The sequence below is a fragment of the Arachis hypogaea genome, chromosome 13, assembly GCF_003086295.3.
Source record: "Arachis hypogaea cultivar Tifrunner chromosome 13, arahy.Tifrunner.gnm2.J5K5, whole genome shotgun sequence".
Classification (NCBI taxonomy): domain Eukaryota; kingdom Viridiplantae; phylum Streptophyta; class Magnoliopsida; order Fabales; family Fabaceae; genus Arachis; species Arachis hypogaea.
The window spans coordinates 115,667,762-115,739,850 of record NC_092048.1 but is presented as its reverse complement, the minus strand read 5'-3'; the positions used below and the strand labels follow the sequence as shown (position 1 = coordinate 115,739,850).

The following is a 72,089-nucleotide window of genomic DNA, read 5'->3' as shown; positions in this document are numbered from 1 at the left end:
TTCTGCACCAGACTGGACATTACCATTTGAGCTAATGTGTGACGCCAGTGATCACACCATTGGTGCAGTATTGGGACAGAGGCATGACAAGCTTCTGCACGTCATTTATTATGCTAGTCGCGTTTTAAATGATGCCCAGAAAAATTACACAACCACAGAAAAAGAATTACTTGCAGTGGTTTATGCCATTGACAAGTTCAGATCATACTTAGTAGGATCAAAAGTGATTGTGTATACTGACCATGCTGCTCTTAAATATCTACTCACAAAGCAGGATTCAAAACCCAGGCTCATCAGATGGGTGTTGCTTCTGCAAGAGTTTGATATAGAAATAATAGACAGAAAAGGGACAGAGAACCAAGTGGCTGATCATCTGTTCCGGATAGAGCCAGTAGAAGGGACGTCCCTCCCCTTTCTTGAGATCTCTGAGACCTTTCCGGATGAGCATTTATTTGCCATTCAGGAAACACCATGGTTTGCCGATATTACAAACTATAAAGCTGCAAGGTTCATACCCAAAGAGTACAACAGGCAACAAAAGAAAAAATTAATCACTGATGCAAAGTACTACTTGTGGGATAAACCCTATCTCTTTAAAAGATGTGCAGACGAAATAATCCGTAGGTGTGTTCCTAGAGAAGAAGCACAAAGGATCCTATGGCATTGCCATGGATCTCAATATGGAGGCCATTTCGGAGGTGAGTGAACAGCCACCAAGGTCCTCCAATGTGGCTTCTATTGGCCCACACTCTATAAAGATTCCCGAGAGTTTGTACGTAACTGTGACAGTTGCCAAAGGGCTGGTAATCTGCCTCATGGTTACGCCATGCCTCAACAAGGAATCTTGGAGATTGAGTTGTTTGACGTATGGGGAATTGACTTCATGGGACCTTTCCCACCATCATTCTCAAACACTTATATCCTGGTGGCAGTTGACTATGTATCAAAATGGGTTGAGGCCATTACCACACCCACCAATGATACTAAAACAGTGCTGAAGTTCCTCCAGAAAAATATCTTCAGCAGGTTTGGGGTCCCTAGAGTACTAATCAGTGATGGGGGCACTCACTTCTGCAACAAACAGCTTTACTCTGCCATGGTCCGGTATGGGATTCACCACAAGGTGGCGACTCTATATCATCTACAGACTAATGGACAAGCTGAAGTCTCTAACAGAGAGCTAAAAAGAATCCTAGAACGGACTGTAAATACCCGTAGAAAGGATTAGGCAAGAAGCTTGGATGATGCTCTGTGGGCATACAGAACAGCATTCAAGACTCCTATAGGGACCTCTCCATACCAACTGGTCTATGGTAAGGCATGTCACCTGCCCGTGGAACTGGAACATAAAGCCTACTGGGCAACCAGATTCCTGAACTTTGATGCCAAATTAGCTGGAGAAAAAAGATTGCTCCAGCTAAATGAGCTAGAGGAATTCAGATTCACTGCTTTCGAAAATGCCAAGCTTTATAAAAAAATAAAAAAAGTGGCATGACAGAAAGCTGTCATCTAGAATCTTTGAACCAGGACAAAAGGTTCTGTTGTTCAACTCTAAGCTCAGGCTATTCCCCGGGAAACTGAAGTCCCGGTGGAGGGGACCATATGTGATTACAAGTGTATCACCATATGGTTAAGTGGAGCTTCAAGATATTGATTCTGATAAGAAGTTCATTGTCAATGGACAGAGAATCAAGCACTATCTTGAAGGCAATGTTGAGCAAGAGTGCTCAAGGCTGAAGCTAGACTAAAAGCTCAGCAAGGTCCAGCTAAAGACAATAAAGAGGCGCTTGCTGTGAGGCAACCCAGCCATGGGGCATCAATCCTCTAAGCATTTTGCCCTATTTTTATTTTTATTTGTTTATATAAAGTTCATTGATAACAAGGTAAAGAATCAATTGCATAAGTTCACAGGGTTACAGAAGGATTCTGCACACAAAACATAGAAAAAGAGCTCACTGGCAAGAAAACGCCAGTAAAAGTCTGTTTTGGGCGTTCAACGCCCAACAGAAGCATCCACTGGGCGTTGAACGCCAGTAAGGATAGCCATCCGGGCGTTAAACGCCAGAAAGAAGCTCTTTTTGGGCGTTTAACGCCAGATTTACAGCATTCTGGGCGTTCAGAAAAACGCCCAGTAACAAAGGACTTCCTGGCGTTCAACGCCAGAAAGAAGCAGCAGCTGGGCGTTGAACGCCCAGGAGAGGCAGCATTTGGGCGTTGAACGCCCAAAACATGCAGCGTTTGGGCGTTCAAACGCCAGGATGGTGGGGAGGAGGTAAATTCATTTTTTCTTCATATTTTTCATTTTAATCTTAATTTTCATGCTTCAATTCATGATTTCTTGCATAAACATGTTAAGAACCCTGATTTCTAAAATCCCTAATTTCTAAAAACCTTACCTTAAAAATATCAAATGTATCTTAATCCATAAGCACAAACCCTCTTTTTCAAATTCAATCCAACTCTTTTTCAAATTTTCAAAACAAATCTATTTTTTCAACTAATATCTTTTTCAAATCTCCACATTATCTTTTTCAAAATCTAGATTTATCTTTCTCAAAAATTTTTCATATCTTTTCAATTTTAAACTATATCCTCTCTTATCATATCTTCTATCTTAACTTTTCCAAATAAATCTTTTTATCATATCTTTTCAAAATTTTCGAACCCACCCCCTCCTTTATATATGGGTTCGGCCTCCACCCTCCTCCATCAACAATTGCACCTAGCTCTCCTTCTATCCCTCTCCTTTCTTTTCTTTTGCTTGAGGACAAGCAAACCTCTAAGTTTGGTGTGTTTATCCGTGATCACTAAGAGCATGGCTCCTAAGGGAAAACAACCCACTTCAAGAGGCAAGAAAGAGAGCGTTCCAAAACCACTTTGGAATCAAGGGAAGTTTTTATCTAAAGAACATTCAGACCATTATTATAAAATAATGGGTCTAAGATCAGTGATCCCGGAAGTTAGATTCGATCTGAAAGAAGATGAATATCTGGAGATCCAGGAGCAAATTCGAATCAAGAACTGGGAGGTCCTAGCTAATCCTGAAACGAAAGTGGGAAGGAATATGGTCCAGGAGTTCTATGCTAATATGTGGCATACAGACAGGCAAAGACTATCTGGATCTGATATCTATGACTATCGAACCGTGGTCAGAGAAAAGATTATTCATACCCACCCTGACAAGATCAGAGAGATCTTAAAGCTGCCTCAGCTGAAAGATGATCCAGACTCCTTCAATAGGAGAATGATGAGAACAAACAAGAGCCTGGATAAGATTCTAGAGGACATATGCATCCCTGGAGCCAGGTGGACCACCAGCACGAAGGGTGTTCCTAATCAACTCAAAAGAGAAGATCTCAAACCAGTAGCCAGAGGCTGGCTGGACTTCATTGGGCATTCCCTGCTGCCCACTAGCAACCATTCTGAAGTCACTGTTAAAAGAGCAGTGATGATCCATTGCATCATGATGGGAAAAGAAGTGGAAGTTCATCAACTGATTTCAACTGAATTCTACAAAATTGCTAACAAAAATTCTAAAGAGGCCAGGTTGGCTTACCCAAGCTTGATTTCTCTGCTCTGCAAGGACACTGGAGTAAGGATGGGAATAGCTGAGTATATCTCAATTGAGAAACCAATCACCAAAGCATCAATGGAAAAACAACAAGCACAGGATGACCCCATCAAGAAGAAAACACAAGAATTTCTCCCAGAAATCCCTCAATCTGAATATTGGGAGTATCTTGAAACATCAGTTACCAAGATGCAAGAAGCTATGGAATAAATAATAAAGGAACAGAAGGAACAAAGTCAAATTCTTTGCTATTTGATTAAAGAACAGGAAGAGCAAGGGCGTGACTTGAGGGAATTAAAGTGCCAGAAGTTATCTCTTGAAGGACCAAGCACCCCACAGATCCAAGGAACATCTACTTCCCAGAACAAAGGTTGTTAAATTCCAATTTCTGCTTTAACTCTGTGATAGTTGTCGTTATAGGAGTTTACCTTAGGAGTCATATAGTAGTAATTAGTGTCTATTTTGATTTTATCTCCAATTAAGTTATAGTCTATTTTTCTCATCATCAGCAAACATGAATAAAATAGCAGATCTTTTGAATAAGAGGCAATAAAATTCGAGTTTTAATAAGAAAATTTCTAATTAGTAACATGTGGTGGCAATGCTTTCTGTCTTCTGAATGAATGCTTGAACAGTGCATATATCTTTTGAATTTGTTGTTTAAGACTGTTAAATATGTTGACTCTTGAAAGAATGATGAACATGAGACATGTTATTGATAATCTGAAAAATCATAAAAATGATTCTTGAAGCAAGAAAAAGCAGCAAAGAACAAAGCTTGCAGAAAAAAAAAAAGAAAAGCAAGCAGAAAAAGCCAAAAGCTCTTAAAACCAAAAGGCAAGGGTAAATAAAAAGGATCCCAAGGCTTTGAGCATCAGTGGATAGGAGGGCCTAAAGGAATAAAATCCTGGCCTAAGCGGCTAAACCAGGCTGTCCCTAGCCATGTGCTTGTGGCGTGAAGGTGTCAAGTGAAAACTTGAGACTGAGCGGTTAAAGTCAAGGTCCAAAGCAAAAAGAAGAGTGTGCTTAAGAACCCTGGACACCTCTAATTGGGGACTTTAGCAAAGCTGAATCACAATCTAAAGGGGTTCACCCAATTATGTGTCTGTGGCATTTATGTATCCGGTGGTAATACTGAAAAACAAAGTGCTTAGGGCCACAGCCAAGACTCATAAAGTAGCTGTGTTCAAGACTCATCATACTGAAATAGGAGAATCAATAACACTATCTGAATTCTAAGTTCCTATAGATGCCAATCACTCTGAGCTTCAATGGATAAAGTGAGATGCCAAAACTGTTCGGAAGCAAAAAGCTACTAGTCCCACTCATCTAATTAGAATCTGAGCTTCACTCAAAAACTCTGAGATATTATTGCTTCTTGACTTATTAGTCTTCTATTTTATTTGTCTAGTTGCTTGAGGACAAGCAACAGTTCAAGTTTAGTGTTGTGATGAGCGGATATTTTATACGCTTTTTGGGGTTAATTTCATATAGATTTTAGTATATTTTAGTTAGTTTTTAGTTTATTCTCATTAGTTTCTAGGCAAAATTTATATTTCTGGATTTTACTATGAGTTTGTGTATTTTTCTGTAATTTCAGGTATTTTCTGGCTGAAATTTAGGGAGCTGAGCAAAAATCTGATTCAGGCTGAAAAAGGACTGCTGATGCTGTTGGATTCTGACCTCTCTGCACTCAAAATGGAATTTCTGGAGCTACAGGAGTCCAAATGGCGCGCTTCCAATTGCGTTGGAAAGTAGACATCCAGGGCTTTCCAGAAATATATAATATTTCATACTTTGCTCAAGGATAGATGACGTAAACTGGTATTCAACGCCAGTTCCATGCTGCTGTCTGGCGTCCAGCGCCAGAAACAAGTTACAAAGTGGAGTTCAACAGGTTACAACCTAGCGTTGAACGCCCAAAACAGCCCAAGCACGTGAGAAGCTTTAGTCTCAGCCCCAGCACACACCAAGTGGGCCCCAGAAGTGGATTTCTGCACTATCTGTCATAGTCTACTCATTTTCTGTAAACCTAGGTTACCATTTTAGTATTTAAACAACTTTTAGAGATTTATTTTGGATCTCATGACATTTTAGATCTGAACTTTGTACCTTTTGATGGCATGAGTCTCTAAACTCCATTGTTGGGGGTGAGGAGCTCTGCTTTGCCTCGATAAATTAATGCAAGTATCCCTGTTTTCCATTCAAACATGCGTGTTCCTATCTAAGATATCCATTCGCGCCTAATTATGGAGAAGGTGATGATCCGTGACATTCATCAGCTTCCTCAATCTATGAACGTGTGTCTGACAATCACCTCCGTTCTACATCAGATTGAATGAATATCTCTTAGATCCCTTAATCAGAATCTCCGTGGTATAAGCTAGAATCCATTGGCAGCATCCTTGAGAATCTGAAAAGTCTAAACCTTGTCTGTGGTATTCCTAGTAGGATTCTAGGATTGGATGACTGTGACGAGCTTCAAACTCGCGAGTGTTGGGCGTAGTGACAGACGCAAAAGGATAGCGAATCCTATTCCGGTATGATCAAGAACCTACAGATGATTAGCCGTGCGGTGACAGTGCACCTGGACCATTGTCACTGAAAGGAAGGATGGTAGCCATTGACAACGGTGATCCTCCAACACACAGCTTGCCATAGGAGGGACGTGCGTGCGTGAAGAAGAAGATAGGGAGAAAGCAGAGATTCAAAGGACAAAGCATCTCCAAAACTCCAACATATTCTCCAATACTGCACAACAAGTATTTAATTCGCACTCCTTTATTTTCCATTATTTAAACTGATAAACATAATTGACTTTCTGACTAAGATTTACAAGATAACCATAGATTGCTTCAAACCAACAATCTTCGTGGGATTCGACCCTTACTCACGTAAGGTATTACTTGGACGACCCAGTGCACTTGCTGGTCATGTGTGCGAAATTGTAAGAGAGTAACAATTTTGTGCACCAGTAGCTTACCCTCTCGGTCATGGGGAACTTGTAAGGTATTTTCATCTTCTTCATCCTCAAGTTCTCCCTCTCTTGAGCTTTTTTCATCAATAAGATCTTCCTTGGTCTCACGGTGGTTGCCTATCTTGTGCTCATCCTATCCTCCACTCTCAACAAGGTTTTCACCCCCATCAATGGATTCCTCCATAGGTAGAATTGGTTGAAAGTTTATCTCTTCAAGTGGTTTGCCTTCTTGTGGGGTTATAGCATCAAGGCTAGACTTTAAAGTTGATAGAGGCGGCAAGTGTGGATCACTAGGCGTCCCAAGTTGTGAAGGAGCAAGGGTGTGAGGGGTGAGATGAGGAGGTGTTAGACGGGACAAGACTTCGGCAAGAGTTGCCATGCAATCATCTTAATTTCTTTGAAATTCTCGCTGTTCTTGGATGAGGGCTTGAAATTTGTGCTCCTCTTGAGAGAGGTGGATGGGAGTGGGATGGTGATGGAAGCTAGGTTACCCCATATATGGCAACGGGTAGGTTGGTTGAGAAAAGGTTGGTGGTGGGAATGGTAAAGGAGCTTGAGGGTACAATGGTTGTGCCTCATGTAGAGGGAATGGAGCGTGAGCATATGGATGGAAAAAATTGTAATGATGAGGTATTCCACTTGGTGTGAGAGGTTGATAGACATTAAGATCACAGGGTCCTTGTTGCCAAAGATTTCTTGCTTGTGACCCTTCTTCGAATTGGCCTCCCATACCTCGATGTGAACTAGTGTTGGAATTGTTACCCCCTACAACATGATAACAACCGGACTCCAGGAAAAAAGGGTGATAACTCATGATGGAAAAGAAATATAAAGCTCAACAATACTAATAGAAGCAATAGATAAATGAATATATAATCTAATTATATCTATTTACCTAGAACTAAACAATCAAGAATGTTAGTTACTATCACTACTTAGGTAGAGGCGCCATCTACAAATCAGTGCCAAGTAGCAAACAAAAACCAAATATTCACATTATTCACATATTAACAACAACCAAAATTATAGCACTCATTGCACTTAAAGTGGATCCCCGGCAACGGCGCCAAAATTTGATATTGGCGGGATTGCACCGTCGATCTAGGTTTTTACAAATTAGAATTCTATCGTTGAAAGTATAGCCTAGACCAACGATCAATCCCCAAATCAAATTGTTCAATCCAAAGAATATGGCACAATTCAAAACCAATTAAATTCCGAGAGTTTCAATTCCCGGATCGTCTCCCAAGGACACTTGAGACCAATGAGTGTACAATCTTAGTTGTGAGGATCATGGGGTTTGCAATAAAGAGATGAACATATAAAGCAATAAAGAAACATGCAAAATTGTAATAAATGAACTAATAAAGAAATCAATGAAGTAACTATGCAATATAGACAAGTAAAGTGTAAAAGGAACTAATGTAAATGTGTATGAAGAAATTGAAGCATAAAAGTCCTCTTGGCTTGGAGTGAGCTAAAGGTCCTTTCCTTGTTGGAACCACAACTATGCCAACTAGAATGGAATCTTACTTGATTAACCCTCACATCGGAGAGAAAGTTAAATGAGCATAAATGTTCTTAACCCACAAATCCTAAATTACTTGTTAATTGCCTTAGCAACAACATAGCGTTAGTGGGAACAAGAACAATTAACAATTCAAGATTAACACTAAATGTTGGACATTCCAACTCTAGGAACCTAATTGCTCACTTTTTCCAAGCCAAGAGATAGAAAACAAGCCCAAAATCATACTTGACATTTTGTCAAACACTTGGTGGGCAAAAACCTTAAACATGGAAAAAATGAGAAAAAGCTTGACACCAAAAGCAACAAATGATCTCAATCGACAATAACAACTCAAGAAAGCATAGAACAATCATCAATCATCAAATTCATCAACAAGAAATAGAAATTGCAAAGGAAAATTGAAATTGAACTATAACTTGAATTATAAGAAAGTGTAAGAACAATATAACTATAAAGAGTAGTAATAAAGAGATACTTACAATGAGAATTAGCAAAATCCAAGATCAAAAATGAAAATGGCACTTGAATGTAAAACCCTAGTATAAACCCTAGTAAAGAAGATGATGAAAAACTTATAGAAAAACTATACTAAAGCTATCTACTACTACTCCTAAGCTACCCTAATGTTATGCTATGTTATGGTCTTCATTTTCCATTCCTTATGAGCTAAATGGCTTTAGAAATGGACCTCTAAACCTCCAAAATCGCGAATCACGTGAGATTTTAATGAAGGCATGTGCGTCCACCTGTGCGGACGCACAGACGTGTTCGTTCACACACTCTGCGAAAAATCCCGACCTGTGCGTATGCACAGGAAGTCATGCACACGCACACTAGACGATGCTTAGATGGAACGCGCGACGCGCACAGTGCGGCTCACGCGCACGCGTGGCTTTGATTTGATGGCTGTGCATACGCACATATATCTGTGCGTCCGCACACTAGGCTGAGCTCTTCTCCTTTGATTATTCATGCTTCCTCCACTTTGAATGCTCTTCTTCCATTTTCTACAAGCCATTCCTGCCTTATACCTCTCAAATCACTCACAAATAACATCAAGGCATCGAATGGGAGGTAAATGGAATAAAATAAATCAAATTAGGCACAAAAGAGCATGTTTTCATAACCAAGCACAAACTAGGAGGAAAGTTCAAATGCATGCTATTTAGTGGAATAAGTGCAAGTTTATATGATGAAATCCATTCAATTTCAACCAAAAATCATCATCAAATATGGATTCATCACTATCCTGACTTAACCCAATGGGCTTTGTCCTTTTTTCCTTAGTTAGAACTTGATGAACTCTTCATGTATGAGTGCTGCCAAGTTCTCAAAGTTCTCCTTGAGCTTCTTTGCACGTGCTCTAGTGATGGGACCCTTCAAAAGTGTGAAATTTTTATTCTACTCTTTTACCTTAGAATGCCCCGATTGTTCTCCCGAGCATGTATCATTCCCTCTTTCCTAAAAAAGATTTGTCCTTAAATCTGTATTCATATCAAAAGGAGAGAGATCAGAAATATTGAAAGTAGTTGAGACATTATACTCACCTGGTAGGTCAATCTTGTAGGTGTTATCATTGATCTTCTCAAGCACTTAGAATGGGTCATCTTCTCTAACATCAAGTTTAGACTTCCTTTGAGTAGGAAACATTCTCTTTCTCAAATGAACTCAAACCCAATTTCTTAGTTCGAAGACTATATGCTTTTTACCCTTATTTATCATTTCAATCGTGACTTTGTTCTTCTTCTTAATCAGGTCACAAGTCTTTGCATGTATTGCTTTAACCTTCTCACTCTTACTTGCTCCATCTAAGTTAAGAAGATCACTCAAAGGTAAAAGCATTAAATCCAAAACAGTTAGAGGATTAAAACCATAGACAAGTTCAAAGGGTAAAAAATCAGTAGAAGAATAAACTGTCCTATTATAAGCAAACTCAATAAAAGGTAAACAATCTTCTTAAGTTTTCAAATTCTTACTAAAAACAGCATGCAATAAGGTACCTAATGTTTTATTTACCACTTTAGTTTAACCATCAGTTTGAGGATAACAAGTGATGGAGTATGATAATTTTGTTCCCGACTTATTCCATAACACTTTCCAAAAGTGACTCAAGAATTTTACATCACGATCCGAAACTATAGTTTGGGAAACACCATGTAAGTGCATAACCTCTGTAAAGAACAAATCAACAATATTTGTTGTATCATCAGCTTTATGGCATGTAATGAAATGAGCCATTTTACTAAATATGTCTACCACAATAAAAATACTATCTCGACCTCTCCTAGTTCTAGACAAACAAAGAACAAAGTCTATAGATGAATGAAAGTAGAATTCTTTGGATTAACTTTTTCAAATCAAAGTGGTCTAACCTATAGGATAAAATTATTGAATTTATTTCTCTCAGAGTTGAGCTTCTATTAAGTTTTTGATGATCCTGATTGCTACTCCAATACGTGTTGTTTTGTTATTTTGAAAATCAAAGACTCCAGTAATCCTAGTACTTCCTCCAACACGCATTGAACTATAAGTTTTAGACTGCCATTAACTTGGATCTTACACATACAAATTCACACAATAAAAGTACTTTACAATTATCATCAAGTAGATATCCTCCAAAAGAAAATTTTTATTTTTTTAAGATAAATTCATAACATATCCACTATGATCTAGTATAGGAAGTCAAGTCTGAGTCTCTCCACAATGCTTATGTTTGTCAATTCTAAGGATCTCCAATCGTTTTGCCTTTTTAAACCTATGTTCTTTTCTCCAAAGATTTAAAGTCTTTTTTCATGCTTCACTCCACTAAACCACCCTGTTTTAAAAATTTCTTATATTCCTAATTTTTCAAGTAGCTTATATAATTGCAAACATAGATTTATCCATCTTCTTTTTTCTAACTTACATACTTCTAATTCACACCAAGCCTAAAAAATATTTCTAATATCTCCTGAATTTGTCCAACTAGTTTCACCTCATCTTAAAACTCTACACTAGGACTTATAAACAAAATTACAGTGTATAAATAAATAATTTACATCTTTATCATTTATACACAAAAATTACAAGTCACCTCATTAGAACTTATGATATTTAGCCTTACAAATCTTTTCTTGGTGTTTAATCTTACTAGGATTGCAAACTATGTCATCATCTCCACTCTCAAAGGTGTCGTCCCATTCCAAATGTTGTTAAATAGGTGTTTTGGTTCTGAAAATAACTTTAGAATCTTTATTAGCAAAACATAATTTAAACTTAGTAAGAATATGTGGACAACGATAAGATGGAGCTAGAAATATACAGGGAGAATTTAATGCTTAAAAAGTTTGATCCTGAATAAAAATGCTTGTACTTTTTATATTCATTGTTTTGCTCACCAATTTCAATTAGCGTTGTAATTATTACAAAAAAAAGGTTAAAACTGCACTTATTTTTAATTTGCTTGCTAGTTTGTGTAATATTGTTGGAATGTTTTGTAAACATAAAGACATGCTTCGTAAAATTCAAATACAAAAGGTCATAATTATCAAATCGAGTCGAAAATCGACCCGATCAAATTACTGAATTATTATATTAATGGTTCAACCGATAAATTACTGATCGAATCGTTTAACCCGATAATAATTAAATAAATTTATAAAATTATATAATAAAATCAAAATTTAAATAATAAAAATAAAAATACAATATTTACTAAATACTTTTTTTATATAATATATAATCTGTGCATTATTAGTACTAATAACTAGAGTAGTGGCCATCAGTAGTTTTATAGGATATATAAAATTATTAGCACCATATTTTTTAAGAGGCTATTTAGCTTACTAACATTGGAGGTGGCATGTTCAAAATCTTGCCATGGTGCTTTTGGAATTAATTCCACATTTTATTATTTTGATGTCTTAAAAATCCCACATCACATAAACAATCCACGGTTAAGCTACAAGAAGGATCATTTGCTTCAGATATAAAGAAAAATCATGTGGTTGCTGCAGGTCCATTAGTAAGCCCCTTTTTGAAGTCTCTCTTGGTGTTCTTATTGTGATCCAACATGCTTCCAGTCTATCGATGGAGGCGTGCGGATAACATTGACTTGTCGGGTCAATCAATCTGGTTTTTACATTGGGTTTGACTGGGTTGAACAAATTTGACCAATTTTTTATGGGTTTATTACACGAATGGTTAAGAACTTAGATCGGATCGGTACAATGTCTATTTCACTGGTTTTTCTATCAAATCAGCCAGTCTAATCTAGGTTTGATAACTATGCAAAAGGCAATTGTTTCATTATAAAATAGAGATACTTCTAGTAAGCGTCACTTAAATAAAAAAACTAGAATTGAAAAGAACAAGTGATACTTTATGGGGCTCACATTATGATAAAATACTTAACTTGATTTTTATTTTTTCTTTCGTAGTAGAAATTCTTGAAGTCATTGTAGAAGATGAAAATAATCTAGAACAAAGAGTTGAAGCATGCCAATTAATTATTGAATTATATTCAATCTTTTGAATTTGTATTCAATTTACATTTTGATGAAAAGTATATTGGGAGTTACTAACGAGTTGTCTCAAACTCTACAAAGAAGTGATCAAGACATTATAAATACTATAATATTAGTTAAAGTGTTTAAGCAACGACTGCAAAGTATAAGAGATGATGGTTGACATCTTTTACTTAATGAAGTTTCACTATTTTGTGATAGTCATAATATTTAGGTTAAGTACTTTTTTCGTCCCTATCGTCTTGGGTCAAAATCAAAATCGTGCTCGACTTTTTTTTCTTATTAAAATCATCCTCAACGTTACTAAACATTTTAAAACCATCCTTTTTTAAAATTTTAGACTAAGATACCGTTCATCATCATCTTTCCCCTTTACCCTCCTCACTCCACTGTTTACCTCAGCCTCCGCCCTACTCCACTTTCTCCAGTCTCCATCCAAATCTTCAACAACAACAACACCAACTATTTTTTTAATTTCAAAAAAATCAAACAGAGCTAACACAGAATCAACAACAACAATATATTCATATTCAAAAATCTATCAACAACAACACCACATTCAAATTCAAGACAGAAAATTTAAAATTTCAGTCCTTCAAACTCAAGAGAGAGAACGCAGAAAAGAGAGAAGAGAGAAAAAAGAGAGAAGAGGAAAACTCAGAGAAGAGGGGTGGTGTTGCTGCCGTCCGTCGCCATCGCGGTTGAAGGAAAGATGAGGAAGAAGCGACGGCACGGAAAGCTACTGCCATCACCGTCATAGCTGTGGCTGAGGAGAGGACAAATTGAGCGAGGGGGAAGAGCAGAGCCCCTCACCACCAGCAGCTCGACGACGGTGATGGAGCTCGACACCGACAGAGCAACTCTCCGCCGTCATTCTTTCCTGTCGTCACCTCCTCCTTCTTCCCTTCCTTTCTTCTCCCTCTATTCCTCTCTCTCTCTCTCTCTCTCTCTCTCTCTCTCTCTCTCTCTCTCTCTCTCTCTCTCTCTCTCTCTCTCTCTCTCTCTCTCTCTCTCTCTCTCTCTCTCTCTCTCTCTCTTATCATGATACAACGGCGACGGTGACGGCAGTGGTCACACTCTTCCCTGACGTCACCTCCCTCTTCTTCCTTTTCTTTTCTTTCTTCTTCCTCTCTGTTTCTCTCTTCTTTTATTTTGTGTCTTTTGTTTTCTTTTTTTTTGTTTTTCTATTTTAGGTGGGAGGGGTGGGGGTAAGGGGTGGGATGGGGTGGGGTGGTTTATTTTCTTTTTTAATATTTTTTATTTTTGTTTAAGGATAAAATTGTCCAAAAAAATGTTGTTTATGGACAAAAGGATGATTTTATAATGTTTTGTAATGTTAAGGATGATTTTAATAACAAAAAAAGGTCGGGGACAAAGTTGATTTTCACCCTAGACCTTAGGGACAAAAAAAGTACTTAACCCTAATATTTATATTCCAAATATGAATGATATATTTATAACACAAGGGAGATCAAGGCACAAGATTAAAAAAGTCTCAAATTTGTATTATTTTTAAGTAAATTATTTTATCAAGTAGTTGATAGATAATTTCAAGAGTTTAACACTTGTTTTACAAAGGTAAATACTGAGTTACTTATTTGATAAGAAGAAGTTGATTTGTTTACCTGAGTGTTATCCACATGAGTTCTCTTTTACTCAACTTTTGGCACTTGATAGTCAACTTAAAATTTTTATATTAAGTATGCGTCTTGAATATCAATTCTTAAATATAAATGGAATTAGTGGACTATCTCAAAAGTTAGTTGAGACAAAAAAAAACATATTGTTTATCCATTAGTATTTCTCTTGTTGAAAGAACATTTTTTCTATCATGAATATCACTACAAGAAAAACGTTGAGTACCGTCAGATAATTTGTGTTATTCTGACGGATTATTTATTTAATTTGTCGGTAATTACTGTAAAAAAAATTCCCTCGGTAATTTTGGAGTTCCATTATATTCTTTCCCGCCTAATTACTGTCAGATACTGCTCCTAGTAAATCTGACGATAAATTCAATTTTTATTTATTTTTTTACATAATAGGTGGTCAAATTTTTTCATTTAAATTTATTTTTTTGTACAATTAATAGTCAAATTCTAAATACTAGAAACCAAATATGGTAAATTAAATATAAAATATAAAAAAATTAATAGTCTAAAAGGTAGAATATACAACGAAACAGTGTACAACAAAACTCTAATAACTAAAGATCCTAATAGTCGTCGTCATCATCGTCATCATCCCCCTGGTCTTGCTGAGGCGGCAGACTATGTGGTGATGCAGGTGCCCCTGTAGCAACATAGCTGCCATTGGCTTGCATCTGATCTAGGTACACCGCCATCTGTTGCTCCATCCGCTAAAACCGCTCTAGCTATTGCCTCTACTCCAGCCTGAAAGAATCTGTGTCTGAGACACGTGTGAGGATCTTCTAATACTTCTCCTTAGACTGCTGCAGCTGCTGAGCCTGTTGGTAAAGGCTACGGGTGAGCTTTAGCACCTGCTCCCTCAAATATAATTGACGTCATCTTTGGGATTGACAGGCCGGCTGGTGGTAGAGGCGGATGAATGTCTCGGTGTGGAGGTACGGAGGTTACGATAAAGAACGATCCCAATCCATAGACTCAGTTCTTGTATGGCTCAGACGCGGTCTTGCGCAAAATCGTATTAGGATCAACTTTAGCTATAGCGGAGTTGTCGCCATCATCTCGAGTCTGCTGAGATTGCTGGGTTGCGGCCTTCGCCAATCTCTGCATGTAGGACTCCTGTTAATACATGTTATAATTAGGATTGCAGTTAATTGAAAATTAAACTTTGTACCTTATGATGTTTACTCACATAATGATCTGTAGCCCACTGATAAGCAAATCTCTCATTATTCTCCTTCAAGGTGTGGGTGTTCTTGAATATCTCTGCCATTGTCACATCAGGAGTCAACTACTTAGACTACGTAGAATGAAACAACATTTTAAATCAAGTTATAATGACATTATATTTCAGAAACAAAATGAACTTAATAATAAATTGAAACAAATTACATACCAACCTGGCCTTTATCTTTATAAAAGTCGCTGACCCACTAGTATACTTTGACAACTTGGCCATACTCTGTTAGCTCTGTTTGTGAGACGGTGACACTTGAACCCTAATCAATCTCCCAATGGATGTACAATGCCTTCTTAAGGTCTTGGCGGAGCCAAATAGTGAGGTGATCGTGCTGCTCACGTACTTCCTCCATCATCTGTTGCAGCCACCTAACCATCTAACGGTCGAAGATCTTCCTGATCATGACATCGTGCGTCTTGTCCCATATAAATTTTTCCTGCACAGAGAACATTTAGCACTAGTTAATTGAAATTAAATACATAATTAAATAAAATAGAAGATATAAACTAAGTAAGGTTTGAATAAGTAGAGTTTTGACTGTCCACTTCTAAAACCATCGTCTCTGGTCTCAGCAGGGATCTTCGTGTAGCTCAGCCACAGATGGTCGTACATTAGCTTGATGACATTAGTACACTCCTGTGCATATGCATTGTTATTTGGCGCAAACCTATCAATAAAAAACTTAAGATTAGTAGTTTACTAAAAAATTATTTGAAGTAATCTATAAACTTCAATTATATTTATATTTTTTAGAAATTTCGACAGAGTTTCATCTATAAATAGAATACGCCACAAACTCTATCTATCAACAATGAACCCTTGAAGGTTGTAGAAGGCTTAGAGAAGGGGGGTTGAATCTATGACCTTCTTTTTATTTTAATGAAATAGCCTTTTAAAACAAACTTTCAATTCTGATTCTATTTGAACTCAGCAGCGGAAAATTTATGAGATAATTTTGTTTTGTCTCATGAATATCAGAAAACAGAATAGAGAAGGGAAGAGAGAAGCTGACACCATCATGTATCCTGGTTCGGTTGCCTTGTGCTATGCAACCTACATCCAGTCTCCACCACAACAGTGGTGGAATTTTCACTATAGTTAAAGTATTACATACACCAATTCCACAGGATTGACACAATCCTTTCTCTCTCAAGTTCTAACCTAACTTGACCTGGTAATGCTAATACCTAACTCTTCACTCTTAGTGCTCACCCAACTAAGAAAGGAGTACCTCACTGGTACAAGATACAAGACACAGAATCAACCTAAAGAAATCTGAAATCACTCTAGGCTTTTCACTCAAGTGTATCACTCTGCCTCTTTTCACTCTTAGGCTTTTACTTGAGCTCTCTCATTCTGCCTTTTACCTCAAGAAATTACAGAAAGATAAACATTAAAAAGAAAATTACAATCTGTAAAACATGAAGGAGATTAATGCTTTAACAGCCTTTTTACTATGTGATGAACCAGATTTGCTTGCCTCTGATTTAGTTCCTCATTCTGGCGGAATGCTCCTTTGACTAGGAAGCATTGTCCAAGTTGATGAACTTCTTCAGAGAAATCTTCTCAGAACATAAACCTCAAAACTCTGGTTATCTCTCCTTGGATTCTGAATAATAAAAAAAAATATTCTTTTGTATCTCCTTGCATATTGCTAAGTTGCTTTCTCCTAGGTTAACCCTCGAGCTGTGTGCTTCACTAACTCACTTTTTTACTTTCTCCAGTTAATCCCCAAATTAGAAGTTTGAGTCTGACCTTCTTTCTTGACTGAAAGCCTCAGGACAGCTTTGACACAAAATTTTAATGGTAAACCCAGATCTGAACCATTAAAATACTACTTGGTCTCCAAGACACACATTTGACCATTGTTATAGCAGAGCTTAACAAAGATCACTTACTTCATTTATCCCAATTCGGAGTGGCAAAGAATTGAGGAAGAGGAGAAGAAAGCAATATGCATGCAAGAGGAAATAAGTTACCTTTAACCTCTGCCTTAGCCTAAGATGGGTTGATTTTGGTGATTAGACCTTAACCTTTTGCTTAGCCTTTCTCTTTCTTTTCTTCTTTGCTGAATAGCTTAGGAACTAAGCTTTCTCTCTCTTCTCTATGTTCTGTCCGAAGTGACAAAAGGTGAACGTTGCTTTTGGTGAAAGCAATTTGGAGGGATTTGCTTGAGAGATGAAATCGGGCTTGGGTTGGTTCTTTTCAAGTTCAGCCTGTTTGCTTTCTATTCATCACCTTTGGGCTTTTATTGTTTTGTAGCCACCAGCTTTGGTTTTATTTTCCATCTTATTGGGCTGCTGCTTTGTTTTTCTTTGGCCTGCAACACTTAATCAAATTCAATTAAAAACTAATTGGTTAATTAGCCCAATAAAATAATGTTTGTCATCATCAATTAATTTAGTTAATTTCTTAACTCAACAACCCTAAACAATTCAAAAAATAAACCAATATGGAATTATATGACTTAAGAAGCAATATTCATCAACAATCAAGTAGTATGCATATAAAACTAAATATCTTAACAACCTAAATCCATTTACCTAAATCTAACCGATCTTAACAACCCAAATCCACTAAAACTAAAAAATTGAGTGTAACTAAAATCAAACTAACGAACTAAAATAGTATGCATATAAAAGACTTAAAATAGTACTCATGCTGTCAAACTATCAAGCTAAATCATCATCCGTACGATGGAAGTTGGTGGAGGGCCATCTGACTTGGATCCGTGAGAGAATTCTTAAACCGCGGTGTCTATCGCTGGAGACATCGTCGTCGTCAAAACAGTGGGCTGCTGAGCGGATGGAGGTGGTGGAGGAGTCCACTCTGGTGAAGCAGCCGGATGACTTCCCAGTTGCAAGGGTGGTGCAGCAGCAGGAGCCACATAGTTGGAAGTAGGGACCATTATGAACGGTTGATCCAGTGCACCCATTGCCTGTGACGTTCTAGTGAATTCAGAGTTGAAGACGATGACCGAGAAGTCCCAGGGGTACCAGTAGACACCCTCCCACTACCATGACCACGAGGCCAATTCGTGACACCTCTACCTGTCGTCATGTCTGAAAAGAACATACGAATTAAATTTAAATTTGTATCCATTAACTTTCACTAAAACTTTCAAAAATATAATTCTTTACTTATAATTAATCAAATTAAAATCTTATAAAATTCAAATTTGCAACAACAATTTCTGTCATTCTTATTTTTCATTTTCATTCAAAACGATATAAAAATTTTGACAAAACCTCTCCTAAAATTCATATTTTTCCACCTTTTAAGGTTCCATCCAAATTAAATATCTCTCAACCCTACTCAACTTTTTAAATATCAAACAATTTACTCAACATAAATTTTCTTGATTTGTTATCTTTAATTTTCTTGAAGTTATTAATTTTTTCAATCATTAAGGCAACAAATGAGGGTTCAAATCCTAATCCACCCACCAAGAGGCTTCAAGCATTGTTAGTTTGTTACTAATAAATTTTAGTTGTAGAGCTATTAATCCTTTTTTAATCTTTAATCAACTTCAACTCAATCATTTAAACAAACTTCAAGAACATAAATCATAATACCTAAAACGTTAATCAACTCAAAAACTCAAATCATAATACTAATTAACAACTAAAACCTAATTAATCCTAAATTTAACAAAAAATAAACAGAAAAATTAATTAGAAAATGATCATATTATCGGAGAAGGGAGACAGGTGCCTGGAGGTGGCTACTGGTGGTCGCCGGAACGTCAACAGCTATTGCTGGAGGCAGAGAGAGCAACGACGACAAAATGCTAGTGGTGGCCGACGCTATAGGAGCAGCTGACAGAAGTCGTTGGGAGAGAGAGAGAAAGAGAGAGAGAGAGAGAGAGAGAGGAGGCGAGAGGGGCGTTAGAGGGGCTATCGGAGAGGGCTGTTGAGGGAGAGATAAGAGGTTATAGAGAGAGAGAGAAAAGGAGGCGAGATGGTGAGGAGAGAGAGAGAGAGATTCGAAATGAGGGGAAAGAAGGTTTGTAGTTCGAATTTAGGGCACAATTACCGTCAGATTTACCGGTAAATATATCCGGCGGTAAAGTTTCACCGTTCTCCAAAACGCAATGTTTCACTAATCCATAATGCACGTGCCAATTACTTTTTTACCTCCAAATATCACCAACGAATTTAACATCAAAAAATAGAAGTCGACGGTATTTTTTTTGACGAATTTATTGTCAAATCCGTCGATAAATTCCGATGCTAATGTCCGACCATAAATTTGACGATAAATTTTTTGGTACTCAACATTTTTTTTGTAGTGCATCATATAGAATCGACTTCATTATCAAATGATAGATGAGTGGTTGAATGATTATTTGATTATATATATAAAAAGAGATGTTCAATCAAATTGATAATAAAATAATTATTTAATATTTTTAAAACATAAAAATAAAAAAAATACCTTTAAGATTTTAAAAAAATATTAGCAATAATGTAATTTTTTATATTTAAATAACTAATATATACTTATATTTTATGATTTAAATTTAATATATTTTTTAATAATAATATTTATTATTTTTATCTCCTAACATAAATGGCTGCACTACTCATACCGTTGTATGAGTTTTACCGGTATACATTGACAATACAAATTGTTTTATATATTGTTAGCCATTAGAATACAATGATTTGTCAAAAGAATTTACTATAACATCAAATATGATAGTATATAATTAGATAACACTAAGAAACTATAATTATTGTTGTACATTAAATTCATTCGTTATAGGCCCTACTTATCCATTAAATCCAAATAAAATCATAGAGAAATCTCTATGCTATCCAATTTGGCATTCAATCTGGAACTAATTTGTAATTGTAATAAGTCTAGGATATAAATTATAAGAGTATTTTAGTTTTACTCTCATTTTATTTTGGATCTGATTAAATGTCATATAAATATTTATAAAATTATATATTATAAAATTTAATTTAAAATTTAATGTGAAATTTGTCATTTCCATATTTATTTTTATTTTAAGTTAAACTTAAATTATTTTTAATTATTTCAAAAGCTAAAAAAAGAGGAAAGTATCGTTTTTGTTCCCAACATTTAGGATAAGTTCTAAAGTTGTTCTTAACGTTTCAACCGTCCTAAGTCCCTAACGTTTTAAAATTGGTTCAAAGTTGTCCTGCCGTTAGAGATCCGTTAATAGAATTGACGGCGGGACAAAATTGAGACGATTTTGAAACGTTAGGGGTTTAAATAGAACGAAAACGTTGAGGACAAAAACAATACACAGAAATAAATTTTAATTTTATCCTTCAATAATATCAATTTTTTACTGTATATAATATTCAATTATTTTTAATCACATCTAAGTAAATTATACTTAATCACACTAGCTACTTTCATTCTAAATAATTTTTTTTTATAACTTTAAGTGTAAAATTATAAAAAAAATAAATTTATTTAGAATGAAAGTAATGTGATTAAGTGTAATTTACTTAGATGTGATTAAAAAATAATTGAATACTATATACAGTAAAAAATTGATATTATTGAAGGATAAAACTAAAATTTATTTCTATGTAATGTTTTTAATTTTTATCCCTAACGTTTTGGTCCTATTTAAGTCCTTGAAGTTTCAAAATCGTCTCAATTTTGTCCCGCCGTCAATTTTGTTAACAGATCTTTAATGGTAGGACAATTTTGAAATGTTAGGGACTTAAATAGGACTATTGAAATGTTAAGGACAACTTTGGAACTTACCCCAAAAGTTGAGGACAAAAACGATACTTTACTTCTAAAAAAAATAAAATTTTGTGATTATTGAGAATTTTGTGCATTTAGATTAAAAAATAAATTAGAATTTTATAAATAATTACAAAAAAACTTACATTAAATTGATTTAGATTATTTTTTTTACCAAATTGATAAGAAACTGACAAAAAAATAGAATAATAAAATATAAGAGTACAATTGAATATATCTAATTTATTTGAATATATTTTGATTGAGTTCTTTTACAACGTTACAATAATAATATTATAATAATAATATTACAATGTTCATTTAATAAGTTTAATAAATTATACAAATAACAATATATTACTAATTTTTCGTAAAAATTAATACTCAATGCAAATTTTAATTTTTAATCATTTTAATTATTATAGAAGTCAAAAGTAATACCTAAAATTAATTCTATTAGAATCGTTCTAAGAGAGAATATAGAATAACAACACATATACTAAACATTACGAACAACAAATTAAAAAAAAATATTAAATTAATTTTAAAATTTAAATTTTTAATTAATTAAATATTTTAAAATTTGAAAATTTAAAATTAGCATCGCTAAACTTATGCACACCACTTACGGGTCATCTCATCACACCGTAACAACTTTTCCGACCTTTGCCACGCAACCACCACAGTGTCCTGCCGGTCCACATCCACATTTTGCCATTGCCGCTGGAGGCAACTTTGACTTAAGATGCTTGTCCATTCGAGATTGCTGCAGTCCCACGATACCCGTGCAGCTGCAGCCACTGCTGTTTTGCGACATGGTGGGATAAGCCAATTTATTGTTACATCCGATAGAAAATATTAAAAAAAAACCCTACGAACTGAAGAACCTGCGCGTTACTGTGTCAATGATATTGCTGTAGTTGGCGGTGACAGCGGAATATAGGCGGCGGTGGGACCGACTCAGGGCTAGTGTACCGACACCTTTGACCTGCGGCTTCTTGCTGCTGTTGCTCGGTCTATGGCACCGATGAAAAGTGGCAGCACAACTTCGAGCAGGGGTGCGGCACCGTGCGTGAAAGTGTGGAGTAGAAGGAGAATGGGAATGGTAGCAGAATAGTAATGATGCGTCTGGTAGGAAAGTCGGCACAACACCGGCTTGATAGGGAGAAAACTCGACAGCGCTGAAGTTGGCTGGTGAGGTAGGAAACGATGCGCAATCAGAATTTGGGGAGTGGTAGTGCTGTAGTAAAAGGATTAAAAAGTAGATGATTAAAGTGTAAAAAGTAAAAATAAAATTTTTAAGAGAATAATCGGGGATGAATTTTCTTTTTTCACTTTTTGTTTGTCAAAAATGCAGTCAACTGTTTACGTTATTTACAATTTTCGTTGTTTAGCTAACGAAATTGTTGCTCTAATTATTCATTAATTTTGCTAACATATATACTTTGTGCAAGGTAGGTATTTATTAGGTGCTAATTCAATGCTTTTGTTCTAATAATAGTATATGTTCATTATTATTTTTAATTTAAATTTTAAAAAAGTTAATAAAATGTAAATTAATGTAGTCTGCGTTATTGAAATGGAATAAAATAGACAAAGCAGAGTGACTTTAGTCATTAGTGAGAGTGATAGTGTTTCTGCTACTACCATTTTAGCGCAAGGGGATGAATGCAAATTTGGAGGGCTCACATTTGAGAGTAATACGTGTAGAGTCCAGCGTAGTTCGTGTGTCCTACAAAGCGGGAGCAAGTCATTTATCGTATTGGCTCCATGGGAATAGCCTTCAACGTCTCCTCTCCCATCTTTCTCTTTGTCTTGTTATTATTTTTGGTCATCAACTTTTCCCTCTCAATCAATCGTTTTAATTTCTCCTTCGCGGGCTGGTCCTCGGGAATATCATTTCCCGGCCACCGCTCATCCAACCAACATGGCAAATCACGGTCGAAGGAGTGTGTCATTGACCAACAGTCCCTCACGCCCTAAGAAGAAGAAAAACTTCTCTTCCGAGCTTTCATCCCCTGATATTCGAAAATCCTTTACTCCTCAACGCACGTATGTTCTCTATCTCTCTAATTGTTCTTTCACTTTTCATCCTGTTCTCTCTAATTGTTTGTGATTGGAACAGGGGAGAGAGAACTGTGAGGTCATTAAGACTTTCAAGAGCATTGACAGTTCCCGACTCAACAAGTATTTCTGAAGCATGTCGTCGTATGGCTGCTCGCAAAGTCGATTCTCTTTTACTAACCGATTCGAATGCTTTGCTCTGTGGAATCCTGACGGACAAGGTATATACGACGTGAAACTCTCTGGATCTTATTCTGTTATGCAAGAACTTAATTAATTCATGAAGTTCATTCCTCTAATAACTTGATGAAGGATATAGCTACAAGAGTTATTGCGCGCGAGGTTAATCTTGAAGATACACCCGTTTCCAAGGTTATGACAAGGAATCCAGTATTCGTCCTTTCCGATACTCTTGCTGTGGAAGCACTCCAAAAGATGGTTCAAGGTTGGTATATATACATTCATTTTTCATGCAAGTATCATGCGTTACGTTGCAGGGTCTTTCATATAATCTTGTACGATGTATATATATACCATCAGGAAAATTCAGGCATTTACCTGTGGTGGAAAATGGAGAAGTTGTTGCCATACTTGACATAGCAAAGTGTTTGTATGATGCCATTGCGCGTCTTGAAAGGGCAGCTGAGAAAGGAAAGGCAATTGCAGCGGCTGTTGAAGGTATCGAAAAACACTGGGGACCATCTGCTTCTGGTTTGTAGAGTATCTTCATTAATTAATCAATTAGTTTTATGATTTCTTATTAATTAGGGAACTCATCATTGGACAGAATTAACTATTCCAGTATCTGCTTCATGCTAATTTGATTTATGCCTTAATGCAGGCTCCAATTCCTCATTCTTGGAGACTCTTCGGGACCAGATATTCAAGCCTTCTTTGTCTACAATCATTCCTGAGAAATCAAAGTAGGTAATTACTTTTAGATGTTTGAATTGAATAACCTGGCCTTTTATTTGTTTGTATTTTTAATCTGGAGTTATTACCTACCGGCAATCCAAGTTAATGTTGCAGATTCTGGAACCTTTCAGGGTTATAACAGTTTCACCAACGGACACAGTTTTGGCAACAACAAAGAAGATGCTTGAACTTCGTGTCAGTTGTGCTGTTGTCATGGTTGATGACAAACCTTGTGGTATCCTCACGTAAGTATTTAATTATAGCCAGTTTATTTATTCTCTGAATTCTCATACCTTATTGGTGGACTATATAATATGCCTACTAATTTCAGTTCAAAGGATATCTTGATGCGAGTAATAGCACAAAACCTTCCTGCATCAACAACTCTTGTTGAGAAGGTACATCATGATCTATCTAGTCACATATATTTAGGACCATTTTCCCTACCATGTAATATATAATAATCATATAATTGTCCTTCTCTTCTTTTAATTTCCTTTTTCTCTTCTATTTAATGACAGGCCATGACTCCAAATCCAGAATGTGCAAAAGTTGATACACCGATTGTTGATGCACTTCACACCATGCAAGATGGAAAATTTTTGCATCTTCCAGTGCTTGATAAAGGTAATGTAGTAATTCATGAGTTGGATGTACAAAGTAATTAAATAAACGGAAATGTTTGATAACAAAAAAATTTAGCAAAAAATAGTTGGAACTTGCCTTATTTAACATTCATTAATTGTTGAAGTTCTGGGTGTTTTTTTGTCTTCCTAATATTACCTAATATTACCGTTAAATAAACTGGTTGAGAATTGGTACTAACATTGTTATTTTTCTGATTTGGTTGGTTAAAAAGCAGATGGCACTGTTGTTGCTATGCTTGATGTGATACATATTGCTCATGCTGCTATTGCAACAGCTGGTCAGGTGTGCTTCTTGTCAATAAGGCTTGTACTTTTCTATCGTCGATGTGATCCTTTAGATGTTTTTAAGTAGTAGTTGAGGATGAACTGATAAATATCGATATCTTATATATTAATGAGAATGAAGTAGCTACACAGACATTTTTGTCTTAAAATTTGCAAAAAGCTTAGCTTGCTGCTTCATATATTATCATCTATTATTTTCTTAAGCTTCTTAGAATCTAGCAATCTGATCACTAGCAACAAGACATTAAGCATGTTTGTATTATTATTACTTTTAGCAATCTAGCATGTTTATTTTCTAATGGAAGGATAATTTTCTCCTCTTAAGGTTGGAAATACTGCCAATTTGAACACTGAAGCTGCCGACTCCATGATACAAAAGTTTTGGGATTCGGCCATATCCTTAAGCAGTCCAAATGATGATGACGATGACGATTCACGAAGGTGCCACTTATCTTCTATCTGCATTTAATAAATAAACTCGTATATTCTTCGTAGTGTATATGTATTTATATATGCATACATCTTTAATGGCATGCCAGTGATAGTTCCTTGAAAATGGCTTCTGAGGGAAGAGAAATAGGGAGAACCACTCCTTTTAATGCAGCAAGCATGTTGCAGCAAGCATTTTCGTTCAAAGTACAAGATAGGAAAGGCAGACTTCATAGATTCACATGTGGTATGTCAACTATATATATAGTAGCCGATCCCATATGTCAAATCAAAGTTAGCCTTCATTATATATATGTATAACCTTATCAGTAGATGAGTGTGTTTTTGCTGTATGCATGGATGTTTAATTAGATACTCGGAGCTTGACAGAGGTTATAGCTTCCATTTCTCAGAAAGTTGATAATGACATTGACCCTGATAATAACCTGCCCCAGATTATGGTATGTTTAAAGATATCCAAATTTATGCTGATACATAACATCAAGTTAGTGTTACATAGTTTCATCGTTTCCCTAACTTCTTCTCGTAGTATGAAGACGAAGAACATGATAAAATTGTACTAGCTTCAGACAGTGATCTTGCTGCAGCTGTGGAACACGCAAAGGCAGCTGGTTTAAAGGTATATTGCTTCATGTATATATTCAAAGTTGAAATATGAGATCTATTATTTGTATTTGTCTCAAAATTAAGTTCGAGTTGAATTTGGAATGATATTGTAGGGATTAAGATTGCATTTAGAGTACTCGGGGCAAAATGATAACCAAAGAAGCTCTAGCAAGGAGAGTTTGTTGGCATACACAAACACAAGTTTAATGTGGCCCTCAACATATAGTGTGGTTGCAGCTGGAGCTGTAATCGTTGCTGGCTTAAGTCTATTAGCATTCTTCAGGCGAAGGTGATGATGATAAATAGGAACATACCACTAACCACTTTTTTCATTTGGGGGTAGTGGCCAAAAGCTGGAGTTACTTTTATTTGAACTTCAGAGAGGCACTTTTTACTCATGCCAATCTGGAGGACTGACAATGCAACATGTACTACATAACTTCATAGACAAACAAATTTCAAGCAATTCTAATATTGTTTAGAAATTACAATGCCTCAACTCCAGCCTGCAGCTAGGGACCAAACCACATTGATTAAATGGTCAAATCAATTAAAGCGGACTAATTATGCCAAATGTTTAATTTCTGAAATCAATTATGATTCTTAAACTTATATTTTTTGTATCAAAATATAGATACTAAAATTTTAATCATTCATCTTGTAATTTATAGAGATTCAATCTTCATACAAAATAAATGATTAAGATCTTCGTATATAAACAAGTGACTTCCACTCAACTTTTATATTTTTTATCTCAAATTATAAATAATACATTTTGTATGTTATGATGTATAGTATTGTATTGTATTTTTATTGTTAAACTGAAAAGTTTTAGATATTAGATACCATGACTTTCAATTTGTCTCTTTCCTGGTTTACATTGGTAAACATTACTCTCCCAGATTAATTTCTAATTTCACGAAGCAGCTTTCTGGGAAAATTTTTGTTTAACATACTATTTTGCTTGGATTTTTTTTTCAATTTCAATACTAGGTGTCGACCAAGTTTGTATCAAGATCTCAATTTGGGGAGCAGATAGACTCTTCTCAAAGAGTTTGACCCAGGAACTTACCGACTGCAGACGTCGAAACTTTGCACAGAATGAAATGAAACTGAATAACTTCATTGATACAGGCACAATTTTACAAACAGAATTTTTAAAGCATTTGTATTAAAACAAGATCAATCGTAAGATTTAAGCAATAACAAAGACTTGAAATAAGAATAATATTTAAATGCTGAAAAATAACTGAACAAATTGAAGAATAACCTTACAAAAATTGAAAAACAAATTAAAATAAAAATGTAGAATAAGTAAAATGGCTCCAAACATTCAGGTGCACTTATATTCTATTACTTTGCTGCATCAATGTGCCTAAAAATCTTTAGAGTTTATTCAATGTGATTTTTGTGAGCCGTGGAATGGAAATCCCCTATCAAACCTCAGCTGCTTCTATTTATAAAGGAATTTCTTACTTCATTTGTGGCTCTGCCGCAGTTACGTGAATCTACGTTCATGTTTAAACACGCAATTTTAATTATGATCCTTTATCTCTACATTCAACTATTCCAACAATTCTCATATTTTGCTAAGTGTTTGCTTCACTTTCTTTTAGCTTAATCCTCTGGAACATTTTTTACATCAATCCTTGTTCTATGCAATAACTTTTCTCACAGTCGAAACAACTTTTTCCTAGTATGACCCACCTGTCCACCACCTTAGTCAAATCATCCCTTTAAGTCACCATTACAGTTATGGAATCGAAGTACAAAAATTTCTATACATGTAGAAAATGCATTGACATGATCTGAAACGGTACAATCCTGGCAGAGGACATTGTAGGCTTTTTTCTGATCTAATTACTGTTCTCTCATTTACTAAAATCTATTATCCATTATTAGTTTACAACAAAAATATATCACATATTCACATGTCATTCTTTCGTACAATTAAAATTAAATAATTTTTTTAAATTAAAGAATTCTATTCTCTTTTTTTTCTTTCTTTATCTCTCATAGTTTCATCTATTTTATCTCTCTTATATATTATTATCAATAACTAATTATAAATTTGACAATTAAAATATGTAACATGATATTTTTATTATAAATAAAATTAAATTAAATTTAAATTAAAATATTAAAATTAAAATTAAAATATAACTATATTATATTACTAATTTAGCAATCAAAATATATCCCATAACTCTTTCATTAAAATTGGAATGAAAAATTTCCTTCCAAAATTAATAAACTTCCTTCCTCCTTTTTCTTATCTATTTCTCTCCCCTTCTCTATTTCTCTCTACCATTCTCACTCTATATATAACTTATAATGTATATTTTATATTACTAATTTGACAAATCAAAATGTGTCATTGGATATTCTTTCATTACAATTAAAATAAATTTTTTCTCAAAAATTAACAAACTCTCTCTTTTCTGTCTCACTCTCTATCTCTCTCTACCTTTCCTTTTATAAAAAATAAAATTAATAAAATAATATAATTCAAATAAATTTATAAAATTATAAAAAATAAATTTAATGTATAATTAAAAAATAATCCTGTAATATATTCACATAAAAAAATTATTATTATGTATACTTTTTTAGTTTTTTATTTAGTTTTAAATTTTTACTAATCTTTTAATTTATATTTTTATTTTTTTTAAATATTTATTACATATAATTTAGAGAGAATATTAATGTTATGATTAATAATTAGAATCAAGATTTAATTGTTTAAAAAAAATTTTGAGTTAATTTTATAATTATCAATATAAATATTTTTTATACTAATATGTAATATATTTTTATATAGAGAGAAAAATATTATTTTTAAATAATAAGTATGAAAATTAATTATTTTTATTTGTGTAATAGATTTAACACTTAATTAAATATAAAAGTATACATATTAAATTCTTTCAAGTTTTAGATAATAAATATTAAAATTTATTATTAATAAAAAATTAAACTCTTTAATTAAAAAGCTTATTTTTTTATTTTTTATCTATAAAAATCTTGATCTTTTTAGTTGAGAAAGACTTTTGTTTTTTATAATTTTTTTTGTAAAAATAGTTTAACTATATAAATCTTTTTGTCATAATCTATAATATTAAGATAAAGCCAACATAATTTTAAAAAATTTATATTCTTATAATAATATTAAAGACAAAAATACTAATAATTATTAAATTTAATTTAGTGTGTTTAATTAAAGTAGCTGTTATCATGCCTAAAATTATTGATGGACGGCAACAAGGCATTTTTTTAGGGGACCAAAGTAGTAAATTAGTAATTATTTGTTTTAGCTCATATAAAATTATTGCCCAATCTTTTTATTTTAAATGATGAATTTAATTTTTTACGCGATCTAAAATAATTTTACACGCACATCTAATTACGTAAGGTTATATCAATAAAAATAACTGTTGCCAAGTATTTTTTTAGGGGGACCAAAGTAGTAAATTAGTAATTACTTGTTGAGAAAGTCTAGGGGCCAACAATTTTTGTGTTTTGTGGCCAGCACTTAACTATCAAAAGAAAAGTTAGTGATCTCCCACTATTGGATGTAATCTCATACTATTAAAAACACTATTGATGGCCAATTGATGGTTACAAAACACAAAAGTTGCTGGCTCCCTAGCACTCCTCTTATTTGTTTTAGCTCATATAAAATTATCGCCTCCTTTCTATTTTAAATGATGAATTTAATTTTTTACGCATCTAAAGTAGTTTTACACGCACATCTAATTACATAAGGTTATATCAATAAAAATAATTACATTTTACATTGATCGCGTGAATAGTTATCTAAAAGAACAAATATAATTGTACGATTGTGTAAAATATTTTATACTGTTAGTGTATTAAAATTAAACTCTTTAAATGATTTAATTGTTTTCTATTATAAAAAAATACAAAAATAAAAGAAAGACATTTTGTCTTCTTTTTTATTTTTAAAATATATTTAAAACAATCAAAGGCTTCATATTTACTTAACTAATAGCACTATAACAAAAATAACTACATCAAATTCATATATATTTAATTAATATCCATATTTGCTTAACTTCATATTCTGTCTTCTTTATCCTCTTTTTCTTTCAAACTTTCAACCTTAAGTTAGCAGAGGACAAAGAATTTAATAGCCATCTACAGAGTAAGGTTACCAATAGCTCTTCATTGAATATTTATAAAATTTACTCTACTTCTAACTATATAAAACTAAAATAACTCCCTATATTTTATTTATTTTTTGTTCCAAATAATGTTGGACAAAAAAAAAAGGTGAATATGACAAAATTAAAATCAGTTAAATACTCTTATTCTAGTGTTGCGTTCGTTCACTTCATTTTATTTTAATTATTATAAAATAAAACAAAATTTTGTAGGCATATTTTCGTTCACAAGTATCAGTATTGAAGTTTATGATGACTGAAATATTGAAGTATGTTTTCTTAATTGAAAAACAAAATGAACACAAAACTAAAACAAGATTATTTAGAGATTTGGGAGACTTTGTTGTTCAAACCACCTTCAATAATTATTTTTTAAATAAATAAATAAATAAAGATAGAAGAAATTAGATATATAAACATCGAGAAATCTAAAACATAATTTTTTTCATAAAAAAAAAAATTAAATGAAGGCCACTCACAACAAAATACAAAAAACAAAACATCACAATTAAGAGTACTTACTTTTAACAAATTGAATGAATTATTCTACAGAAGAGTCAACAATCAATATCATTTGGTAAAAGAACAAAATACACAAGTATAAGGAATATTCATAATTTTTTATCTATAAAAATAGAGATACTTTCACAAATATTTAATAGAGAATTATCGGTAGGCAACCTTTCTTTAAAGGAGGCCACTAAATCATTTGCCAACATAGACTTGCAGTTTCAGAGTTAATACATAATTTAATTAACTAATGCTTATTAATTACAAACTCATAAACATTATTTTTTGTTCAATAAGCATGATAACGGAATAAAAACTATAAAAAAAGGTAAAACTAAAAATTAAAACGGCTAGACTTAAACAAACATCAATTATTACATTAGCCCAAAAAAAAAAAAAAACTTTAAATGTTACCCTCCATCAATAATAAAGTTCGATAATGCCTAGTTTATTTACACACATTAAATTAAATTTAACAGTTATTTAAGTACATGGAATAATAGTAAGAAAAAAAGACAAATAGGTCCCTAACTTTTTAAATTTTTGACAAATACATCCCTAACAAAATTTAAATATAAAAAAGTCCCTGACTTTAACAAATGGAGAACAATTTAATCCTTTCATCTATTTTCCTCTCATACATAAAATGGAACTGGCTGACGTGGTTGAAACGATGTCCAAGTGTCCGATACGGTGCCACGCTGGAAGAGGAATAAAGTTCTAAGGACAAATAGGTCCTTACTAATGAAAACGACGTCGTTTTCATAAGGTAGCCCATTCTTATTACAAACCCTTTGGCAACACAGAAATTACCATATACTGCCCAACCCCTTCATCAAGCCAGAGCTTCCTTCCCTCTGAAACGAAACTGAAGCGTCGTCGAAGAAGGTGGAGTAGGAGAGACTTAGTTCGTATGCTGAAGAAGTTTAGTCATCAATCAAGGTAAGTAAGTCCACAACGTTCATGATCATATTCGTATTAGGGTTCTGATAAACCCATATTTCATGAGTTCTTTTGTGCTTAATTTGAGTGATTTATTCAATCCTCCACCTACTTATTCATATTAACTGCATGGTTTTACTTTCCCTTCCTTATTATGTCATGTTGTGAAAAACATGTTTCCTAAGCTTTAAAAATTAATTATTTTAATTACCTTTATTTCCATTCGATGCCGTGATCAGTGTGTTGAGTAGTTTCAGATTTTCTAAGTCAGAATGACTTAAAGGATGGAAAAGGAAACATGCTAAAATGGAAGGAGAAAGCAAAACGGAGCTTTAAGGAAACTGGTATTCACGCGATCGCATGGATGACGCGATCGCGTGCCAGAAGCGAAGATGCAGCGACGCGGCCGCATGACTGACGCGACCGCGCGCCATAAGCAGAACGCATACGACGCGGACGCATGACTGACGCGACCGCGTGGCAAGAAAAAGCTCCGAATGACGCGACCGCGTGACCCACGCGGACGCGTGACAGAGGCCACGCATCAGAATTTACAGAAGACGCCCCCAGCAAATTCTAAAGCCCTTTTTGGCCCAGATCCAAGTACAGACAGCATAGACCAGAGGTTATAAAGTGTGAGAATGCACCCATTCAAAAGAGAGCTCGCATATATTTTACTTTTCAATGATTTAGATTTAGTTGAGAGGGAGATCTTCTCTCTCTCTCTCTTAGGATTTAGGATTTCTTCTTGTTTTAAGAGTGACTCTCAATCCAGGTTTTACGTTCCTTTGTTTTAGCTTCCTTTTACTTTTATTTATTCCAGCACTTGAATTGATCAGTGAATTTATGAATTTCTTCCATGTTATAGATTGTTATCTGAATTAATAATATTTGAGGTATTTTCAATTTATGATTGTTCTCTTTGATTTAAGTTACCATTGCTTCCCATCCAAGGACATTTTTATTATTCCAGCAATTTTACTTTTTCCCCTTTTGGTCCTGGTTAAGAATTCAGTAACTCAACAGTTATTAAACTCAACATAACTGATAATCGTTATCTTGCTAATTAAGCTAAACTTAAGTAATCCCAACCTTTTCTTAGGAAATAAATAGGATTCAAAGGTCAATTTAATTAGTCCCTTGACTTTCCTTTGCCCTAGTACAGGTTGATCAAGTGGAGTTTAGATTCAACTTTCATTATAGATGAGAGAGATAACTACGTTGGACCTCCAACTTCTCTTACCTTGCCAAAAGTCTGCTTTACAGTATTTATTTATTTTAATTGCCATTTACTTTACTTGTTATTCAAATTACTTGCTTCTCATCTTCTAAACCCCGATTACAACCTCTATAGCCAATAATAAGAACATACTTCCTCGCAGTTCCTTGAGAAGACGACCCGAGGTTTAAATACTCGGTTATCAATTTTAAAGGGGTTTGCTACTTGTGACACCCAAAATGTTTGTATGAAAGGACTTTTGTTGGTTTAGAAGCTATACTTGCAACGAGGATTTATCCGCAAATTTCTAGACCACGCAAAAGTTCTCTCATCAAAATGGCGCCGTTGCCGGGGAACTGCTAACGTGTGCCTTATTATTGGTTATTGTAAATATTTTTCTTTTGCTTGTTTATTTATTTTTGTTTTTCCTTTTTATCTTTATTTGCTACTATGAACTCTCACCCCTCTCACTTTGAGTTTGGTTCTAATATTGTTAAAGGAAATAGAAGTTACAGCAGGAATGTGTACCAAGGTCAGACCAATCAAGGATGGATGAAACCAAGAGGATCTAATCAACCCTTTTGGCAGCAACACCCTCCGAGATATCCTGGACAAAGACCATTCTACAGTGCATACCCAGCTGAAAGACGTGGTGGACAACCTTGTAACTACCAACAAGCCCCACCCCGTGCATATAAACCATCCTTTCAACATAACCTCGAACCACCACACTCACAAGCTTCTCTTCACCATTCACCACCATATGATCCTTCCTTACCCCAATACCAATCCGATCGTTCCCAATCACCACCACTTTCCTTTGTATCATGTCCAAGTCCAGCAACCCGAGAAGCAGAGGATCGCCTAAAGGAAACAGTACATAAATTTCAAACAACCATTCAACAACTGGAGCAAGCGATAATTCAATGGGTTTCTAGGCGCTCAAATACACAAGGATTAGCCACAGCCCCATGTGGACAGCCCAATGAAGAGCAGAGCATGAAGGAATTGCCAGAAACTCCAGTGGACAAGATAGAGCATGAATTTGTACTAGAACAATTAGAAAAAGCTGTCATTGTTCAAGAAGAAGAGTTGGTTGAAGACCTAGGAGATGCTGAACTTCCATGGGAATCCAGAATTGAGGAAAACTCCGTCCAGGATGCTACAGTTGATGCTAAGAAGGATACTGTACAATCTCCAAGGCAAGTCATTTATGAGGAATCAGACGGAATAATCCAAGAAGCAAATTCCCTTGATGATGATAGTCACAAGTCTAGCTCTCTTAGTGATGAACTTGCATCCGCAAGTGAATTCTCTAAGATCGAAGAATCTTCCCCAAGTGAATATGAAGATGATGCGGAGTTAGATTTCTCTCAACCTCCAATCTATGACTCAAGTGATGAGGAAGACATAGAAGACTTTGACCAGGACACAGATACAATTGAAGATCTTTGCAAAGAAGTGGAGGAATTCACAGAAGAGCACAAGGAAACAGAACTTGCAGAACCACCAAAAACACCTATCCCAAGGCCATTACCACCTAATACAAGCTTCAAGTGGGTTCAATCCTTAACTTATAAATTTACTTATTCACTTGAATATGGTTTGCTTGAAATAGATGGCCAGCTTAGAGCTCTCTGTGGCTTTAAGAGTAAGAGGGAAATGGCTCGTACTCAGAGCTGGTGCACAAGGCTCAATAAGGTTCCACACTTCACCTCAAAGTACACGGATTGGTATCATGCTCAATTACATGGATCACGGAAAAAGTTTGGTCACCAAGGTGAGATTCTACTTTTTAACCCGCCCGAATGGAAACATGTAGATCAAGACGGAGGCGGATTTAAAAGCAAGGCTTGGAAACCTGGACTCTATCCTGACATTCGTCGTCCCGGGAGCCTGAAAATCTGTTTGGAGCTGCTCAGAAGCTTTGCATGCCTAGTTTGGGACCCCGGAGGCTATTGGCATTCCAAGCACTGGTGGAGATTTTTAGACGAATTTAAACAAAAGCCGCCATAACAGGATACTCCTCCAATGTCCAACTTAAGGACTTTAACTAAAAGTGCTAGGTGGGAGACAACCCACCATGGTATGGTCGCTTCTTTTTCAATTTATTTCTTGTTAATTGCTTTCATTTTTCCTTTTTCATTTTAAGTTATTAAACCTGGAATCATGCATAGCATTCATGTTAATCATTGCATTCTGCATTTTTTTTCATGCAAAAAAAAAGGGGTGCACGACGCGACCGCATGCCCCATACGATTGCGTCATATTGCGAAAAACACCACCCGCGCGATCGCGTGACCCACGCGGCCGCGTGATATATATATCGGCGTAAGGATCCAACGAACATAAAGTTGGGCTGGAATCGTGCAGCCCTTGTGCGTTTCGCACAAATTGGCCCACGTGATCACATGCCCCATGCGATCGCGTCCCTTGCACAATACTAATCTCACGCGATCGCGTCGCATGGATTGCACATCACCCCAAAAGGAGACATAGAGTTGCGCTAAAACGGCGCTGGAGTCGTGCGTTTAGCACGAATTCCAGTGACGAGATCGCGCGACCCATGCGATCGCGTCACCCTTCTTTCCCCCCTCTCATGCGATCGCGTGCCCCACGCGATCGCGTCACTCCCATTTTAACCCCAACCACGCGACCGCGTGCCCCACGCGGCCGCGTGGATTCGAAAATATAACCCCCCAGCCACACGAACCCTATTAGTTGCGCAGCCCCCCACCCCCAACCCTCTTCTCCCTCTCTGCTTCTTCTTCCTCCTTCTTCCTCCAGCACCACCCAGCCGCCACCGTGCCACCACCCAAACGCCGCCGCCGTCCAGACACCGCCGCCGCAACCCCCTCCCCTCCCTTCTTCTCCCTTATTCTTCTCTCCTCCCCTCTCCACCACTGCCCTCCGCAACCACTGCCCACCACCGCCGGCCATCCAGCCGTGCCCCCCTCTCTCCGCCACCCACCCGCAAACCCCCCTTCTTCTATCACTAACCCTAAACCCTCTCTCCGCCACTGCCCTCCTCAGCCGCCACCGCGACGCCGTTCCCCGCCACCGTGCCGGACGCCGCCGCAGCCACCTTCTTCCCCGTTCCACCCCTCCCGCCTACCAGGTTCCGCAAAACGCAACCTCCTTTTATCCGTTCGTCGTTTTTCTGTAATTTTTTCCGTTTCTGTTCATCATTAGGATAGATAGATATGCATGCTGTAGTGGATTTTTAGGTTGTTAGGTAGTTTAGGCTGTGGTTAGTGGATCTAGGTCTGTTTACTTGCACTGTTCCTGCTTATATTTTATCATAACTGCAATTCTGCTGTTCCTGTGACCTCGTTCATATGTTGTGATTTCTTGCAATTGCTGCTTGTTACTCTAAACTTTCCTGTTTCTATTCATTACTGGTAACTGCAGCAAGTTTTTAATTCATATGAACTGCCATGATTGCTGTTTATTTTCCGGGACAATCCAATTTTAGCTGGAATGCTGCCCAAATTTTTTGTAAATTATTTTCATTCATGTTTTGGTTTGGCATTTCTGAACTCTGTTTCACTCTGCTTTACCCAAACCATTTTATGAATGCTATGGCAGACGTTCTTATCCTCTTTGATTTCCTGGTTCATAAACTGCATTTGTGATTCACTGATTCCAACTTTTGCTTTTTTTATTTCTATTCGAATCAGCATCACCCTGTTTTTCTTGTTCGATTATGAGTACTTCTATTCTTACCTGTGAATCCTTGTTATATAGAATTTTTCTATGCCACTTACTTTAACCCGCACTTTACTAACTCACTAATTTTAATTTACTAATTTCTTTTTCAAATTCTAACCATACTAACCCTTTTAATCTCTTTTCTGATTATTTTCACTTTCCTCTAACTTTCTCACCATGGCATATTGATTATTTTTCCATTTAACATAAATTCAATCACATTTCATTTACTCATTTTCCTTATTCTATTTCTCCCTTGCCGCTTTGAGTTTCCTTTGTTTAATTGCCTATTTGCTTTCCTATTTTATCCATATCCTGGTTTTCTGTTTTTCAGGATGTCTGCCTCACAAAGGAAAGGAAAAGGCAAGGCTACTGGCAAGTGCAAGAGAGGAGATTCCTCCCAGTCCATCATTGCTCTAATGCACGATTCTTCATGGCGGGAGAAGAACTTCACACAGTAGGAAAAAGCTGACCAGCTGCTCCCTGTGCATGATCCTATAAAATTTGCAAACCGGTACTGTGAGCTGAAGTACCCGGCTTTTGCAAACTCCAGAAATCTATACCTGGAACGAACTCTGAAGATTCCAGAAGCACTCCAGCAGTACACCACTGAGCAAATCAAGCAAAAGGGCTGGTTCTTTCTGGAGAGAACACTGACAGAGGTCAACGCATCTTGGGTCTGAGAATTCTACTGCAACTACTATCTCACTACCCTAGATGCAGTGAACCTGAGAGGAAAACAAATTCTGGTCACTGAGGAGGCCTTAGAGGACATTCTCCGGCTCCCAGCCAAGTCCGATCAGCCTGATGGTTATTCAAAGGCTGAGGAGGACATGCGTCAGATGCAGTTTGATTGGGATGCCGTGAAGGCACGGATAGCTCTCGACCCGACTGTTCCTTGGGAGATGGGTCAGGACACTACCATGCCTAGAGGGATCAAGAGAGCATACTTAAACGATGAGGCTCGGTTATGGCACCAGATCTTGAGTAATTATGTGATGCCGAGTACTCACGAGACGGAGATCCCGGCTGCTATGATCACCCTCCTTTGGTGTGTGCTGGAGGGTAAGGACCTTTATCTGCCACGTTTCATTCGGCACTATATGGCCAGGGTCCACGTCCGAGGCACCCTCCCTTTTCCGTATCTTGTTACACAGCTTGGCCGTCGAGCTGACGTGCCATGGGAGGATGCCGATGAGAGACCACCAGCGGCAGATTGCAGGAAGATCATTCCGCACAGCCGGAACTTCTTAGCCTTGGGCCACAGACCACCACCATTCACTACTACTGATGAGACAGCCCCACCGTCTGCTGGACCCTCTTCCTCCACTGCTGCACCACCTACCCCTGCTACCACCACTGCACCTCCACCTGCCACAGAGCCCGTCTATCATCTGGTGCACCGCTTGTTCCGACGACTTGACCAGATGGAGCGTCGCAACAAGCGGCGCTATGAGCACCTAAAGCTGATGATACGCTCCGGTGACATCTCCTCCGAGCCTGACACACCATCCGAGGCATCTGAGGAGGAGGCGGATGCGCCCGAGGCAGAGACCCATCCCCAGGGAGAGGCAGCGCCGGCCGCACCACAGGTAGCGGTCCCACATCAGATTGAGGCTGCGGATCTTGAGATCCCGATCCAGTCAGCCCCATCTCTACAGTAGCCAGACTCCCAGCCTACCACCACTGAGACTCCAGCTACCATCCCTTTCAGTGATGACACTCCGTCACACCCGTCTTGATTGAGCATCGGGGACGATGCTTCCTTTTAAGTGTGGGGAGGTCGCCATCTCTGGCGTTTATTTTGGTGAACCATTACATCTTTTTTCTTTTATTTTGAATATTTTTCTGTATTTTTCTCTTTTTCTTTTACTGTTATTTTTTGAGTACTTATACATTGCTTTTATGTATTTTTACTATATTTTCTGCATTTCGCATCTTTAGTTCATATTTTAGCCATTTAGTTTATTTTAGTTATTTAATTTAGTTTGCTATTCTGATTTATTAGTGGATTAATTAGTATAGTTTACCCTTTTTAGCATAAGATAGTATAGTTTAAATAGAAAAATATAAAAAGGAAGTAAGCTAGGAAATTGAACATATCAGATTTAAATCCACAAACCTTATATATAGCATTACATGATGTAGTTAAGCTGACAACATTTCATCAAGGAGGAATATTAAAACTTTAAAAGCTACCCTAAATAAATTTTTTATGAGAATAATGGGAATTTTTAACTAAACCTGCATACAATATATAAATAATATATGATGCTTGAGTTAGAGAACACACAGCCTGTGAGTCTTGAGCTTAATTGTATGGTTGCATTCAAACCATAATTTCATTTCTGTGTGTTTCATTTCTTTTTATTCTGATGTTCTTTACTTTGCTTTAATATATATGTCCAATTATAGAATATAGAATGTAGATACATACCAAGAGAATGATTGAGGCCATCATTTGATTTCAGCTCACTTATCCCAAATTAGCCTACCTTTTACATCACCCTTGTTAGCCCCCTTGAGCCTTTTAAAACCCCTTTATTCTATTTATCCAAATTACTAGCCTTAAGCAGAAAAACAAAAGAAAATCCCAAGTGAATCCTTGGTTAGTTTAAGATAGAAAATCATGAATAGAGTTAAATATGGGAAACCTTTTGGGAACATGGATGATAGAAACAAAAGGTAGAGAAGTTAAAAGAAATAAAATAAATTTGGGAAGCATGCTCATGAGAAAATCAAAGTGATTTAATTGCCATGTGCCTTGAAAAAAAAAGAGTTATTTTTCAGCATTTAAATAAAAGGGGGATACAAAAGAAATTCCCCAATGCAAAATAAAAGCAATGCACATGGAATAAAAAAATATATATAATAAAAAGTGAAACATGAGCATGTAACAATAAGTGGGATAATATGGGAAAATAGGTAAAGAGATTTTTGTTTTACTAAATATGTACGTTAGGTGAGATCTTAGTCTAATTAAGGATTCACTTATTAGCTCACTTGACCCTATACATAAATCCTTACCTTTACCTTGGTCCCATTACAACCTCAATTAAAGACCTCATGACTTTTTGGTATGACTATATTCTATAATTGTTGATTGGTTAGATGAAGAACAAAGCTATAGAAAGCAAGAATAAAAAGAAAAATAGAGTGAATAAACCCAATAAACACTGAGTGACTAGAGAGTAAACACAAAATTCAGTGAGGGTTCAATAACTCATCAACATATATCTGTACTTAATTTACTAATTGTTTGCAAGTTTGTACAATGTTTTCTTTCCCATCTCATTTGCTAAAATACTTTATTATTTAAGGGTTGGCTATATATATATACATGACTCCTTGAGAATGTGAATTAACTTGACTACATGTAAGCTTTATATATGAGTGAATAATTTAGAGTTGCGTGATGCATCATTCATTTAGGTAGTTGCATTTAAATTAGGTTGCATTGCATGACATTCCATCACTTTAACCTTAATTATTTACCTTGGATCTAGCATGAGGACATGCTAGTGTTTAAGTGTGGGGAGGTTGATAAACCCATATTTCATGAGTTCTTTTGTGCTTAAATTGAGTGATTTATTCAACCCTCCACCTACTTATTCATATTAACTGCATGGTTTTACTTTCCCTTCCTTATTATGTCATATTGTGAAAAACATGTTTCCTAAGCTTTAAAAATTAATTATTTTAATTACCTTTATTTCCATTTGATGTCGTGATCAGTGTGTTGAGTAGTTTCAGATTTTCTAAGGCAGAATGACTTAAAGGATGGAAAAGGAAACATACTAAAATGGAAGGAGAAAGCAAAACGGAGCTTTAAGAAAACTGGTATTCACGCGATCGCATGGATGACGCGATCGCGTGCCAGAAGCGAAGATGCAGCGACGTGGCCGCATGACTAACGCGACCGCGTGGCAAGGAAAAGCTCCGAATGACGCGACCGCGTGACCCACGCGGACGCGTGACAGAGGCCACGCATCAGAATTTACAGAATACGCCCCCAGCGAATTCTGAAGCCCTTTTTGGCCCAGATCCAAGTACAGACAGCATAGACCAGAGGTTATAAAGTGTGAGAATGCACCCATTCAAAAGAGAGCTCGCATATATTTTACTTTTCAATGATTTAGATTTAGTTGAGAGGGAGATCTTCTCTCTCTCTCTCTCTCTCTTAGGATTTAGGATTTCTTCTTGTTTTAAGAGTGACTCTCAATCCAGGTTTTACGTTCCTTTGTTTTAGCTTCCTTTTACTTTTATTTATTCCAGCACTTGAATTGATCAGTGAATTTATGAATTTCTTCCATGTTATAGATTGTTATCTGAATAAATAATATTTGAGGTATTTTCAGTTTATGATTGTTCTCTTTGATTTAAGTTACCATTGCTTCCCATCCAAGGACATTTTTATTATTCCAGCAATTTTACTTTTTCTCCTTTTGGTCCTGGTTAAGAATTCAGTAACTCAACAGTTATTAAACTCAACATAACTGATAATCGTTATCTTGCTAATTAAGCTGAACTTAAGTAATCCCAACCTTTTCTTAAGAAATAAATAGGATTCAAAGGTCAATTTAATTAGTCTCTTGACTTTCCTTTTCCCTAGTACAGGTTGATCAAGTGGAGTTTAGATTCAACTTTCATTATAGTTGAGAGAGATAACTACGTTGGACCTCCAACTTCTCTTATCTTGCCAAAAGTCTGCTTTACAGTATTTATTTATTTTAATTACCATTTACTTTACTTGTCATTCAAATTACTTGCTTCTCATCTTCTAAACCCCGATTACAACCTCTATAGCCAATAATAAGAACATACTTCCTCGCAGTTCCTTGAGAAGACGACCCGAGGTTTAAATACTCGGTTATCAAGTTTAAAGGGGTTTGCTACTTGTGACACCCAAAACGTTTGTATGAAAGGACTTTTGTTAGTTTAGAAGCTATACTTGCAACGAGGATTTATCCGCAAATTTCTAGACCACGCAAAAGTTCTCTCATCAGGTTCCATTTAGTGTATGGTGTGATGCATGCAAATGCATTCTGCTATGGTTGCTTTCTATTTTAGTCTATTTGAAAAAAGTTATTGTGCCCTCATTTTAAAGTTTCTTAGGGTTCTATGCATTATGGGTTGATTTTGTTTTTGTTTGAAAATTACAGATGACTGATAGATATATAATTCCTGTTTTTCACCATGGAGAAAAGTTTGTGAGGAATGGTGATGGGGGACTTGTTTATGTGAATGGAAAAGTAGAAACATTTTCAGAAATGGACATAGATTTTATCAACTTTGGTGATTTGATGAAGTTTTATGAGAGTTTAGGATATCCTGGCTACAAGGCAATATACTGGTTTGATAGTACCGCCAGTGATATAGAATATGGGTTTCATCGTTTAATAGGGGATAATGGAATTCGTGAATTGTGTGACAATTTGATTAGAAATAAAGAAAAAGATGAGTTCTATGTTTACTTTGATCATGTTGTCAATGAACCTGAGTATGTAGAAGAAGCAGAAGGCGGGAATGCAGGAACTGGGAATGTTGAGGGCATAAAACTAGATGACATCTGTGATAATCTGATGACATCGTCCTTTGATGACGGCTACGAGAGCATGGAGGATAAACCTTATAAGCCTCCACCTCCGGGGTATAATGATGACAGTGATGATGAGGATAGCAGTGGAGAAGAGAAACGTACCAAAAAGAAAAGAAGTATGACTTACAAGGAAAAAAAGTGGCTGTACCAAACAGAAAAATGAAAGAGAACAAGAAGGATCCACTAAAGAGGAAGGATGCACCAAGGAAGAATAGATCGAATATTGGTGAAAAAAGACCCAATGTACAACCAGGTGTTGGGCCCAGTGTAGACCAACGAGCTGGGCCTTCTTTGAAAACTAGTAGGCCTAGTAATGGGCTTGACCAACACTCAAGCTGCACTGATTCAGAGTATGACTATGAATACCATTCAGAGGATTTGCATACCCCTATTTCTTCTTATGAAGAAGTTGAGAAGCAACACTGGCCCGAGTTCAATGATGAGTATGAATTTGGAGAAGGCCACTTTGAAATAGGCATCAAGTTTGCAACTCTTGATGATTTTAAAGAAGTGGTGAATGACTTGTTCATATCTGAGGGTAGGCAGCTTTAGTGGATTAAAAATGATAAAGAAAGGGTTCGGGTGGGCTGCAATATCCATGGGTTGTACATGTATCCTACAATAATTCTCTTAGGTGCTTCCAGGTTAAAACTTTTAAATCTGAGCATACATATGCAAGGGACATGGGCAATAATGCTGCTGACCAACACTGGCTGAGCAAGAAAATTGAAAAAAGGCTAGCAATCCATCTTCAGATGACTAGGAAGGAGGCTAGTAATTTTCTGAAAGATGAGTTTGGGATACATCCTCATGATAAGATGGTTTACAGGGCACTAAAGGAGGCAAGAGATAGAATTGTCGGAAGCGAGAGTGAGCAATATGGAAAGCTGAGGGATTATCTATTCGAACTCTTACGCAGCAACCCTGAATCTATTGCACTCTTAGAAGTGATACCAATTCCACAATCTCCACAAGTGTTTGATAAGATATATATATGCCTGGATGCATGCAAAAAAGGCTTTAAGAGTGGCTGTAGACCTCTAATAAGTTTGGATGGATGCTTTCTTAAAGGTTGTCGGATCAGAAAAAAGGAGTCATAGAAATGATTTTTAACTCTCTTACAAGAAGATCTTGGGAATGCTAGTGTGCACGGATGGAACTTTAGGTCAGATCAACAAAAATTTAGCAATATATTTGTTTATGCTTATGTTCTGAAATCTAGTTCATTATGATTCTATTATGAGGCTTTTGGTTTATTTTTATATTTGTTTATCACATTAGTTAACATTAGTTAGCATTAGTTAACATTAGTTAGCATTTGTGAAGAAACATTAGTTTATTTATGCATTTGATTTAATTTTTCAAAAATAATAGGTGCTGATCTTTAATTTGGAAGAAATTGCTCTCTTTATGACAGTGCCATGTTCGTTCTATCAAATAAGCCTTTGGATGAATTTTTATTACATTAGATACTTGTTGCTTATCAAAGCTTTTGATTTATTGTTATTAAGCGTGAAAATGCATTGTATGTTGTGAAAAACTGTACGTATGTGAGTTGCTTTTGATAATGTGTTAAAAGATTTTTAAATGAATGAACAAGCTTTTACTCTTATTAGCCAAGGCAGGGGCTACTGTAAAAAAATTTTCACTTGCTGATATGCCTTTTACACTATCGTTGAAGTTGGTGTATTTTCATTTTTTTGTTTATTCATCAACATTCTGTGTATTATGCTACTCTGTTATACCTCGTTTGGGTTGAAATAGCATTAACATCATTCGTATATTAAATTAGAATTTGTTAAATTGTATTAGAATCTGTTATAATTTGGCACACTTTTTAATGCTTTTTTGTTCATTTGGAGATGATATTATGCTACTTTCAGGGTCTTCTTGAAGTAATGAAAGAGGTGATGCCAGAGGCACCATATTGTAATTGTGTGATGCATATGTGGAAAAACTTCATCAACCGATTTAAGGATCTGCAAGTCAGAGATGTGGTTTGGGAGTGTGCAAGTTGTTCAACCCCTCCTGAGTTTGTAGAGACTATGGAAAAGCTTAAGAAGATTAATGAAGAGGCATGGGAGTATCTTACAAGATTTGATCCTCAGGTGTGGGTGAAGGCTTACCTTAACCATGGCCCTAAGGTTGATTCTTTGACAAATAATATGTGTGAATCCTGGAATGCCAAAATAAGAAAGTACAGAGTGAAGCCCATTCTTACAATGTGTGAAAAGTTGCGCTGTTATGTCATGAGGAGAATGACGAAGCATATCACTCTACTATCAGCATACCCTGGAAAGCTTGCTCCCATACAGCAAAAAAGACTTGGCCGAATGATTAAGCCCAGCAACAGATGGAATGCAGAATGGACATGTGACAATGAGAGGAAGCGGTTTGAAGTGAGTCGCAAGACATCAAGAGTTGATGTTGATTTGATGAAGCATACTTGTTCATGAAATATGTGGCAACTAACAGGTTGACTTACTTACTCTTTGATTAAAAACTTGTTAAATGAGTAATGTATTCTAAACTTGTATGTGATTGTTGAATTATAGGAATGCCTTGTGTTCATACGATTGCTGCTATTAGGAAGAAGCATGACAAGCCAGAAGATTATGTGCACAAATGGCTTTGCATGGAGTCCATCCATCTGACTTATGCACACTCAATCCAACAAGTTCCCAGTGAAGAATATTAGCATAGAACAGGTTATATCAAGCCAAATCCTCCACCCATCAAAAGGCCAATTGGTAGGCCAAAGGTGCATAAAAGAAAGAAAGATCCAATAGAGGATTTGATCCAAGGGGACAAGGTAAGAAAAACATTTCGCATAACATGTAGCAAGTGCGGCGAGAAGGGTCACAACTACAAGACGTACAAGAGAGCACCATCTAATCCTAACTGAAAGCCTAAAACCAAGAAACCAAAGCACCAGAACTCAAGTAGTCAAGCACTAGTGGAACTTCCATTATCCCAATCTGCTCCAGAGCCTGAGGTAACAAAGCACGTGAGGATTTAGTTGTCTTCTTTATGAATGATGAAGGATTTATGTGTCTTTAATAAAAAACTTAAAGGATTTATGTGTCTTCAATAGAAAAGTTAAAGGATTTATGTGTCTTCATTATAAATGTTGCAGGCTAGCCAGAATGCACAACAGGCAGCTCCAGCTGAACAAGCATACGACACTCCAATTGTCCCAAATCAAGTCTTACCATGCCTATCAGCAACTCCAGCAGAACCAGCTGTCCCAACAGAAACAACTCCAGCACATGTAGCATCATTCAGCCAAGCACCAATCAAGACAACAAAACATACTCATTCCAAAGCACCAGCTAAATTTAGGCCAAAGCAACCAATCAAAAGGCCACCTGCACCAACTACAAATCAGGCTCAAGTTGCTCCACCTACTTCAACAAGTGTGACAACTCTATCGAGTGGAGGAGTATCAAAGGAGACACTGGTAGCAACAAGTTGTGCCACAACAAGAATATTCAAGTTTATACCAAATCCAGGCTTTAAGAACTAAAAAAGTGACGTGCTTGTTCCTGACTTATTTTAGAAACAAAAATTAGTTTTTTGCTGCAATATTTGGTTGTAATACATATTGGCAAACTTTCTTTTAGCCAATTTAGTTGCTTTTGAATTAGTATTTTGGAATCCGAGGGTTGATATACCTGCTACATTTTCTTATCCTAGATGTTATTATGTTATGGTATGACAATATTCCTATGTTATGGTTTAGGTTGAATGAATAAATTATTGTTGATTGAATGAATTATATATGGCTTGTTTCTGGCTTAGGTTCATCTCTTGAAAATAAACATTAATTTACACGCATTCTACATCTATTTCAAGCCAACAAGATATGGATAATTCAAATATTCTTTCTTTCATTTATATTAACCAAAATAGTTAACAGATATAATTCATTACAATCCACATTTTTTTTCATATTTTTCATATCCTAAATAAACAAAGACCAACAACTACAACAATCAAGCATAGAACTATGACCCAGAAGTTACTGCTTTTCTTGTTCTCTAGGTAAATTATTTTTTGCTCTAGATCAGCCATTCTGTTCTCCAATTCTTTCTTCCCAAAATATTCTTCAACATTTAAGCTCTGATTGTCACCCAATTCCTTTGTTGGCTCCATGCACCCAATTCTTCCAATATGGTCATCAACTTACACAAAGAATTTGCAATACGGTTGTTTCACCTAAATCAATTCAGATAGTATGAAAATATGTTGGTAAAAAAAACTCTCAACTTCATCCATATACATGAAAAATTGTGAGCTTACCTTGAAGAATGGGTATCCGAAAAATAATCTGTTTGGGTTGGTATTTGTCTTCGACATGTAAAATATCGCATACATCCCGCAGAAGCATTTTGGAGCGATGCAATCTTTCTCATCCCCAGCTTGAAGTGAACATGGAGCTGCATTTACAATCGAGCCTTCCTGTCGTCTGCCACCACCTCCACGTTGTCTCGTGATTGATGAGCTTCCATCACTGGCCATCACTATAAGCAACACCACCATGAACAAATATGAACAAATGCTGCTTATGTTACTTCAGAAAACCCAGTTTAAAGTTGTATTAGGGTTACCTTATGAAAACGACGTCGTTTTCATCAGTAAGGACCTATTTGTCCTTAGAACTTTATTCCTCTTCCAGCGTGGCACTGTAACGGACATCTGGACACCGTTTCAACCACGTCAGCCAGTTTCATTTTGTGTATGAGAGAAAAATAGACAGAAGGATTAAATTGTCCTCTGTTTGTTAAAGTCAGGGACTTTTTTGTATTTAAATTTTGTCAGGGATGTATTTGTCAAAAATTTTAAAAGTCAGGGACCTATTTGTCTTTTTTTCTAACAGTAATTAAGTTACGAAAAGCCTGCAACATTCTCTGAGAACATTGTACCACTTTAGATGATAACCCAAATCATATCCCCTTTATTTGGCCACTTATCACAATCTTTACTGTGCCACCACATTTCTACATATATAGAAAATTTAATACTTCTACACCATAGAATTCACCGCCACTTTGAATTCATTTGAGGTCGAAACACCCATATTTCGACTTGTCATAACCTTAAGTTAAAATATTAATTTTTTTTATCATGCCACTTTTCTAGGATCCTTTGCTTTTCTAACTTGCCTCATGCTCCTTCTAGGAATGTGGATTTTACTCTTCTTTTACTTAATTTCCATAGTGATTCTATTCACGGCTTTTATTATTTTAGTTCTTCAAATTTAAAATTCACTATACTAATTTTAAAATTTAATTCTAAACACTATATTAATCCTAACCCTTTTTTTAATGTCAAATTAACGAATGGAGTGATAAGATGGCACTATTTTGCCACGTTGGACAATAACAAAATTGGTATTGTAATTTAATTTGGTCCCTTATTTTATAATCCTAATTCATTTTCATGTGTGAACTTTTCTATCTTGTATATATTTTCGAGTGTTCTATGTGCTTGTACAAAAATAGATTCTTCTTCTTCTTCCCTGTCCCTTATATGTTTTTGAGTGTTCTAAGTGCTTGTAAAAGAATATATATATTTTGGAGAGCAACTCCATAACCTTGCTCTGAAGCAGGAATTCTCTTCTAAAATATATGACTGTATTGCCCTTGTGACACTGGTATTCTCGACTGAAAAATTTGACATCTGTTGAACATATTTTCAATACAATGTTAGCGAGGGATGGAGTTTCACATAATTCACTCATATCAAGTCTAGCTCAACAAAGATATAGTGACAAGACTTTAAAGTTGTTTAAGAAAATGCATCTCGATAAACGCAAGCCAGACTGTTGTCACAATTGCAAGTCTTTCGAGTGCTTGTGTATTAATCAGGGATATTCTAAAAGGAAGATAACTCCACTCATATGTAATAAAGGCAGGAATATCGATAGACATAATCCTGGAAGGTTTACTTTTTTATCTTTATCTTAAATGCTCGAATATAGAAATTACTCATGATTTTTTCCTTACAACAGAATAAAAATGTGGTGATGTGGAATATGATGCTCGTAGCTTATGGTTGTCATTCATCTCAAATATTTATACAAATGCATATTGTTGAAGTGTGGTTGGTGAAGCGCTGAGAGCACAAAACAGGAAAAGAGAATTGGGAGAAGAAATGGAATTGATGAAAATACTCAATTACAGTGAAAGATCTCAAACTATACAAGTGAGGGTAGAGTCCCTTATATACCAATGAAGAGTAGCTAAACTATTCTAACAAATTAATCTGTATAATTTAGTCACACCAATTGTGCAGGCATGAGAGCTATACTTAGCTACACAAGCTGCATAGTAAGTTAAGGTGAGTGGGAGCTTTCTTATCAAGTAACACCCTCCCTCAAGTTAGGAGTGTAGATGTCCAACAATCCCAACTTGAGATGAAGGTTGGAGAAGGTCACTGGAGGCAAAGGCTTAGTGAGTAGGTCAGCAACTTGATTAGTGGTAGAAATTGGCAGCAAATGGATGTATCCCTCCATGAACTTATCTCTAACCACATGGCAATCGACTTCAATATGCTTGGTCCTTTCAGGGAACACAGGATTTGAAGCGATATGAATGGCCGATTGACTATCACAGAAAATGCTAATCGGCTTCGTCAGTGGCATCCACAGATCCTTCATGAGATACCGCAGCCAAATAGCTTCCTTGGTTGCTGTAGCCAATGCACGATACTCGGCTTCTGATGAACTACAAGAAATAGTACATTGATTTTTGCTCTTCCAAGAAATCAAAGATGAGCCAAGATAGAAACAGTAGGCTAAAGTAGAATGTCTGATATCCGGACATGCAGCCTGGTCCAAATCTGAGAAGCCAGTAATGCACAAGTCAGAGGAGGTAGGGAAGAAGAGGCCCTGTGCTAGAGCAGACTTTAGGTACCTCAGAATCCTATGAGCTGCATGAAGATGAACATTGGTAGGCTTGTCAAGAAACTGACTAAGTCTACTAATTGCAAAACTAATGTCTGGACGAGTATTTGTCAAGTATAGCAGCTTTCCAACTAATTTGCAATATCCTGTAGCGTCTGGGAGTAATGTGCCACTATTCTGTCCCAACTTGGCACTGTAATCCATGGGGGTGGAGATTGGCTTATGAAAGAGTATTATCGTCGGTTAGGAATTTCACACAAATAATTCCGTTGATAGTATAGTTCCCTACCAACAAATAATACTCAATCAAAGTTTTAATATGGTTGTCACAAGTACAAACCCCAATAAAAAAATCGAAGTATTTAAACCTCGGATCGTCTCACAAGGAATTGCAATGAAGTGCTCAATTATTGGCTATGAAGGAACAAGGGGGTTTGATTTGGTGATTGACAAGAAAAGTAAATAATAAGAAAGCAAATGACAATTAACTAATAAAGAGAATGAAAAGAATTCTTGGCTAAGGCATGGAAATTGAGATCACCATCCTTGTCTACAAACCATGTGTTGACAATTATGAAGGACCAACCCATCAAGTCTACTTCCATGCTTGAAGTATGTCAAAAGTCTACTTCTATGCTTGAAGTACGTCAAATAGGCTTAATCAACATCAACCCATAAGTTCCAACCTAGCTACTAATTGACTTAGTTGTAGGCTAGCATTAATGGGTATCAAATTGACCACTAAGGGTTCTCAAATCACCAATTCAATGAGACCCAATGACTTAAGGTCACCCAATTCCCTTAGCCTAGGCCAAGAGTAAAGAAAACTACAAACTAGGAAAAATATTTTAACAAACACCTAGAGTGCAATAAAAGTAAACATCATAAATTGCAAGAATTAATGAAAACCATAACTAACAAAAACAAGAAATCAACAATAGTAACTAAGATAAACCTAAAAAGACATGGAAACATAAAATTGCGTTAGAAGAAATCCAAATCCAACAAGGGTTCATAAACATAAAAGAAAGCAAATAAGAAATTAACAAGAAAAACTAAGAAGATTAAGACAATAGAACTCTAAAATATAAAGAGAATTGAAATAAAAATAAGAATTAAAAGTTGGATCTAAAGAAATTTAACCTAAACTACCCTAAATTCTAGAGAGAAGGGAGAGCTTCTCTCTTTAGAATTCTAACCTAAAACATGATGAAAACTATACTATGACTACTCCCCCCATTCCGTTACAATTCTTGGGTTCAAAAGCATCAGAAATGAGTTGGATTTAGGCCTCTTTCAGCTCAGAAATCCTCCAGCGTATTGTCTTTAAGTTGGTCATGTGCTGCTTGTCACGCGTACGCGTCACTGGCAACTTTCCTTGTCACGCGTACGCATCGGTCACGTGTGCGCGTCGCTTGACGATTCCTTCCCACATGCACGCATGGCAACGTACACGCGTCACTGGACAGATTACCAAAATCCCATTTCTTCATGAATTCTCCATTTTTGCATGCTTTTTCTTCATTTCTTCAATCCAATCTTTGCCTTCTAAACCTAAAATCACTTAACAAACATATGAAGGTATCGAATGGAATTAAAGTGAATTAAATTTAGCAATTTTAGGGCCTAAAAAGCATGTTTTCACTTTTAAGCACAAATTAGGAGAAATTCACAAAACCATGCTATTTCATTGAATAAATGTAAGATAAGTAGTTGATAAAATCCCTTGAATTTAACACAAGATAAACAACAAAATTGGGATTTATCAAACTTTCCTACACTTAAACTAAGCTTTTCCTCATGCTGAACCAAGAAAGACTAGAAATGAGGTATGAACATTTATTCAATGCAAATAAACTATATGAACCTATCTACATGCATGCAACTAAATGCAAGATGCTTCTACCTACTTGGTTAAAAGTGAATCAATCTTCAAGAACATATATGAACAAGTAGGGCTAAGGTCATATGACGTTTCATAAACTCTACCAATTCAAATATAAAAAATGATGTATATACAAACTTACAAAAAGAAAGCTCGTGAAAGCAGGGAACCAGGAATTGAGCATTGAACCCTCACCGGAAGTATATCTGCTCTAGTCGCTCAAGTGTATAGGGTCGATTCACTTAATTCTCCTCTAATCATGGTTTCCAAGATTTTTTTTCATCTAACAATCAACAATTATTCAATGCATGCATACATTTATCATGAGGACTTATTCATAGGTTGTAATGGGGCTAGAGTAAAGGTAAGGATGTATATGGTCAAGTGAGCTTAAAATTTGAATCTTTGATTAACCTAAGCTCTCACCAAACACATATAACAACCTATACAATTCTAATACAATACCTAGCTACCCATGATTCCCACTTTTTTTTCCACATACTCATTTATTCTCTTTTCAATTCACATCCCATATGCATTGTTATTATTACTTTACTTTGGAGCATTTTTGTCCCTTTTTATTGCTTTTATTTTTCTCTTTTTCTTTTTTCTTTCATATATATATATATATATTTTTTTTCTTTTTCTTTATCATTTTTTCACATAAAGTATATACAAACGTATCAATGCATATGATTTTACATATTTAATGCATGAGTATGTACCCAATTTTCAAGATCTTCAACAAAAATACAAAAACACACTTTTATCTTAACCATTGTTCCCAAGCTTTCCCACGCTTAAATGATAAACACTCTCACTAGCCTAAGCTAATCAAAGATCTAAATTAAGGACATTTATTGTTTTTCACTTAGGGGTAGTGATGTGCTAAAATTAAGAATAAAAAGGGTTTAGCATAGGCTTAAAATTGGCTAATAAAGGTGGATAAAAGAGTAAGGCCATTTGGATAAATGAGCTATTTGAAATGAGGGCCTCAATCATATAAATGCATTCATACACGAAATAATAGACATAAAGAGTCAAAAAATCAAGGATTACAATCATAGAAAGAGAATAATACACACAAGAATGGAAAATAGTAGTTATATGATGTAACCACACAATTAGGCTCAAAACTCACATGCTTATGTGTTCTTAGCTCAAAAATCATGTTCCAAAATTAATTCCTTCAAGCAAGTTCAACACAGAAATTTTTTTTTTCAAATTGGTGGGGTGCCCTAAAATAGTTTTCTTGGAAGGAAAATCATCACTCTAACCAAGTAGTCCTAACATAAAAATGGGTAAAATATGTACAAATTCTAACTAACATGCAATCTATCATGCAATGCGACACTAACTAACAAAGAAGATTAAGAATTGGTGTTAAAAAAAGAAGTGGTTACCCACGGAGGTCGGTCCTCGACCTCCCCACACTTAAAGATTGCATCATCCTCGGTGCATGTAAAGAAGAGCAAGGTGGATGGGTTGCTACAACTGATGAGCTCTTTCAAAGGATTGTGTAGAGGGACTTGCTTGTTGCCCCATTTAGAAGCTTTTCCCTTCCCTCTTGGTGGCCAACCTAAAAGGAGAGTAAAAGAAAGAAAATTAAGCCCACAACAAAGATATCAAAGTAAATAGAACATAGGCGGGGGCTAATGCCAAATAAGAGTAGGGTTCTCAACTACATGGTAGCTACAACATGTAAATGAGAGAGCAATATAAGCTAAGGCATATCAACTAATACTTGATGCAAGAGTAAAGTCAAAGCGTAAGTAAATGACATGAAGAGCATGTTGAGCATCAAGTTCAAACAAGAAGGTGGGTCATGAAAGACATGAAAGTTCATATCAATACACAAAGGATGCAAAAATCATCAAAGGTCAAGTATTTACTTAGAAATTTCATCACCCATCAATATCAAACAAGTCAAGAAGCACCAAAACTAACCAAGAAAGTCTCAACAATTGAGTAGGAGAATTCAGCACCAATATTAAAATAAAAAACTTAGAAAAGAAAATAAGAACAAGCTATAAAAACAAAATTAAAATGCAATGAATGAAAATAAGCAAATGCAACATACAAAAGAAGATGAAAAAAATAAGAAAAATGAGAAGTGGAATTTTGAAGAGAGAGAGAAGAAGAAAGTAAGAAAAGAAGAAGAGAGAAGAAGAAAGGAGAGGAAACAGGGGAGAAACAGAGCAGGAAGGTGACGCGTGTGCTTCATCCACGCGTACGCGTCGGAAGCAGGAATGGCAAGTGACGCGTAAGCGTCCCCCATGCATACGCGTGATATGCTGAAAAGAGAAGGTGTCACGTATGCATTAGTCACGCGCACGCGTGGGCATAGATTGTGCTCTTCGCATAGAAGCCGCACAACTCCAGCACAACTCTCTGGTTTTTGTACCAAGAGTTCAAACATAAGCATACGACGCGTACGCATCGTCCACGCTTACGCGTGGAGCGACCCCCCCCCCCCCTTTTTTTTTAAATAAGCCTAAAAAATAGAATTTAACATTCTCCTAACCTATAAACATTCTAAATCAACCAAAATTTAAATTTAACAAAAATTTTTTAGTTTTTGAAAAAATTTCAAAGACAAAACAAACAAAACTTGCACTTCAAGCAAAATGCAATTCAAAACAACTATTCTAATCAAAACATGAATCTTATAAACAACCTAGCAATCAAAGCAATATGTACAAGAGTATAGAAAATAAGAAAAACTACTTTAAACAATGGCAACTCAATTCATTCATTGATTATATTTACAAGAGAATGGAAAGAGTTTACCATGGTGGTGTGTCTCCCACCTAGCACTTTTAGTTTAAGTCCTTAAGTTGGACAATTGGGAGGCTCCTTGTCAAGGTGGTTTATGCTTGTACTCATCCTTGAACTTCTAAGGATGCTTGCTCCTCAAACGGTTGTCAGAATTTTCAACCGACTTTACCAAGTTTGGGTGAAGTTCTTCACAAGATATGAGCTCCCAAAATTTACATCCATGTTGTGATCTGGGATCCCATATCTTATTTTCACACCCTTCTTCTAATTTGTCATCATTATTCCATCCGGGTGGTAGGCACATAGAATTCTCATTGGACCACCAAATTCTCCTCCTAGACCCCTTTAATTGAGCGCTAGTCCAACCTTTGCATCTACTCCTTGAACCTTCAACCATAATGAGCCTAAATTTACACCGCCAACCACTAAACATCCTCCTTTTACGATTCATTCCACAAAGCGCCCTAAGTTGGCCATCCGTTTTAAGTAAGCCAAATTCGAGTGGGATAATAAAGCTAAGAGTTATGAGTTTTACCCGCTCAAATGAAGGATTGGATGGTGACTTAGGTAGAGAAGTTCCCAATGATCTTGATAATGCATGTTCCACTCCCGTCCATCCTCTTCTAGGGGCTTCTACCACTTGGCAAGGTTCTTCAAGCTCGACCTCTTGCCAAGCTTCCTCAATTTCAAGTTCTTCCTCACCAATTTTTTCAAGCTCTTCCCCATCATTCAAATCATAAATAGGAGGTTGAGTGAAATCTACCTCAACATCAATTCCAAGTTCAATGGGGAAGGATCCCTCAAGCTCAAATGGATCATATGTTGATGCGGAATCATCATAGATAGATAGGGGAACTTGGTGCTTGTGCCATTTCTTCCAATTCTTCAATCTCAATATGCCTTGGAGGTTGTGCATTATCCTCCTTAACATCATTTTCAAACTCCATGGAAGAAGGCACTTCAACTTGAGATTCCTCTTTGCACTCAGCATCTCCTAAATCTTCAACCACTTCCTTTGGTCCATTTATCTCTACTTCCTCCCCTTGTTGCACTTCTTGCTTTAACTCCCCTTCTTAACCTTGAAGCTTCAAGTTCACTCCCTCACTATGCTCTTTGGTTGCTTCTCCACATTCAACAATAGGAGTGCCTTGATCGTATAAGCTTAGGTGGGAAGCCATGTTGTCAATGGCTTTCGCCATGGTAGCAACCATAACTTCTAGCTTCTTTAGCTCCTTTTGCCTCTCTTCTTGCCTTTGGATATAAGAGCTAATATCTCTTCGTTGTTCTAGTATGAAAGCATGGAGAGCTTCATCAATTGAAGGAGGTAGTGGAAGAAAGGGTTCGTTGTTTGGAGGAAGAGTGTCATAGTTGGAAGGTGGTTTGCATTGGTGAAAGTCTTAAAGTGGTGTATGAGGAAATGGTGGTTCTTGGGAGTATTGGTATTGGAAATGTGGTGGCTCTAAGTGTGGTATATGGTGGTTGGAATGGTGAATATGGGTTATGGTCATATGGAGGTGTTTGGTGGTATAGGGCTTGTGAGTGAGGTTGACAACAATGTTGAGGGATTGGTTCATAATTATGTACATTATGGGGTAGATTGTAGCCATAAGAGATTGGAGGAGGTTGTTGCCATGAAGATTGACCATAAACATGTCGCTCCTCCCTAATTTGATATCCATTCCCACAATGTGGTTCCTCATTGAAGCTTTCATTTCCTACAACATAGTTGTAACCAAACTCATAGCCAAAGTGATGAGAATTCATAGTGACAAGAGAAAATAAAAACAAATACTAATAAGACTAATAAAAACTAACTCCTAAAGCAAGCAAAAACTAACAAATAAGCATATTCACAATATCAACATATATACAATAGCCAATAACATAACACCATTGCAGTCCCGCGGAAACGGCACCAAAAACTTGAAAGAGTATTATCGTCGGTTAGGAATTTCCCACAAATAATTCCGTTGATAGTATAGTTCCCAACCAACAAATAATACTCAATTAAAGTTTTAATATGGTTGTCACAAGTACAAATCACAATAAAAAGTAAATCGAAGTATTTAAACCTCGGGTTGTCTCACAAGGAATTGCAATGAAGTGCTCAATTATTGGCTATGAAAGAACAAGGGAGTTTGATTTGGTGATTGACAAGAAAAGTAAATAACAAGAAAGCAAATGAAAATCAACTAATAAAGAGAATGAAAAGAACTCTTGGCTAAGGCATGGAAATTGAGATCACCATCCTTGTCTACAAACCATGTGTTGACAATTATGAGGAACCAACCCATCAAGTCTACTTCCATCCTTGAAGTACCTCAAAAGTCTACTTCTATGCTTGAAGTACGTCAAATAGGCTTGATCAACATAAACCCATAAGTTCCAACCTAGCTACTAATTGACTTAGTAGTAGGCTAGCGTTAATAGGTATCAAATTGACCACTAAAGGTTCTCAAATCACTAATTCAATGAGACTCAATGACTCAAGGTCACCCAATTCCCTTAGCCTAGGCCAAGAGTACAAAAAACTACTCTAAAACTAGTGAAAATATTTTAACAAACACCTAGAGTGCAATAAAAGTAAATATCATAAATTGCAAGAATTAATGAAAACCATAACTAACACAAACAAGAAATCAACAATAGTAACTAAGATAAACATAAAAAGACATGGAAACAAAAAATTACATTAGAAGAAATCCAAATCCAACAAGGGTTCATAAATATAAAAGAGAGCAAATAAGAAATTAACAAGAAAAATTAAGAAGATTAAGATAATAGAACACTAAAATATAAAGAGAATTGAAATAAAAACAAGAATTAAAAGTTGGATCTAAGAAAATTTAACCTAAACTATCCTAAATTCTAGAGAGAAGAGAGAACTTCTCTCTCTAGAATTCTAACCTAAAACATGATGAAAACTATACTGACTACTCCCCCTCCCCCATTCCTTTACAATTCTTGGGTTCAAAAGCATAAGAAATGAGTTGGATTTGGGCCTCTTTCAGCTCAGAAATTGCCCCCAGCGTATTGCCTTTAAGTTGGTCACGTGCCGCTTGTCACGCGTACGCATGGGTCACGTGTATACGTCACTAGCAACTTTTCTTGTCACGCGTATGCGTCGATCACGCGTGACGATTCCTTACCACGCGCACGCGTGGGCCACGTACATGCGTCACTAGACAGATTACCAAAATCCCATTTCTTCATGAATTCTCCATTTTTGCATGCTTTTTCTTCATTTCTTCAACCCAATCTTTGCCTTCTAAACCTGAAATCACTTAACAAACATATCAAGGCATCGAATGGAATTAAAGTGAATTAAATTTAGCAATTTTAGGGCCTAAAAAGCATGTTTTCACTTTTAAGCACAAATTAGGAGAAATTCACAAAACCATGCTATTTCATTGAATAAATGTGAGATAAGTTGATAAAATCCCCTAAATTTAACACAAGATAAACCACAAAATTGGGCTTTATTAGCTTACAATCAATAAACCCAAAATCTGTGAGCATATCAACTACATATTTTCTTTGATATAATGCAATTTCCTTGTTTGATCGGGCCACCTCAAATCCAAGAAAAAATTTTAGGTCCCCAATGTCCTTTATGCGAAATCGATCATCCAGCACCCTTTGATGTTATTGATTTCCCTCATATCATTCCCAGCCAACACTAGGTCGTCCACATAGACCAAGATTGCTGTGAAGCCATGATTGGAACACTTCGTAAATAAGCTTTAATCGGATCGGCATTGTTTGTATCCAAGATCAATCAGGACTGACTTGAGTTTATTGTTTCACTACCTGCTAGCTTACTTCAGGCCATACAATGACTTTTTCAATTTGCAAACTTGACCCTTATCAACACAGAGCCCCGGTAGAGGTGTCATATAAACTTCTTCATCTAGGTCTCCATGAAGGAATGCGGTGTTCACATCTATTTGTTTCAAAAACCAGTTATTAGCTGCTGCCAAAGCAAGAATAATTCGAAGACTTGTTAGCTTGAGAACCGGACTGAAGGTGTCTCGATAGTCAATTCCAAGGACTTGAGTCTATCCCTTTTCTGCTAGGCATGCCTTATGTCTCTCAACACTACCATCAGGGTTGTATTTGACCTTAAAAACCCACCTGCACCCTATGGCCTTCTTACCGACTGGTAGAGTAGTGAGCTTCTAGGTTTTGCTTTTATTTAGAGAATCAAGTTCAGATTGGATAGCCTTTTTCCAACAAGGTTGAGAGATTGCCTCTTCATAGTTCTTGGGTTCAATGTTTGTGGACAATGCAATCGAAAATGCTCTATGTGATGGTGAAAGTTTGTCATATGACAAAAAGTTTGACAGGGGATACTTACACTGAGACTGTGTGAAATTGCCAAGATTGGAAGTGACGTTTAGGCACTGGTAGTCTTAAAGATATGAAGGGCGACTCCTGATTCTTGTGGACTTTTTTTGCACAATAGGTTCAGGATCATGATGAAGGGAATTAGAGGCAGCCTCTGCCTCAGCACTTTCATTTGTATGCGAAGAATTAATTTGTGAATTTAAATGTTCATTTTGTGTGGTGTGTGAAGGTGTGAAGTATGTATGAGGTAAAGTATGTGGAAATAAGTCATAAGAAAAAGGGTCATAATGTGGGTTGTAACTCACTGGTGCAGAATTTTGTGAAAAGGTGTTTGAAGTTGTTTGTGTGTGGAAGGGAAAATGGTCTTCATAAAAATGCACATTTCTGGAAATGAAAATTTGTCTTGTCGTTAAATCCATTAATATGAATCCTTTAACACCCTCCCTAAATCCTAGAAATATGAATTTTTGAGCCCTTGGGCGTAGCTTATGTCTTCCAACTGTTATAGTGCAAGCATAAGCTAGACATCCAAAGATTTTTAAATTTGAAAGATTAGGAAATGTTTGGTAAAGAAGCTAAAATGGAGACTTGTTTTGCAAGAAGGTGCTTGGGATTCGATTGATGATGTAAACTGCATGCAAAGGAGCAAAGTTCCAAAAATATTTGGGTATATCAGACAGAAAAATCAAGCTACGAGTGACAGCCAACAAGTGTTGATGTTTCCTCTCAATAATGTCATTTTGTTGAGGGGTTTCAATACATGATGTTTGGTGAAGGATTCCATTTTCTACATAAAATTGAGGCATTAAAAATTTCAGTCCATTATATGTTCTAATGACTTTTACTTGGCTGCCAAACTGTACTTTTGTAAATTGAATAAAATTCTGAACTATTTTGCTTACTTCTGCTTTTGTTTTCATCAACAATGGTTAAAAAAAATTTGTGCCCATTAATGGATGGAATTGAAAGAGGGTCCTATATGTCAATATGAAGAAGATCAAATACATTTTTCGAAATAGTAGTGCTGTTTGCAAAGCTCAGTTTTCTTTATTTCGCAAAATGGCATGTGTCACAAGGTGCAATTTTATTACTACAGTCAATGAAAGGAAAATAAGATTTCATAACATTCAATCTTTTTAAAGACAAGTGTTCTAACCGAAAGTGCTAGAGGTTTATTCCCTTTATTTCAGGTTTAGGTAAACTCATGAAGCTTGCTGCTTGTGTAAATTCAGGTCTTACTGCTTCAGCATTCAGTGCATAAAGTCCTTCACATGCCTTAGCTGTGCCAATCATCTTCTCCGAGTTGATATCCTGAATCTTACACAGTTTGTCATACAAATTCACGTGGCAATGCAAATGAAATATGGCCTTGGAAAAAGAAATTAGCTTAAAATTGAAAAAGGGTATATACAATGCATCAACAAGGTATATGTTCTTTGAAAAGAAAATAGTTCCAGCAATTTTGCTAATGGCTAGTGCACCATTAGAAAATTTGACAAGAATTGGAGCTATTTCATGATATGACTGAAAATCATTGAGTGAGTATGACACATGGTTTGTAGCCCCTGTGTCCACCACCCAAGATGCATATTTTTTATCTGAAATGTTTAATACAAGTATACTTGATCTAAAATGTATGACATGTGCCAAACTACCTGGATGAGGTGTTAGTAAAGGCTTTAGAGTGTGTGGCTCAGCACTATGATTTGGTTTCTGATTTTCTTTGTTGAGAAGTGCTAGCAAAGATGATTTTTGTTCTAGTGTGAAATCAAAGATCTGTGACCCACTGCTCTTTCCGTTGTAAGGAAATCTGAGATTTTTATTTCTTCCCTCAAAATTTGATGCACTAATGTTCATGATCGCAGTGTTGTGCCTCTGCTGCATATGTGGTGGATATCCATGCTTTTTATAGCAAGTGTCGATGGTATGTCCGGACTTACCACAATGAGAGCACTGCATCTTGCCTCGTCCTCCTTGACCTCTTCCAAAACCTTGATTCCTGCCTCCTCTACCCCTCCCTTTTCCTCTGCCGTGTGAATCTTCTACAGTGTTTAAGAGAGTGGCGGATTGAGCTGCTGCAATGAGTTTATTATATGAGGTAAAATCAAGGCTCTGGAACTGCCTTTCTTGTTGTGTGAGAAGTGAGAAAACAGTATTCAGACTTGGAAGCGGATCCATGAGCATAACCTGAGACCTTGCTCCAGCATATGGTTCATTCAGTCCTCTAAGAAATCGTGTCACTTGATCTTTTGTTCTAAAATTTCTTACAACACCTAATCGACAATTGCAATCTCTTCCACAATTACATGAAGGAATTGTTCTAAAGCTATCTAATTTCTCCCACATTTTCTTCAATTCAGTAAAATATACTGTCACATTCATATCTCATTGTTTGAGAGCATACAACTCTTCTTGTAATTCAGCTAGTCGAAATTTATCCTCCTGGTAGTACCTATGCTTTAATTCATCGCAGAGGTCTAATGTCACATTGTTCCAACTTACACTTTGAACAATATCAAAATTTAGACTAAGGTTTAACCATGCAACTACAAAAGTATTGCAACATTCCCAAGCTTCATAGGAAGGATCGTGTGTCTCAGGTCTAGGCAAACTACCATCAATGAATTTGATCTTATTCTTAGATCTCAGAGCTCTAACCATAGATCTACTCCAATCTCCATAATTTTTTCCATTAAAAATGACATTTGTAATAGCAATACCTGAATTTTCAGACGGATGCAAGAAGAAGTGATTCGAAGGATCTTGATTGAATCTCCACTATTCTGACTAACTTGAGCATGAATAGCAGAAAGCTGACTCAAGAATGCAGAAATTCCATGCGGATCAAGGTTTTCTAATGGCAATCGCACTTGCGGATTCGCTCCCGCAGTGTCACGAATTGGATCCATTTACTGCACGCTTTGCATTTTCAGATCTTGCGTTTGTGGTGTTCAAGCCTGAAATATTGAGTTCCTCCTTCGATCCTAATCTCAGGTGCACTCAGTGAGCTCCACGCTCACCGTACTATATACTGCCTTGAAAGTTCTTAGGAGAATAAAAGAGAAGGATATTGTTTCATGGACAGCCATGATTATTGGTTATGCACAACAAGGTATATTTATTGAAGCTTCTAATCTCTCTGAAGAAGAAAAAGAAGAAATAGAATGTAACAGAGTTCACTAATGGAGTGGATTAGGATTATAAAAAGGAGGGATCAAATTGGATGTTAAAGTGGTAAGTCAGAGCCAGCTTAGTGCTTTATTTGCAAACTTAGCATTGAAAAAGGTCCAAGAACCAATATAGTAAATTTTAAATTTGAAAGACTAAAATAGAGAAAGTCATAAATATCAGGAATCACTATAAAAATTTAGTCGCTCTTCTCTTTCTACTCTCACCCTTAACATGGTATGCTTATGTCAAAAGAACACCTCTTAGCACACCTATTTTCCAAGAGTCACCTTCCCATTTTCGACCTATACCATATTATCCCTTTCAAGTGAGATGTTTCCATTATCCTTACCTACGATTTCTCATCTCAGTTGAGGATTGTGGTTTGGGTCGAAATGACTTTTGCAAGTACTTTTAAATTTTTATTTAATATTTTTTATGTATACAAACATTATGTATAATATTCTAAATAAATAAAAGACACAAAAAAGATAAATTATTAAAATGGTTTCCAAAAATTTATACCACTAATAAAAGTAACTCTTATAGATATAAACGATAAATAAAATTTTGAATGATTCAAAAATGCAATAAAAATATCTAATAAATATTATTTTTTTAAAAGTATAATTTTTTTTCATTATACAGCAAACAACTTATGAATTTGATTTAAATTTTTTGAAACATTTAAATAACTATTTAAAAGGTGCACATAAAAAGTCAAAGCAAAATTTAGTCTTTAATTTTTTTTTTCAATACACTACAAGAAAAAAGGCCTGTCGGCACACTTTTTTCTTGTCACGCTTTTAAAGCGTGCCGAAAAGTGGTCTATGGCCACGCTTTTATGAGGGTGGCCACTCATTTGTGATTTGGCCACGTTTTTTTTTGCTACGCTTGAAAAGCGTGGCCATAGAGAGAAATCGGCACGCTTTTACGAGGGTACCCACTTACTTAAAATTTGGCCACGCTTTTTTACTGCCACGCTTGAAAAGCGTGGCGATAGATAGAAATCGGCACGCTTTTATAGTGGGTGGCCACTGATTCAAAATTTGGCCACCCATTTTTTTGCCACGCTTAAAAAGCGTGGCCATAGAAGAAAATCGGCACGCTTTATAAGCGTGGCTATAGTGTGTTTATTTTGGCACCGTAAAAAAACGTGCCGATAGAGTTCTCTCCCCTAAAATTTAGTTTCCCACTTATGTTTTTTTCACACTTAACTTTTTTTTTCCCTAAGTTTTCAAATTTTAACCCTAAATGATAAGTTTTCAAATTTTTACACTTAACTTATTTTTAATCCTAAATTTTAAGATGACTTGTGATTTTATTTTTTTCACCATTCAATATTTTTTTTTCTTTTTCTAATATTTTTTTTTTCATTACAAAATATGTATTTTTTTAATAATTTGTTTATTTTTAAATCACAAAACTTTGTTAAAGTACACCTAATTTTTATGTTACCAAATTATACTTAACAAAATTAGTTTAAGATAATTTGATTAATTTTACAGTTTTTACATTGTATTAATAATTAGTTATTTAATATTCTTAAAAAATATAACAAATTATAATTTAGAATCAAAAGTATTTAATGTAAACTCAATATTCATATTTAAGCTAAATTTAATATCAAAATATGAATTAAAACTTTAAATGTTATCATTTGAATTTCTTGGTTTCTTTGGTTTTGAATTTTTGATAATAGTTAGAACAGAGTTAAAGAATTCCCTTTCAAACCCTAAAATCTTTTTAACCCTAAAATTCCCTTTCAAACCCTTATTGCGCCGTCACTTCATCTTCACTCTCGAACCCAGCAGCTTCCTTCGGCGTCCATCGTCATCTTCATCACTGGAACCCAGCCTCATCTTCATCTTCTGGAACCCAACCCTTCATCGCACCCAGAAAACCCTAACCTCCATCACGCCGCCATCTATCTCACTGGTTCGTCGTTGTGTTAGCCAGCTAGCCACTCCTTTTGCTGTCCTTCTCGCCGTTCTGGTCGTCGTGCTGCTCGCCACTCTCTGTCGCGGTTCTGCTCGCCTCTCTCTATCGCGGTTCTGCTCGCCTCTCCCTGTGGTACATGTTCTTCGTGTGATTAGGTCAAATTGTAAATAATTAAAGGCCAAATATTCATGTTGGAGCTGAATGGGATGTGTGATTTTGATTTTTGATGTGTTGTTTCTGTTTCAGGTGAAGTACTGCTCTGAGAATAACAAGAGGCTTATTCACTTCTCTACTTGTGAAGTGTATGGGAAAACGATTGGAAGCTTTCTCCCCAAAGATAGTTATGCTTCTGTTGATTGGAGACTGTGGCTCTCTTTGGTAAGAACTTGGTAGGGGTAACTTGGTAGAGGTACCTTTCCCTGCTTGATTTGTTATGAAGACTGTTTAATATATTTCAATACTTGGTGTTGATTGTGCATCAGGTTCGTCTTTTGTCCTTGCCCTAACCTATTGATGTCTGGAATCCTATATTGTACCTTTATTTATTCAAGATTTAATTAAGGGTCTTGTTAACAAGTGTTAAGGCACTTGCTAAGAATACTATAAGAACAAGTAAATGTTAATTTTTTTAATTTTTCTGTGCACTTAATGCAAACCAAAACTTTTCTATTTTCTCTCTTAACCAATGCCCATAGGAAACTCTTAAGTTAAATCTTTTAAATTAATTTTTAAGGCTCTAATTGTATAGTTTGATCAAATTTTTAAGGCTTAATTACGTCAGTCCTTCTCAACAGCTGTTAAACATTCTGAATTTCTGATAATTGAGTCTTTTGTTCTTAGCAGTCTCTGCCTATTGATGTAGAAAATGAATTACACTCTATTTTGAACTTAATCTTGTAGTAATATGTTGCCTAAGTTTGTTTTATATTGGCCTTAATACATGTTACTTGTGTAACTTTTGTCCATCCATTGGTTATTAGGAGATACGTTTACTGATGGATCAGTTAAATACACAATGACTTCCATGAATGTTCCTGAACTTGTAATGTCATTATCAAGTATTTGATTTTCTTGGTATATCAGTTGTAGTTTTCAAAAGCTTTGAATCGCTTCTAGAAAGAGGATCCTACATTCCGTGTTGGTTTAGACCCAGAGAGTGGGCAGGTAATGTTCTATTCTATTTATCTAGATCATAAAAGTGGCAAATTTGTTGTACTTGCAATGACATAGTTTACCTTTATCCAATTACAATAATTACAACTTTAGGAGAGATACTTAATGACAAACTGTTAGCATCAAAGATATAACTCCAAAAAATGTTTAATTGCAATTACAATTTTCAATACCCTATGGTTGGAGCATAGAAATCATGTGAACCAACCTTGCAAGAAATATAATGACCGTGACTCACTCTTGATTAACTTTCTCTCAAACAACAGCATGTTTAAATATGCATAGACCTTGCATGCAAGGCAAGATTAGGGAGTAGGCACTGTTTGAAGAACTGTTTGATCATTACGAGATTCTTTAATTATTTTTCCCTAAGTTTTAACTTACTGAATATTACAAGATAAATATGCCGTTGTAGTGTGTAATTATATATTTTTTGTATTAGGCTCAATAAATACTTTCTAAAAGATAAAAAAAAAAGTAACTTATATTAATCTTTCAGCAAATTGTTTATTCATAAATTACTTTTTGAGAAGTTCTTTTTAATATAAGTGGTTGACAAAAGAGGCATTTTTGTCCATGTTAGTTTTTAAACAAATTTATCTCATTTTATATTCTTTTCTGTGTAGTTAGAAATAAAATTAAGTTGATGCATTATTAAAAAATTTTAAACTTAATCAAGAAAGTTTTGTTAAATAAAAGGTGTTGTGTAAAATCTAAAATCTGTGCATACTTAACAAAACTAGAATGCTTTTGATGCTTGTTCTGTAAACTTGAGAGCATGCTCTAGGGTTTAACCTTAATGGCTTAACTAGGAATATCTAATGCAGTTTGTCAATTTCAATTCTTATTCCTTTCCCCTCAGTGCTATGGTTGTTGATTCAATACAAACTCTTGATCCTATTAACAGTGTTAGTAGTTTTCCTTCAACTCTATTAACACTTTTCTTTTTCTATCATTTGCCAATGTCTTTAAATTTAACATTTTGTTTTGATTTATGTATTCTCCAGTGGCCAGACAAAAAGGCCTATAATGAGACACTCTTGAAGCTTGCTGGGTTGTTTCAGAGGAATCTTGAGACATTCATCAATCACAAGATTGGCAAGGACAACAAACTCACTGGAGATTTTGGCAGCTGGACCAGTGTTTTAAAAATGGAGAATGCATGCTGTGTTAAAGTGGGGGTGGCTGGGATTCAAGATTATTATTATTAAGAAATATATATATGGCTGAATAGACATATTATATATATATTGCATTTCTAATAATAATTTTGATTTCATTGCTTTGGTTTTAGGCATATGTAAAGTTGGAGTGTTGTTACATTTCTAAATTTTTCACATGAATGGAATTCACTGCCTCTCATTCTACTGTCTCTATTCCTTCTATTCTTCTCTTTAATTAGGCAGATCATATAAAATTATGTAGTAGAATAGTAGATTTGTTACTCCTACTAAAGCGTGGCCATTGTTTAAGCTATCGGCACGCTTAAAAAGTGTAGCCGTATGTTTAACCCTATCGGTACGCTTAAAAAGTGTAGCCGTATGTTTAACCATATTGGCACATTTAAAAAGTGTAGCCATATCTTTCTCCATCGGTACGCTTTTAAAGAGTACTCAAAGCATATATTCTGGGACGTTTTAAAAGCGTGGCGATATGCGTGCTTTTCGGTACGCTTTTTAAGCGTACTTATAGGTTAAGACCTATGGCCACGCTTTTTAAGCGTGACAAGAAATGAAAGCGTGCCAACAAGAAAAGCGTGCCGATAGATTCACAAAAGCGTGGCGATAGGGCAACCGGCACGCTGGCAGATGTGACCCTTTCAAAAGCGTGCCGATAGCTCAAAAAGCGTGGCGAAAAGCTATCGACACGTTTTTTTGCACTTTTCGGTACGCTTTTAAAGCGTGGCAGAAAGCTTATTTTCTTGTAGTGATAAAACTTGATCATTCACAGTCATTTTTTTTAAATTCACTTGACATAAAATTATTAAATTTTAAAGATGAAAAGATTTTATTTTTTTAATAATACTTACAAAAAATCACATCAAAATATAATCTTTTAAATTTTTTAATAATATATATTTAATATGTAATTTTTTTTCATATTTTTAAAATTTTTAAAAACTTATTTATTATTTATATCTTTTAAAATTATTTTTGATATTCATATAAATTTTTAAATACTATTTTAATGATCTATCTAACATAAAAATAAGAGAAAAAGACATATATGTCTCTAATTTTTTAATTCGAAGACACATAATTTTTTAACTAATTAAAAATACAAAAATATCCTTGATTTTCTAAAATATGAGATTTAAGTGCCTTCGTCTAAAATATATAAAAATAAATTAATCTCTAAAAAAAAAACTTAAATTTTGGAGATAAAAATAAGAGATATATTTATTTATTACTCCAAAAATAAAGTACAAGCATGATCGGCCGAAAGGCCACAATCAACATGATAAATGTGGACAAAGCACAAAGCGAAGTGGCACCTTCCACTTCTCAACTTTAATTTTTTGAAAAATGATGTTTGCATTTATTTTTTGGTATTGCTATAGTATCGAAAATTTGGTATTTAATTTAAAAAAATAAAAAATTAATATCTAATATAAAAGCATAAAAATAAATAAATTTTAAATAATTAATATTTATTTTAGAAGTGAATTCGATAAATTCAATAAAAAAATAAAAAATGCTAGAAAATTGGTCTTATTTTTTATATAATTTTAAATTTATGGCATAACAAATTATTTTCTCTTAGTTTTATCAATTATTTTAATATAAAAATAAAAATATAACATAAATATAAATTTAATTTTTATATATTAATAATATAAAATAATTTACACAAATATATAATTATATATTATCATATTATTAAAAATAATAACTTTTTAAATTAATTATTTAAAAAATATTTAAATATATAAATTTAATTAAATAATATTTTTTTAAACCAGACTTCACCGTCCGACTCTACGTGACCACGTAGGGACATCCATCAAGAGTTGCATCATTTCGCATGCATACAACTCATAAGAGAGTGCCATACAACTTTCCAAATCAAATTGTCGCTTGTCCACTTGTTTCTTGATTTTTCCTCCAATTTTTTCTTTGTTTTTGGGTAATTAAAAAGTTCTATGTATTCGAATTCTTTAAATATTTATTTTACAAACACGCATAATCATCAAGGTTAAATAAATTTTATGTCATACAAAGTTTAGCAATTCGTTATTTTGGTATGATATAATATTTTTGTAATTTCAATAAAAAAATTGTAAAAGTGAATAAAATTAGTCTCTAGCAATATTGGCACATGGAATTCAAAGTATAAGTATCGTGTACTGACATCCAAATTTACAAGTACATAAAACTACTTGAAAATCGTTTAAACAAAATTAAAATAAGACTTTTACAAGCACCAAAGATAAAAAACAAAGTATATATATATATATATATATATATATATATATATATATATATATATATATATATATATATATATATATATATACATGTAAATCATCGTGGTGTGTGGGTGTTGGCTGCACAATCACCTTGGGCAATTCTCCGAACAGCTGTAACAGGTATGCCAATAACAGTGTGACACGCGTCCACACTCGTTTCTGCCCATGGAATTGGAAGCCTATCCAATCTGATAGAGATGTTGATGATAGCATGTCCCCTGGAACCGTCTGTAGCCCGTAGCCGGTAACTTAGGTAGCTAACAGAAGCGGGTGGAAGGATGCAAATGTCGGAAGGTGGAATCACGCACCATCCGAGTTGGGCCGGGCCCACAATCCTCCTCTTGTTGAATAGCTGAAGGTATAGGCATGAATACCCATCCGAAAAGAAGGTTGGATCCACCGCCACGCGAAACGATGTTGGGCCTAACCCTAACCCACCACCGCTTTCCACTGCAGCTACATGAGGTTGTGTTGGGAGCCTGGTGATTGTGATGAAGGGCCTTATGGTGGGGCATAAAAATGAAGTGTAGTTATTGAGGCCTTCTATTGATATGACACTGATTTCCAATAGCATAGAAGATGTTGAAGGAGAGGAGGGTTGTGGTGCCACTGCCGTGGTCATGGTCATAATAAATATAGAACATATCATAGATTGGTAACAATATTAGAGGAGGAAGAAATAGGGGCAGATGGAGTAGAGTGATGGAAGAAGAAAATAGAGAGAGAGAGAGAGAGAGAGAGAGAGAGAGAGAAAAGTAGTTATAAGAAGTGTGGATTGTGGAATATTAAGGAATAAGGATATGACAATTAGTTTGTTGGTAGGGACCGTGCAGTTTCCGGGGGGCTGTTGGCTGTTGGCTGTTGCTTGCTTGCTTGCTTGCTTGCCTCCACAATCACGAGAGCCTTGTGGAAATTATAGATTTTCCTGCTTCACAACTCACAAGTCAACTTGTTTGGCATTTAATTTGTGTTTCTTTTTACATAACTACTTAAGTCAATTTTATAACAATTTTTCTTAAATTAGTGTACTGGAGAAATCTGAAGAAAGTAAGAAACTATTGTAGTAATTACTCATATTTCACTTTCTGTTAAATTTTGTATAAAACGAAACATGTAACTTTCATAAACATGGTTATCAAATAAAAGAGAAAAATTTCGCCCAACACGACAACTTTGCAATATTGATTTTGATTCTGGCAGCTTATTAGTCTTCTCCTTTGAGCTTTAAATAAATAAACCTTTCTAGTTAATTAATTTATAATTTGGCTAAAGATTAAAAAAAGGCAAGTTACCGAAATAAATGGATTGAAAAATGAATATTACCATAATACAATTTTTATACATTAAAAACGTAAATGTAACTTTTATAATTCTATATAAACCGCAATAGAAATATAGTAGATTATGGTTTGCACGTAAACCGCTACAGGATATTGTGATTTACGTTGAGTTGCATGTGAGCAGAAATTGCTACACCTTGTAGCGGTTTCCGAAGGAATTGAGCTAAGAAAAAATCGCGGCACCCCTACAACAGTTTCTTCACAAATGCCACATTGAGGAAATCGCGCCACGCTATAGTGGTTTTTGTTTGGTTAGAAATGTCTATAAATACCAAGCAGGAGGGGGTGGTATAGTAGTAGATTGTCATTTTCACAAATTTATAAATGGATAGTGAGGAGAGTTTTTTGGTTGTAGTCCATTGCTTTGGAAAAATTCAAAAAAGCAAAAGGCACGGCGTTAAGTTCACTGACAAAAAATTGGTGAGTGTTTTTATTCGGTCAACAAATACGTTATCAGAGCTAAAAATGAGTATATTGTAGAAGACGGGATTGTGTGAGACCAAGTGGGTGAAAAGTTGTTCTACAAGATTTCGATTGCGGTTGTATCAACTGGTGTGAAGTATGAAACATTTGTGATAGGGTCGGACAAAGATATGCAGGTTTTCTTTCATTATCGGCATAGTTTTCCTAAAGTGAGAATACATGAGTTGTATGCCAAGTTGGAAGATGGTGTCCACAGTTTTGGGGCATTAGCGTTGAATCCTCAATCGATTACGATGGGGTGCTTCTACCTTGATGCCTGTCGTTGCACCTGGTTGTTTGTTGGCTGATCCTCCATCTGTTGCAGTTGTAATAGCTAGGTCACTTCGTATGATTCTGGGTATTTTAGGTGACAGTGAACTGGATGGGATTGAAAATGCGATGCGAGAGGATGATTCGAACAAAGAGCCTGCTCACATCGTGGGGGACAGTGATGAGGAAACTCTGAGGAACCCACCTACACATTAGGAGCTATCCAGTTCCGGGACACAGTAACGTCTTCCACATTTCTCAATACTGAACTTAGAAGCCGTCGGCTAGCAACCGGACATAGATCCTTCCTTTGGGGGTCAAGGTTTACATGAGGAAAATTCTTCTGCGGAATTGGCCAATCTTTCCAAACTAAGGAGGAAGCTATGTTGAGCATAAAGGATTATAGCATCTATCGTAGAGTTGAGTACAGGGTGACAGAGTCAGATAATCTCAAGTATCATAGGAAATGCAAGGAGTTCGGTAAAGGTTTCACGTGGTTGATTCGCATCACACTTTGGCAATGAAAGAGTACTTGGGAGGTTAGAAGGTACAACTGACCTCATACTTGCTTGGCTACATCGATTTCGAGCGATCACCGACAGCTTGATCATCATGTCATTTGTGCGAGGATCTTTACGTTGGTTAGATCCGATGCAATAGTTATGATAAAAGTATTGCAGGAAGCTACTGAAGTAACCTACGGATTCAGGCCTAGCTACAGGAAGGTTTGGATGGAAAAATAGAAGGCAGTTCCACAGATCTACAGGAATTGGGAAGAGTCATATGCCAAGTTGCCCTGTTGGATCCTTGGTTTGCAATCAACGACGGATGGAACTGAAGAACTGAAGATTGATGGTTTAGAAGTTATAGTAAACTCTCATTGCAAGTATAGTTACTAAACCAAGCAATCAACCTTTCTTACAAACGTTTAGGTTGTCACAAGTAACAAACCCCTTAAAAATTCATAACCGAAGTATTTAAACCTCGGGTCGTCTTCTCAAGAAACTGCAGGGAAGTATGTTCTTATTATTGGTTATGAAGATTGTAAAGTGGGGTTTTGAAGATGAGGAACACGTAATTTAAATGGCAGGTAAAATAAATAAATAACTGTAAAATAAACTTTTGGCAAGGTATGAGAAATTGGAAGTCCTATCCTAGTTATCCTTATCAATGATGATGAAGATTGAATCTTAATTCCACTTAGTTAGCCTTTACTTAAAGCAAAGAAAGGTCAAGCGACTAATTAGTTTGATCTTCAAATCCTAGTTAATCCCTAAGGAAAGATTGGGATTATTAAAGTTCAATTCAATTAGCAAAGATAACAATTATCAATCATGTTGAGTTTGATAACTCCTGAGTTACTGATTTCTTAACCAAGACCAAAAGGGAAAAAAAGTAAATCTACTGGAATAAAAATGTCTTCAGATTGGAAGCAACAGTAACATAAATAAAAGAAAGCAATCATAAACTGAAATACCTCAAATAACATTAATTCAAAGAATAATCTGTAACATAGAAGAATTCATAAATTAAATTGAGAAAATAAGTAATTAAAAAGGAATATTGAACCTGATAAAAAGAGATAATCCTGAAAGCAAAAGAAATCCTAATTCTAAATCCTAAAAGAGAGAGGAGAGAGCCTCTCCCTCAAAACTACATCTAAATCATGAAAATTAACTAATTGGAGACTCTCCCTTGAATGGATGCATTCCCCCACTTCATAACATCTGATCTGTGCCTTCTGGACTTGGATTTGGGCCAAAAAGGGCTTCAGAAATCTCTAGGAGCGTTTTCTATAGTTTCTGGTGCGTGGCCTCTATCACGCGGTCGCTTCAGTCATGCGTCCGCATCATATGCGTTTCGCTCAAGGCGCGCGATCGCGTCAATCATGCGGTCGCGTTACTGCCATTTCGCGCTGGCATGCGGTCGCGTCGTCCATGCGATCGCGTCACTGCCAGTTTCTCCAAAAACTCCGTTTTGTGCTTTCCTTCCATTTTTGTATGTTTCCTTTCTA

The 72,089-nt window shown here is 35.7% G+C and overlaps 4 protein-coding genes across 8 annotated transcripts; 2 read left to right on the top strand and 2 right to left on the bottom strand.

Annotated features, from left to right (window-relative positions):
• Positions 1–22,821: 22,821 nt before the first annotated feature.
• Positions 22,822–26,892, top strand: LOC112732825 (CBS domain-containing protein CBSCBSPB1). 2 transcript variants are annotated; one of them, XM_025781631.2, is made up of 14 exons: positions 22,822–23,255; positions 23,329–23,488; positions 23,580–23,712; positions 23,808–23,945; positions 24,109–24,190; positions 24,314–24,427; positions 24,514–24,580; positions 24,704–24,809; positions 25,045–25,112; positions 25,440–25,555; positions 25,654–25,790; positions 25,916–26,004; positions 26,094–26,183; positions 26,284–26,892. In XM_025781631.2, the coding sequence occupies exons 1-14, from the start codon at positions 23,131–23,133 to the stop codon at positions 26,461–26,463; spliced, it is 1,605 nt and encodes a 534-aa protein (XP_025637416.1). In that variant the 5' UTR covers positions 22,822–23,130; the 3' UTR covers positions 26,464–26,892. The 2 variants fall into 2 exon arrangements, with proteins under 2 accessions (XP_025637416.1, XP_025637415.1); XM_025781630.2 differs by having other exon boundaries at positions 22,880–23,255; positions 23,808–23,978.
• Positions 26,893–48,696: 21,804 nt separating this feature from the next.
• On the bottom strand, positions 48,697–49,446 carry LOC140177685 (secreted RxLR effector protein 161-like). Its single transcript, XM_072210832.1, has one exon. It carries the CDS (start codon positions 49,444–49,446, stop codon positions 48,697–48,699), a length of 750 nt encoding a protein of 249 aa, XP_072066933.1.
• Positions 49,447–59,416: 9,970 nt separating this feature from the next.
• Positions 59,417–60,634, bottom strand: LOC112735275 (uncharacterized). The gene has a single exon (XM_025784832.1). The coding sequence runs from the start codon at positions 60,632–60,634 to the stop codon at positions 59,417–59,419; it is 1,218 nt and encodes a 405-aa protein (XP_025640617.1).
• Positions 60,635–63,055: 2,421 nt separating this feature from the next.
• Positions 63,056–65,896, top strand: LOC114925075 (uncharacterized). Of its 4 annotated transcripts, none has more exons than XR_003813154.2 (5): positions 63,056–63,493; positions 63,608–63,739; positions 64,445–64,525; positions 65,397–65,442; positions 65,542–65,896. XR_003813154.2 is itself a non-coding variant. In XM_072212335.1 (3 exons), the coding sequence occupies exons 1-3, from the start codon at positions 63,071–63,073 to the stop codon at positions 64,448–64,450; spliced, it is 561 nt and encodes a 186-aa protein (XP_072068436.1). In that variant the 5' UTR covers positions 63,056–63,070; the 3' UTR covers positions 64,451–65,896. The 4 variants fall into 4 exon arrangements, 1 of the variants encoding a protein (XP_072068436.1); XR_003813155.2 differs by having other exon boundaries at positions 65,362–65,442; XR_003813156.2 differs by lacking the exon at positions 65,397–65,442.
• The last annotated feature ends 6,193 nt before the right edge of the window (positions 65,897–72,089 follow it).

What these genes read in the sequence shown, in the direction of transcription:
- LOC112735275 (XM_025784832.1), bottom strand. Translation starts at nt 60,634, where the DNA reads ATGAATGTGACAGTATATTTTACTGAATTGAAGAAAATGTGGGAGAAA.
- LOC112732825 (XM_025781630.2), top strand. Translation starts at nt 23,131, where the DNA reads ATGGCAAATCACGGTCGAAGGAGTGTGTCATTGACCAACAGTCCCTCA. An exon ending in ACTCCAAAAGATGGTTCAAG is followed by an intron (nt 23,713 to 23,807) that starts GTTGGTATATAT and finishes ATATACCATCAG; the next exon opens with GAAAATTCAGGCATTTACCT. An exon ending in ATAACCTGCCCCAGATTATG is followed by an intron (nt 26,005 to 26,093) that starts GTATGTTTAAAG and finishes TTCTTCTCGTAG; the next exon opens with TATGAAGACGAAGAACATGA.
- LOC114925075 (XM_072212335.1), top strand. Translation starts at nt 63,071, where the DNA reads ATGTTATCATTTGAATTTCTTGGTTTCTTTGGTTTTGAATTTTTGATA. An exon ending in TCTGCTCGCCTCTCCCTGTG is followed by an intron (nt 63,494 to 63,607) that starts GTACATGTTCTT and finishes TTTCTGTTTCAG; the next exon opens with GTGAAGTACTGCTCTGAGAA.
- LOC140177685 (XM_072210832.1), bottom strand. Translation starts at nt 49,446, where the DNA reads ATGGATTACAGTGCCAAGTTGGGACAGAATAGTGGCACATTACTCCCA.